Consider the following 72,089-nt stretch of genomic DNA (forward strand, 5'->3'; position numbering starts at 1 on the left):
TGGGGTTTTACACCTGCCTCACCTGCAGTGCACATGGTTTTGTCCATCAAAGAAATATTTGGGCAGAAAGAGTGAACTAGAATAAGGGCCTCAGTTCCTGCTGGAGACTGCTGAAAAATTGCCCTGGTCTTTGTCCCCCTGATGTCATATGTGTGTACATATGTTACATGTATGTTTTGAGACTAATAGAAAGGTGTGTTTGTAGATAGTGCTACACTTCAATGTCACATGTGAACACAACCATGTCTAATAACCCACATTGATATCTGAAACATGCACCATTGGTGTGATGTGAGGTTATGGGCACAGTTCTGCTCATGTGAAGTATGTGATGGGACAAGAGAAAGTGTGTTTTTGAAAGAGTTGTTGTAACATGTTCCATATGATGCTACTGAAACAAGAATGACCAAACTGTGCACATGTAGCTGGTGAGAAACTTCACATCCCAGTATGCCATTCCATAGTTAAATTACTCCATAATAACCACATTGTCAAGCTATGGTGGAATGTGTAGTTTCACACCAGGTGGAGGTGCCTAATTTGGCCATGGATGATGTCATTTCTGCATAGTGATGTATGTATGTGCATTTAGTGGCCTAATGAATGAGATGAGACACTGAAATGCCTCCTAATTGAGACATGAATGTGTGTGTGGGACACATATGGCAAAAAAACATAAGATCACCCACACTAGGAAATGTCACGTAGCTAGGGGTACCACATAGGTCCTTTAATTCCGGACACATATTAATTACACAGGTTCTGTGGCTGGCTGACTTCAAGACTCCACTTCACCTAATTTTAAACTGCCACAGAACCTGTGTAATTAACATGTGTCCGGAATTTAAGGGACTAGGTGGTAACCCTACACGTAGCACAGTGGTGCACATATCTCATGGTGATATTTGTATTTTTAAACTTGTAGGTGGACTGACTTCAAAAGTACACTGAAGAGGAAGATGACTGACCGGTACAACCACAGCATGGTCCACCGGGAGAGGTCCTATGCCTGACCATTTGGAGTATACGTATACCCCACTGGAGCAGGACTCCTTGGACGTGATTGATGTGGGGGAGGTCAGGGGGATCTCCAATATGGACAGTGAGCTCCCGGCGGAGGTCTTTGCTGCTGCTTTTGATGGTAAGTCACAGTAATGCATTGTATTTAGAAAGATATTTTTTATTGCGTATGTGATGGTGACATTGTTTTCAATTCTTATCCTAGAAGAAGCAGAAACCCAGGATGTACCGGCAGCATCTTCCTCTGCAGAGCCACAGGTGGAGCAAGTGGTCCATCCTCCACCAAGAAGACACCCCCAGCCACAGGAGACATGGGAAGAGAGCATGATGGTGACGCTGGAGAGGATCGAGCAGCAAGGGGTGGATGCTGCGATCCGTCAGCAGCAGGTGGCGGAATTTCTGGCGGAGTGGAAGGCCACAAACAGGCTGCAGTGTGAGGCCTTGACCCGCATTAACGACACTCTGGCGGCTGGCATAGTAAGCATTGGCCAACACCTCAGCCGCCAGAATGAACTTCTTGCGGAGCAGCTGTCCACCGCCAGGTCCCTAAGGGACAATCCCCCATCTGCTGCCCCACCCCAAGCTGCTCCCCAACCTTCCACCTCTGCTGACCCTCCTGTGTCGACTAGGGGAAGACGCCGCAAGGCAGCTGAGCCAAAGGCCCCTGTCCCCAAGGCCCCATCTAAAAGGGGGAAAAAAGGGCCCAAATAATGAGACCTGGTTCACTTCCTCTGTGGTTGGACCCCAAATGTTTAAATTGCACTGGACATCCGCTTCCTGAGTTGGCCATCTATCCATTTGCGTGCCATGGGCATGAAAGTTCGTATTTTGACCTCTACAAATGCAGGATAAATTTGTGGTGGTGTGTATCTTGCTTAGTATTCACCCTGGTTGTTGCAGTACGTATTCTGGTGTCCCCATTTCTTTCACCATTGCATTTGCAGGGTAACACATGTTTGGAGATATGCAACCTCTTGTTCTGGCTGTTTTATTATTTGTGTGTCTATTTTATTTGTTTATTTGATTTCTCACATTAAAGTGTGAAATAAGCTGTGATGCTGAACAGCAAATAAATTTATTTTACAAATTAAATCAAAATTGTGGTATGTGTCATTTCTTGTGTGAAACAAATACTAGATTTATGTGTACTTACTGACCAGGGTATTTTTGAACATTTGTGGAAGTGTGGTAGAAGTTTCCCATGTGTAACCCTCTCCATGGCCATTGCCATGTTCCTATCCAACTTTTCCCTGCTAATTAGTTTGTGTCAGCACATGTGCAGAGCAACTTAATAGGTGAGAAAGCAGTTTGTGTGCAGGTGAGGTAGCTCCTACAGTAGTAGGTAAAAGCAGGTCCAGAACAATGCTTTCCTCATGGAGTGGGTGAGGCAGACAAACAAGGGTGAAAAGGTACATTTGTGTAGGAATGCATATGTGTCCTCCCTAAAAAAAGATGTGTGAATGGGCCAAACATGATAAATTAGCTTGTGAACAAACATGCATAACTTTTTAAATATATATGATTTTACAGTGTCATAAGCAGATGTAGGAATCCTTTGTTAGAGAGATGAGAGTGCAATAATGTGATTGGTGGCATCTTACATCCAGAGTGTAGTCAAATCCAAATCATAGCAGATGAGATAGTGGTACAGGTCATTATTTTGGGTACTATACAAAGATTGTGTGCAAAATAGTGGTCATGGGCTTAAAACATTGCTGAAACATCCTTTGTAGGTGTTAGATGTGGTTTATGTTATTGTATCCTAAATACAAAACCTATGTTAGTATTAGAGTGAACACGTTGACACATGTCGACTTGTGTAGATTGAGTGTGCTACTGCGTAAAGTCTATGAAAGCACGTAGTGAATGTGTATAACTGTTTAGCAAATACCTACCTTAGCATATATAAGCAGGTCTTACAAAGATTCTTACCTTAAATTAAACAAACCTTTAAATGTGGAGAAGTATAGAAACATAAGCTTCCAATGTGTTAGAGTGCTGTGTGTGTGGCTTGCAGGCAGTGAAATAATGGTTTGGACTTAATAGACTGCAGCATTGCTTATTACATTCAGGTGTATGTGTTTGAGTAGTAATCAGCGTTAATTAGCAAACTCAGCCGCACGCTGGCATGCGGTATCTGTAGGGGTGGTCTGAGCTGGCGGTTGGCGGCCGCCTGTCTGGTGTCCGAAATGAACGGTGCCTTAGTCGATCGTGCGGTAGTAGCACCGCTCATTTTTGGTGCACACCCCCTTGTACGCCCATATTTACGCCCATTTTCCCTCATTATTTCGGCCGCTCCCCTCAACACGCCCCTATGCCGCCCCCAATACGTACAGGTTTTTTCGCACGTTGAGACCCGTCCGTAAGCGTTGTTCAGTGGTCGCGCCTGCGCATTAGCGAATCTGCACATGCGCAGATCATGAAAAACCTCGGAACGTACGCGTACGGCCCGGCCGCACCAACCAGAATAAGGCCCTCTGTATCTACGGTCTCTGCATGTAAAGACAAGGGAAGCCTTGTGCAAAGGACCTGGTCGGATGTGTCCGAATTTGGCCCCTTCTTCAATGTTGGGGGTCTGTGCATGTGCAAACCCCCTGTGCACATGCCTTCGGAGAGTATCAAACTCGCCAAGGCGTTTGCACGGGCAAAGGAAGAAAGGGGGCAGGCAGAGGGCGGGGCAGGGCAACGCCCAATGTTTTATGAGTCACATGACTGTTTTATGATTCACGCGGTGGGGGGGGCGGGCGTTCGATTGGGCGGAGATTACCTCTTCGCTAGGCTGCCAACATACGCAGCCTAGTGAATCAGACCCAAAGATCCTTCTTCTGTTACCAATGTCACCACCTCAGACTGGCAATAAAATAAAATAATGACTCAAAAGATGCTTTATTCTTTAAATTCATAATATTTTCATTGGCCAATAGGTTTTTAATAGACTTTTATTTTTGTATCTATTTTTTTTTACATTTATTTTATATTTTTCAAATTGAAATCTTTAGTCAGGGTTTTTATTTCCATTGTAGATTGCGCCATGCAGAGGCGGATCCCCTGAGAATGGTCCTGACGAAGCGGTAGGTTAACCACTACCACCCTGGGCCAGAATCAGAGGGGCAGCTGAGTATGGGTCACCTGCCTCGTGATATTTTAGTAAGTAGACACCAGTGAATATCTCAACTTCTATATAAAGTGTTGATGTAGTAAATGGTATAACTCTTACCAGCATAGTCCGGAGTAGTGCTGGGTGGGACTGGCAGGGATGAAGGGGAAGGCGAACCTGGAGATTCGGATAACAGGAGAAACAATTCACTGGAAATCACGGCATGAAAGTCGCAGTAAGAACTGACGGCGGAGGAGATGGGTGGCAAACTGGGAAAGGTTAACCAAGAGGTAAACAAAGAAGACATCCACATGAAGTCATTGAACTACTCAGGCAAGGCAAGGGTTACTACTGAGGAGAGCAATCATATAGATAAACAACATTGTTGTATCTGTCAAGGGTACAGGGTGGGGGGTGAATATGTGCCCACACCGCACACTCTTACCTTAGAACTGTCCCTATTACAGCAGGACAGTACTGCTATTTGGAGACTGTCCCGCTTCCACCGGTGGCAGTGTCCCGAGGGCGCAGTTTGGGGAAGCTGGAGATCACCGGTGCAGAAGAGAAGCCGTATGCTTGCGCACAGCACCAAAGTCAGAACTACCATTGGTGCAGTAAATGCTGTGCAACGAGGCCCCTGAGGACTAAGAAGCAGCTCAATGCTGCCACTGTCACTCTCTACCTGCCACACTCTTCCTCCCCCTACCTCTACCTGCCACCCTGCCTCCCACTGCCTGCCCCTGTCACCCTCTGCTCCACCCTGTCACCCTCTGCCTTTTGCTGTCACCCTCGGCCTCCCCCTGTTACCATCTGCCTCTCCCTGTCACCCTCTGCTCCTCCATGTCACCCTCTGCCTTTCTCTGTCACCCTCTGCCTCCCCCTGTTACCATCTGCCTCTCCCTGTCACCCTCTGCTCCTCCCTGTCGCCCTCTGCCTTTCGCTGTCACCCTCTGCCTCCCCCTGTTATCATCTACCTCTCCCTCTCACCCACTGCCATGTTGCATATTGTGAACTTGGGTTGGGGTGGAGGAGTGGGGCCCAAGTTATATTTTTGCACCTGGGCTCATCATCCACATGTTCCACCACTGCACGCCATCTCTTCAGCACAGGAAGGGAAGGGAGGGAGCCAGGGGCTGCCCAGTTGCTAAGGCAGCACTGGGCACACACCCCCAATATGCGAAAAATACCATTAGACCACGCCCTTTATATAATATTGTGCCCCAAGCATTGGGGCGTGGTACGCGCAGGGCTGGCGCCACCACTAGGCAGCTTTAGGCTTTTGCCTAGGGCGCCGGCCACTGGAGGGCGGTAATGAGCTGCAGGAGAGCAGGAAGAAGAAAGCTGCAGCAGCTGCCAAGTACGGCACCCAGGATTTCGTACCAGCAGGGAGCAGTGGGGTGAGCCATATGCCCCCGCCCCCTCTGTCTGGATCCCGCCCGTGGAGCAGTGTTAAACCCACTGCCCTCCCCCCCTGTGCTGGTCATCAGCATAAATCTTCGGTGGGGGTAGCGCCCACACACACACCCCTCCCTGGAGCTAGTTAGCGGCAGTTAGCTGCACCCTCCCCTCCCTGCTAGTCAATCACAGAGAGGCGGGCACCCACCCCCACTGGAGTGAGGTAATCCGCAGGTGGTGCCTGCTGGCAACCCCCCCTCCCCCGTGAGCCTCCCCTGTGGACCGGGTCAGAGCGGGGGGGGGGGGGGGGGGGTCGCCTGGGGTGCTGACAGGGCTTGCACCGGCCCTGGGTACGCGGTACACTTACTGTGTCCATGTCGACATACAATTACATAGACCCCAAAAATCATGAAAAACGCATGTTGACCTTTTCGCAGACTTACACGGGGCGAGATCTATCTAAACGCGGTACATAGGCCTCCCCCTGAGATGACGTACCGCCAGTGACCACTAGAGGCCACTTAACAGACCAAATTACGCAACAGAAAGTGAAAGCAAAATTATCTGTTGATAGGGATGGCCATCAGTGCCTTTGCCATCGATGGTTGCCATCGATGGCAAAAGTGCACATGGCCATCGATAGTGTCAAACTATGCAATGGGTGACCATCGATAGTTTTACATATCGATGATCATCTATTATGTGTGAGTGACAACACGTGGGTGGGGCTTCGCGTGTGTCGGAACTATGCTCCATGACCCGGCATTTTGAAAAAAACAAAAAAACAGCAAAACATCGTTTTTGCTGTGCCATCGATGTAGGGAAACCATCTGGTTCTCTCTCATCGATGGCAAAAGTATTTGACATCGGCCATAAACCATCGATGATTTCGAATCGTCGGTGGTCATCCCTACTTTTTGAAACTTGCTGGATTTTGACAAGCTTTAAACTAGTAGCATTATAATTGTGCAGTCCCTGAATAGTTGCACACAGAGGAACCTATAAAGTGTGACACCCATAACACCATCACGTAATACACATATAATACACATATGTACACAGCTCTAGGAACTCCTGTATGTCTCACGTTTTAGTATCTGCACGGTCACCTCGTGCTTCCGGTCGTTGAACCATCCTGGGATCTCCACGCGGCAGCAGTAAGTTCCCTCATCTTCCTCGGTCACCTGACTGATGGTCAGTGACACGTCGCCCTGTGACATGTTCCCCAGGAGCTGGTACCTGTCAGATGTCCTCCCGGTCACACTGATGCCGTCAGTCCATATGATTGTATTGGAGCATGCTGATACAGTACAGCTGCCGCGTCCCCAGCACATATAATGCTGGTATTTATGTATGATGTATGTACAGGGCAGAGTCACCACGTCGTTCTCGGATCCTGTCACACTTCCAGCTGATACTGACAGAGCTGTGGGGTAAATACTGTAGGTTATGTGACTGAGAGCACTAACACTATACAGATAACAGGCTCACATAACACAAAAAGCACTAACACACAATACAGAGCACACTCAACAGTACACAGAGCACTAACGCTGTACACACACGCAATACACAGTGCACTCAAATATAAGACGTGCTGATGCCGAGCTGTTAGCAAGGTTGCAGGTGCGGCAGATGTAGACGTGCAGAAAGAGTTAGGCTGGCCATACATTAGAACAAACTGCAGATGATCATATGTGCTATAAAACACATAGGATCCGCTTACCGACTGCAAGCCATCCCGATTGATCATATGTGCAGCACGTATGATCAGTGGAACAACCTCTGGACCCGTGGGACCGCGCATCGCACCGATATACCTCACGATGTGCACATAATCGATTATGATGGATCGTGCATTCGGGCCCAGAATCGTACTGATGTATGGTCAGCTTTAGATTTGGGATGAGATATTTTGTTTCCGTGCAGGGTAAATACTGGCTGCTTTATTTTTACACTGCAATTTAGATTTCACTTTGAACACACCCGACCCAAATCCAACTCTCTTTGCACCTGTTACATCTGTCCCACCTGTAGTGCAGCATGGTTTTGTCCATCTGTAAAAATTGCAGTCAGGTCAGCGGGACACTGCTGGCCACGGGAGGGACGCGGGAATATCGCCCAAAAACCAGGACCTTCCCGCGGTAATCGGGACTGTTGGGAGGTATGAACTGGGCCGTAACTAGGGGGGCTGGGGGGTCACGCGCACCGGGCGCTACATGTGGGGGGCACTGTCGGGCCGGGCAGCGGGGTCCGGGGACGGGCAGCTTGATCAGAGCACGGGCATAGCGGCAGCTGGAAGCAAGCTACGCTATTTGCCCGGCGGGAAGCAGATTTTGAAAAGACTTGCTGGACGCTGATTGGCTGAATTCGCTCAGCCAATCAGCGTCCGGCAAGTCTTTTCAAAATCAGCAGCGTTTCTTGTCGCCAGGCAAATAGCGTAGCTCGCTACAAGTGAAAGCCGCCGCGGCGCTGCCTGTCCCCGGTCCCCACTGCCCGGACCAGAACCCCCGCTGCCCGTCCCCAGACCCCGCTGCACAACAGGTATGTGGGCGCAGGGTTCACTCAGCCTCCGGCGCCAGGGGGGGGGGGGTGACCAAGTGACTGCCTTGCCCCGGGCGCTGGGAACCCTAGTTTCGGCCCTAGTATGAACATACCAACATGTGCAGGATATTTCCGAATGCAGATATAAATGATTGTATCTCAGAAACAATCCAATAATATTCCAACACAAGGGGGGTATTCAATGCGGGATTCCGTCGGAACGTCCCGGCTGATTTTGCCTTGCTCGACTAATTCGACAGACAGAATTCAATGTTCTGCCTGCCTACTGTGGAAAAGGGGCCGTGCTGGCGAAATTGCCCGCGGATTATCGAGTTTGCCAATCCGCGGCCGTTTTTGGCAAAACAGATCCGACTGGTTTTAAAGTTGGATCTGTTTTGTCAAATTCCTTCAACGGTGTTGAAAACACAGCATTGAATAGGTGGGTGGTGCCAGGGGCGTAGCTAAGGGTTCATGGGCCCTGGTGCGAAAGGTCAGCTTGGGGCCCCCCTACATACAACAAAATTAAAATCTCGGTCTGTTTATATTTTAATACATCAAGTATATTATGTTAATAATAGAACTAACATTTAAACATAGGATAGTAGTTTATTTAAATAAAATATTAAAAGAACAAAGATGATAAAACTGGAGAGGCCCAGGTTACTGGAAGCTATGGTGTGCTAGGTATTAATCTACAAGGCCCAAAGGATTATATTATGATACTAGTGGCCATGATATCTAGATGTGGCACTACAAATCCCAGCACATCCTCTTTCGGCAGAGCATGCCGATGCCCACATCGGCACAGCAAGCTGGCAGGGAAGGGATATCCCCAGCACGGCTGTCTGTAATCCCCATGGCATCTCCTTCCTATGAGTCACCCAGGATGAGCCCCCCACCTTCCCTCCTCAGCATCATGGCGTCCCAGCAACGGAGGAGCTCGCTCATCCATAGCCGCAATCCTCCCTGCACAGCCACTCAATGCCCTTTCCCTACCAGCACGCCCAGCACCGCCGCCCACCTAACGTTACCGGCCTCCCCGCGGCATCACTGGTGCACCGGCCCCACTCACCATCCTCTATGCGGCGACTCTCTCCAGGTTACCAGGGGCAACTATGTCACCCAAGCCGCTGCTGCTGGTGACGCTGTACGCCCAATGGGCGGTCTTCTACGAGACGTATGGAGCGTGCTCCGCTGACGCCCGATGCTATCCGTCCATACTTGAAGCTGGAACGGCTCTGCGCATGTGCGAAATTATGCCATTAAACCTCGGCTGCCCTATTATAGTGGCAGGGGTTACAGTGGCGGGGGTTGGGCCCCCCTGGCTCAGGGGCCCGGTCGCAGGTGCGACCGCTGCGACCCCTGTAGCTACGCCACTGGGTGGTGCTATTTCCCCCTGTCGGAAATAGCGGCCAGGATTGAATTTCCCCCTAAGAATGTAGGAGCCGGACTGGAGGCAAAGCCTGGGGGTAGGCTCCCCTGACAGGGTTTGTAGGGAGCTGACTAGCTGGACAGTCATAGAAGGGGTGTCTAAGGAGAGGGTCATAGGGGGAGGGGCTTAACGGGGTGTAGTAAGGGTATATAAGCAGTGTGCAGGCAGGAAATAGGGGTCACTGGGAGATTTTTCTGAACAGCTCCCACCCACCCTCCCTAATTTCATAATTTTTAGGAAGAATTATTGATAGGTTGTCTTTTGTCACAGTGGCCTGTGCGGAGGGGGGTCCTCGAGGTTGGTGGCATTGAGGCTTAATTATGCGGCGGGGAGGGCCCCATGAGGGGGCTGGACTCCCCTGGGTGAGGCTAATTAATGAGCACTGGGTGTTGACAATTGGTGCCCTCGAGCCAATCGCTATCGACTGGGGGTAACAACTCCTGGAAGTGCTTAGAGGTGTGGATTGATTTATTGAGGGCCTCGGGGACCACCTTCCGTGGGGAATGTTTTTGATTATTGTTAATTTTGTATTGTTTCAATAAAGATGGCTGCTGTGGCCAATTTTATCCAACAAGAGAGTTATGTCATTTGTGGGGGGATAATTGGGCACAGCGATTAGACAATACCCTGTCATGTCCTATTACAATAAAAAAAACATGGAACGTGACGACTCAATGCTTCTTTTAGTGCTGAAAACTAAACAGCAAATACAATAAACTGCTCTAGCGCACATGCTGCTAACAGGAGAGTGTGCGCACCTAGCTCTTTCAAAAATATGGCAGCAACAGTGAGCAACAAAAAGAATGAGGAAGAGAAGAATGACCAAGAAAGGAATGATAAGATGATATAAACCAATAATTTGAAGTAGACACTCACCATTGAGGTGAAGGAGATAAAGACAGATGGTAGCAGAGATCCTTCCAGCTGACATCTTGTGAGTATTACCCTTCACACTCCAGTATAATATATTGTCTCACTATAGACTTAAGTTCCTTTTTCTCTGTAGGCTGCAAGCAGTGAGACCCTTTCTTCAGCAGATATGACACAGTTTTGTGGGGACTTCTTCATTCCTTGAGTCATAACAGTGAGAATACGATGACTGACCGCATCTCTGTGCACAGATGAGGGGACACTTCTTGCTGTACGGTATCACTATGACTGTTTAGCTCGTATTTTGCTTTTTAGTTCACTCTGGTGCATCCTGTAAATGTGACATCTGATTTACAGCACTAATAACAATTATAAGTATAACTAAAATGACTACATCAATTCAGAATCAAAACATAGACCGCAACCTCATGCCGACGTGAGGAATGTCGACAAAATATTCCACACTCGATTAAACAGCAGGATAGACGATAGCAACTCACAGGCTTTACATCTCCTGGTGACAAATTGGTAATAATAATTGGAGCATACACTCTGGTTGGTGGTCACGGTCGGATGAAGGTGTGCTCACTAACGTTACTCCAAGGACTGATAATAAATTATGTCAGCCTCTGTGACATCACACAGCCACCACAGCCTGGCCCGCAAACGTTACAGGCACGCCTGCTTTGTTTGGACTCCGCCCCCAGAAATGCAGTGCTGACGCCCGGCAACGCCACATCAGAATTAACGATATATATTTATAAAGGGGCCCAGACCATGAAATCTCTGATGGTTAGCGTGGAGTTGATTTTATATAGTGTGGCGAGCGCAGTGAGCCACCGAGGCTGAAGCGTGGCAAGCCCCGCAATGGGGACGCGGATTACCTTACATGTATTCTGCGGGGCTAGCCGCGCTTCAGGCTCGGTGGCTCACTGCACTCGCCACACTATATAAAATCAACTCCACGCCGACGTGGATAGTGGGGGTATGAAAAGGTTGGGAGGATGTGTAACGTGCACCCTCGCCACGCTTCACGCTGTCGTGGATAGTGGGGGATTGAAAAGGAGCCACTTGCCAGTATGTAACATGGAGCACCGGCAAATGCCTCCTTAATTGTGAATGAGACGCACTTGCGTCCGCACCCCCTCTTTAGACAGGAGACGCACACGCTACAGAACCCCTAACCCTGTACAGGGCTGCCAAGAGAATTCTCGGGCCCCGGTACAACAAATTCCCGGGGCCCCTATGGAGGGGGGGGGGGCGTGTTCTATATATATATATATATATATATATATATATATATATATATATATATATATATATATATATAGCGAAGAATGGAGGCACTCCTGGGACTTGCAGTGTACACTAAATTGAAGACACAGACACAGGGGTCTGGGGGCAATGTTTCGGTACTTTTATTAGACCATTTCCAAAAACGGTCTAATAAAAGAAAGGACCGAAATGTTGCCCCCAGACCCCTGTGTTTTCAATTTGGTGTACTACAAGTCCCAGGAGTGCCTCCGTTCTTCGCACTGTATTAGTGGTGTAGTCATACACCCTGGCAAGCACCCGGGCATTACCCACACGGGACAGCTTTATTGGAGTGCCGATCATCTGTTTGTTGTATATAGGGGGCAGATCCAGGAAAAATGGTGTGGGGGGGGGGGGGGGGGGGGGAGACACCACAGTTAATAAAGGGCAGGTCTCTAGAAAAGGGTGTATGGCCTATTAAAACATGGTTGTGGCCTCAAAAGGGAATGTTGTACCCAGGTACTATAAGTGCGCCTAAATTGGGTGTGTCATGTGTCAGGATGGGGCATGGTCATATGAAACTAGATGAGACTACATGACAATAGGGGCATGGCCACATTATGCCACACACACCATATGAATCTTACACATTATACCACAAGCCGTAATGCCCATTACACATCATGTTTCACACCGTACTACCCATTACACATTATGCCCCACACTTTAATGCCTATTACTTATTTAGCCACATGCTATAATTTCCATATTCCATTACATATTATGTCACACACCGTAATTCCTTTTACATATTATGTCACATAAGTGCCGCTTACCTACATGCTAGTTGCCAGGAGCTGCGTGCTTGATGCCAGGAGTTTTGTGCTGGTTGGCAAAGGGGGTTTCATGCTTGTGGCCATGGGAGGATTACATGCTTGTTGCCATGGGGGGTTCAATGCTAATTGCCATGGGGTGATTACACGCATGTAGCCCAGGGGATGGAACGGTTTACATCCTCATTGCCTAGGGGGCTCCCTCCAACCATGTCAGCTCATGACCCTCTCCCCACACCGCAGCATGGTCATGTGCAGTTGAGCTGCCTGAGGCTAAGCTACTATCTATAACTCAAACTCACCAACGGCGATTTCCAGACCAATCCAGGAGAAGGACCATCAGGAAGTCGGCATCCAGACTACTCCGATGGGCACCCGTGCTGCAGCCGCTGCCGCCTCAGCTGCTGATGTCACAGCAGGGCCGGCCGGCCAGCATATGTCTGTGTCCCACTGGCAGTGACTCCTGGGCCCTGACCCCAGGCTGCGCTGTTCATTGGCGGGTGGCAGTGGTGTGGGGCATAATGTGAAGGTGGGGGGGCAACATCCACATATTAGCTCCTCTGCACTGCACAGAGCACGTGTGCAGGGGAGCCAACAAGATCCCAGACAACAAGGAAGGGCTTACAGGATGGCTGACAGCCAGCCCAGCAGAGCCCTTATGTTATTACAGTGTCCGGGGGAAACAAGCCAAAACTTAAAAAAAAAAAGTTAAAAAAGAAATACATAACTAATAAACGATAAGGTTGTGGGGGGCAGCACTAAAAAAAAAACAGCCATGATATTATCTACAGTGTACAGTATATGCATTAAGCCAGGCAGGGCAGAAGAGTGTACTTACAGAATAGACTTTTTTGCAGGGTCAGCTCAAGCAGCGGGCTCAGCCTCCCTGAGCTCCTCCACTGCACCTTCTCCTCCCGATGGCTAGGCTGGAGCATCCGGTCCCAGGCTGCTGCAGACACACAGCCAGACTCGCGAGATGATGAAATCATCATCTCACGAGAGTGTCTGTGCTGAGCTCCGCAGCGGTGGACAACTGCTGCCACTGCACACAGACTGCTGGCTTGCTCTCCTAATACTCGGCGCCCGGCCTCCCCCGCCTGCGTTTTCCCGCCCGCGCTCCCACCGCTACGAGGCTGACCCAGCTCCCGCCGGCGCCGCACTCGCACCCAAAGTAAAATTTTTAAAAGTGTGTGTGTGTCCGGACCCGGGCCCCCTGACAGGCCCGGGCCCAGGTAAATTGTACCCGCCCCCCCTGCCTCTCGGCGGCCCTGACCCTGTACGCAGGGTTGCTGTACCCTGCCGCAATGACTACTCAGACGCAGAAGCGTCTCATTGCTGGAGCGTCTGAGATGCTCCTGCGTCTCAAACAGATGGAGCGCCTCTCCGCCGGCACCAGCATGATCCCCTCTCCGCCAAAGAGAGGGGATCATGCTGGCGCTGGTGGTGTGAGAGAGGCGCTGACTAGGCTTGCCAGGGATGCTGCAGTTCCCGGCAACAGTATGGTAGTTATTTTTGTAGTTTCACGGCGGCAGCCTATGATGAAAACGTAGCTTAGGCTGCCGCCGTGAAACTACACAAGTACCTTGATAAGTAAGGTGTTTCACCACAGGTGATGGCAATCCTACATTACCAGGGAAGTCCAGGAACAGAGCATTTTCTCCCTCACGGAGAGGGTCAGATAGGCAAGTATGTTCGCTCCTTCATGCCTGAGTTGGACACTGCCTACATCTCCCATCATGCTCCACCAATCAAGACTGTTGACTGTAACTACCCTAGTGATACCAACATTCCTATAGAACAGGGGTCCTCAAACTATTTTGCTCTCGGACCCCTTCAGGCAATAAAAATAATTACAGGACCCCAGCAAAGTCCTGCAGAAGGTCATCACATGACACGTGTAGTCAGCACACAGCACATACATGGCAGCATTGTGGAGGCACAGAGTGATGGGAGGAGTCTGATATACCATAACCCATCACATCACATGTGTAGTCAGCAGACAGCACATACATGGCAGCATTGTGGAGGCACAGAGTGATGGGAGGAGTCTGATATACCATAACCCATCACATCACATGTGTAGTCAGTAGCAGCACCTATATGGCAGCATTGTGGAGGCACAGAGCAATGGGAGGAGTCTGATATACCATAACCCACACATCACACGTGTAGTCAGCAGACAGCACATACATGGCAGCATTGTGAAGGCACAGAGTGATGGGAGGAGTCTGATATACCATAACCCATCACATCACATGTGTAGTCAGCAGACAGCACATACATGGCAGCATTGTGGAGGCACAGAGTGATGGGAGGAGTCTGATATACCATAACCCATCACATCACATGTGTAGTCAGCTGACAGCACATACATGGCAGCATTGTGGAGGCACAGAGTGATGGGAGGAGTCTGATATACCATAACCCATCACATGTGTAGTCAGCAGACAGCACATACATGGCAGCATTGTGGAGGCACAGAGTGATGGGAGGAGTCTGATATACCATAACCCATCACATCACATGTGTAGTCAGCAGACAGCACATACATGGCAGCATTGTGGGGGCACAGAGTGATGGGAGGAGTCTAATATACCATAACCCATCACATCACATGTGTAGTCAGCACACAGCACATACATGGCAGCATTGTGGAGGCACAGAGTGATGGAAGGAGTCTGATCAGAGGCGTAACTAGACATTCATGGGCCCCATAGCAAAAGTTTGTATGGACCCCCTATTTAGCAACTGTTGGTAATAAATGAATATAGCACATATACCTTAGACTGTAAAGATGGGGCCCCTTCAGCTCTGGGCCCCATAGCAGTTGCACCCCTTGCACCAATGGTAGTTACGCCTTTGAGTCTGATATACCATAACCCTCACATCACACGTGTAGTCAGCAGACAGCACCGACATGGCAGCATTGTGGAGGCACAGAGTGATGGGAGGAGTTTGATATACCATAACCCATCAGATTACACGTGTAGTCAGCAGACAGCACATACATGGCAGCATTGTGGAGGCACAGAGTGATGGGAGGAGTCTGATATACCATAACCCATCACATCACATGTGTAGTCAGCAGACAGCACATACATGGCAGCATTGTGGAGGCACAGAGTGATGGGAGGAGTCTGATATACCATAACCCATCACATCACACGTGTAGTCAGCAGACAGCACATGCATGGCAGCATTGTGGAGGCACAGAGTGATGGGAGGAGTCTGATATACCATAACCCATCACATCACATGTGTAGTCAGCAGACAGCACATACGTGGCAGCATTGTGGAGACACAGAGTGATGGGAGGAGTCTAATATACCATAACCCATCACATGTGTAGTCAGCAGACAGCACATACGTGGCAGCATTGTGGAGGCACAGAGTGATGGGAGGAGTCTGATATACCATAACCCATCACATGTGTAGTCAGCAGACAGCATATACATGGCAACATTGTGGAGGCACAGAGTGATGGGAGGAGTTTGATATACCATAACCCATCACATCACATGTGCAGTCAGCAGACAGCACATACATGGCAGCATTGTGAAGGCACAGAGTGATGGGAGGAGTCTGATATACCATAACCCATCACATCACATGTGTAGTCAGCAGACAGCACATACATGGCAGCATTGTGGAGGCACAGAGTGATGGGAGGAGTCTGATATACCATAACCCATCACATCACATGTGCAGTCAGCAGACAGCACATACATGGCAGCATTGTGGAGGCACAGAGTAATGGGAGGAGTCTGATATACCATAACCCATCACATCACATGTGTAGTCAGCAGACAGCACATACATGGCAGCATTGTGAAGGCACAGAGTGATGGGAGGAGTCTGATATACCATAACCCATCACATCACACGTGTAGTCAGCAGACAGCACATACATGGCAGCATTGTGGAGGCAGAGAGTGATGAGAGGAGTCTGATATACCATAACCCATCACATCACATGTGTAGTCAGCAGACAGCACATACATGGCAGCATTGTGGAGGCACAGAGTGATGGGAGGAGTCTGATATACCATAACCCATCACATCACATGTGTAGTCAGCTGACAGCACATACATGGCAGCATTGTGGAGGCACAGAGTGATGGGAGGAGTCTGATATACCATAACCCATCACATGTGTAGTCAGCAGACAGCACATACATGGCAGCATTGTGGAGGCACAGAGTGATGGGAGGAGTCTGATATACCATAACCCATCACATCACATGTGTAGTCAGCAGACAGCACATACATGGCAGCATTGTGGGGGCACAGAGTGATGGGAGGAGTCTAATATACCATAACCCATCACATCACATGTGTAGTCAGCACACAGCACATACATGGCAGCATTGTGGAGGCACAGAGTGATGGAAGGAGTCTGATCAGAGGCGTAACTAGACATTCATGGGCCCCATAGCAAAAGTTTGTATGGACCCCCTATTTAGCAACTGTTGGTAATAAATGAATATAGCACATATACCTTAGACTGTAAAGATGGGGCCCCTTCAGCTCTGGGCCCCATAGCAGTTGCACCCCTTGCACCAATGGTAGTTACGCCTTTGAGTCTGATATACCATAACCCTCACATCACACGTGTAGTCAGCAGACAGCACCGACATGGCAGCATTGTGGAGGCACAGAGTGATGGGAGGAGTCTGATATACCATAACCCATCAGATTACACGTGTAGTCAGCAGACAGCACATACATGGCAGCATTGTGGAGGCACAGAGTGATGGGAGGAGTCTGATATACCATAACCCATCACATCACATGTGTAGTCAGCAGACAGCACATACATGGCAGCATTGTGGAGGCACAGAGTGATGGGAGGAGTCTAATATACCATAACCCATCACATCACATGTGTAGTCAGCACACAGCACATACATGGCAGCATTGTGGAGGCACAGAGTGATGGAAGGAGTCTGATCAGAGGCGTAACTAGACATTCATGGGCCCCATAGCAAAAGTTTGTATGGACCCCCTATTTAGCAACTGTTGGTAATAAATGAATATAGCACATATACCTTAGACTGTAAAGATGGGGCCCCTTCAGCTCTGGGCCCCATAGCAGTTGCACCCCTTGCACCAATGGTAGTTACGCCTTTGAGTCTGATATACCATAACCCTCACATCACACGTGTAGTCAGCAGACAGCACCGACATGGCAGCATTGTGGAGGCACAGAGTGATGGGAGGAGTTTGATATACCATAACCCATCAGATTACACGTGTAGTCAGCAGACAGCACATACATGGCAGCATTGTGGAGGCACAGAGTGATGGGAGGAGTCTGATATACCATAACCCATCACATCACATGTGTAGTCAGCAGACAGCACATACATGGCAGCATTGTGGAGGCACAGAGTGATGGGAGGAGTCTGATATACCATAACCCATCACATCACACGTGTAGTCAGCAGACAGCACATACATGGCAGCATTGTGGAGGCACAGAGTGATGGGAGGAGTCTGATATACCATAACCCATCACATCACATGTGTAGTCAGCAGACAGCACATACGTGGCAGCATTGTGGAGACACAGAGTGATGGGAGGAGTCTAATATACCATAACCCATCACATGTGTAGTCAGCAGACAGCACATACGTGGCAGCATTGTGGAGGCACAGAGTGATGGGAGGAGTCTGATATACCATAACCCATCACATGTGTAGTCAGCAGACAGCATATACATGGCAACATTGTGGAGGCACAGAGTGATGGGAGGAGTTTGATATACCATAACCCATCACATCACATGTGCAGTCAGCAGACAGCACATACATGGCAGCATTGTGAAGGCACAGAGTGATGGGAGGAGTCTGATATACCATAACCCATCACATCACATGTGTAGTCAGCAGACAGCACATACATGGCAGCATTGTGGAGGCACAGAGTGATGGGAGGAGTCTGATATACCATAACCCATCACATCACATGTGCAGTCAGCAGACAGCACATACATGGCAGCATTGTGGAGGCACAGAGTAATGGGAGGAGTCTGATATACCATAACCCATCACATCACATGTGTAGTCAGCAGACAGCACATACATGGCAGCATTGTGGAGGCACAGAGTGATGGGAGGAGTCTGATATACCATAACCCATCACATCACACGTGTAGTCAGCAGACAGCACATACATGGCAGCATTGTGGAGGCAGAGAGTGATGGGAGGAGTCTGATATACCATAACCCATCACATCACATGTGTAGTCAGCAGACAGCACATACATGGCAGCATTGTGGAGGCACAGAGTGATGGGAGGAGTCTGATATACCATAACCCATCACATCACATGTGTAGTCAGCTGACAGCACATACATGGCAGCATTGTGGAGGCACAGAGTGATGGGAGGAGTCTGATATACCATAACCCATCACATGTGTAGTCAGCAGACAGCACATACATGGCAGCATTGTGGAGGCACAGAGTGATGGGAGGAGTCTGATATACCATAACCCATCACATCACATGTGTAGTCAGCAGACAGCACATACATGGCAGCATTGTGGGGGCACAGAGTGATGGGAGGAGTCTAATATACCATAACCCATCACATCACATGTGTAGTCAGCACACAGCACATACATGGCAGCATTGTGGAGGCACAGAGTGATGGAAGGAGTCTGATCAGAGGCGTAACTAGACATTCATGGGCCCCATAGCAAAAGTTTGTATGGACCCCCTATTTAGCAACTGTTGGTAATAAATGAATATAGCACATATACCTTAGACTGTAAAGATGGGGCCCCTTCAGCTCTGGGCCCCATAGCAGTTGCACCCCTTGCACCAATGGTAGTTACGCCTTTGAGTCTGATATACCATAACCCTCACATCACACGTGTAGTCAGCAGACAGCACCGACATGGCAGCATTGTGGAGGCACAGAGTGATGGGAGGAGTCTGATATACCATAACCCATCAGATTACACGTGTAGTCAGCAGACAGCACATACATGGCAGCATTGTGGAGGCACAGAGTGATGGGAGGAGTCTGATATACCATAACCCATCACATCACATGTGTAGTCAGCAGACAGCACATACATGGCAGCATTGTGGAGGCACAGAGTGATGGGAGGAGTCTGATATACCATAACCCATCACATCACACGTGTAGTCAGCAGACAGCACATACATGGCAGCATTGTGGAGGCACAGAGTGATGGGAGGAGTCTGATATACCATAACCCATCACATGTGTAGTCAGCAGACAGCACATACGTGGCAGCATTGTGGAGACACAGAGTGATGGGAGGAGTCTAATATACCATAACCCATCACATGTGTAGTCAGCAGACAGCACATACGTGGCAGCATTGTGGAGGCACAGAGTGATGGGAGGTGTCTGATATACCATAACCCATCACATGTGTAGTCAGCAGACAGCATATACATGGCAACATTGTGGAGGCACAGAGTGATGGAAGGAGTTTGATATACCATAACCCATCACATCACATGTGCAGTCAGCAGACAGCACATACATGGCAGCATTGTGAAGGCACAGAGTGATGGGAGGAGTCTGATATACCATAACCCATCACATCACATGTGTAGTCAGCAGACCGCACATACATGGCAGCATTGTGGAGGCACAGAGTGATGGGAGGAGTCTGATATACCATAACCCATCACATCACATGTGCAGTCAGCAGACAGCACATACATGGCAGCATTGTGGAGGCACAGAGTGATGGGAGGAGTCTGATATACCATAACCCATCACATCACATGTGTAGTCAGCAGACAGCACATACATGGCAGCATTGTGGAGGCACAGAGTGATGGGAGGAGTCTGATATACCATAACCCATCACATCACACGTGTAGTCAGCAGACAGCACATACATGGCAGCATTGTGGAGGCACAGAGTGATGGGAGGAGTCTGATATACCATAACCCATCACATCACATGTGTAGTCAGCAGACAGCACATACATGGCAGCATTGTGGAGGCACAGAGTGATGGGAGGAGTCTGATATACCATATCCCATCACATCACACGTGTAGTCAGCAGACAGCACATACATGGCAGCATTGTGGAGGCACAGAGTGATGGGAGGAGTCTGATATACCATAACCCATCACATCACACGTGTAGTCAGCAGACAGCACATACATGGCAGCATTGTGGAGGCACAGAGTGATGGGAGGAGTCTGATATACCATAACCCATCACATCACATGTGTAGTCAGCAGACAGCACATACGTGGCAGCATTGTGGAGACACAGAGTGATGGGAGGAGTCTAATATACCATAACCCATCACATGTGTAGTCAGCAGACAGCACATACGTGGCAGCATTGTGGAGGCACAGAGTGATGGGAGGAGTCTGATATACCATAACCCATCACATCACACGTGTAGTCAGCAGACAGCACATACATGGCAGCATTGTGGAGGCACAGATTGATGGGAGGAGTCTGATATACCATAACCCATCACATGTGTAGTCAGCAGACAGCACATACGTGGCAGCATTGTGGAGACACAGAGTGATGGGAGGAGTCTAATATACCATAACCCATCACATGTGTAGTCAGCAGACAGCACATACGTGGCAGCATTGTGGAGGCACAGAGTGATGGGAGGTGTCTGATATACCATAACCCATCACATGTGTAGTCAGCAGACAGCATATACATGGCAACATTGTGGAGGCACAGAGTGATGGAAGGAGTTTGATATACCATAACCCATCACATCACATGTGCAGTCAGCAGACAGCACATACATGGCAGCATTGTGAAGGCACAGAGTGATGGGAGGAGTCTGATATACCATAACCCATCACATCACATGTGTAGTCAGCAGACCGCACATACATGGCAGCATTGTGGAGGCACAGAGTGATGGGAGGAGTCTGATATACCATAACCCATCACATCACATGTGCAGTCAGCAGACAGCACATACATGGCAGCATTGTGGAGGCACAGAGTGATGGGAGGAGTCTGATATACCATAACCCATCACATCACATGTGTAGTCAGCAGACAGCACATACATGGCAGCATTGTGGAGGCACAGAGTGATGGGAGGAGTCTGATATACCATAACCCATCACATCACACGTGTAGTCAGCAGACAGCACAAACATGGCAGCATTGTGGAGGCACAGAGTGATGGGAGGAGTCTGATATACCATAACCCATCACATCACATGTGTAGTCAGCAGACAGCACATACATGGCAGCATTGTGGAGGCACAGAGTGATGGGAGGAGTCTGATATACCATATCCCATCACATCACACGTGTAGTCAGCAGACAGCACATACATGGCAGCATTGTGGAGGCACAGAGTGATGGGAGGAGTCTGATATACCATAACCCATCACATCACACGTGTAGTCAGCAGACAGCACATACATGGCAGCATTGTGGAGGCACAGAGTGATGGGAGGAGTCTGATATACCATAACCCATCACATCACATGTGTAGTCAGCAGACAGCACATACGTGGCAGCATTGTGGAGACACAGAGTGATGGGAGGAGTCTAATATACCATAACCCATCACATGTGTAGTCAGCAGACAGCACATACGTGGCAGCATTGTGGAGGCACAGAGTGATGGGAGGAGTCTGATATACCATAACCCATCACATGTGTAGTCAGCAGACAGCATATACATGGCAACATTGTGGAGGCACAGAGTGATGGGAGGAGTCTAATATACCATAACCCATCACATCACATGTGCAGTCAGCAGACAGCACATACATGGCAGCATTGTGGAGGCACAGAGTAATGGGAGGAGTCTGATATACCATAACCCATCACATCACATGTGTAGTCAGCAGACAGCACATACATGGCAGCATTGTGGAGGCACAGAGTGATGGGAGGAGTCTGATATACCATAACCCATCACATCACACGTGTAGTCAGCAGACAGCACATACATGGCAGCATTGTGGTGGCACAAAATGATGGGAGGAGTCTAAAATAACAGACAACTCAACAGACTCCTTGAATCTGTTGCGATGAGAAAAATCATCAGCCTGATGGTGAGCAACATGGAGTCGTGACCCCATGCTGAGGAGGTCGCGAGCCACTTTGTAGTCAGGACCCACAGTTTGAGAACCGCTGCTATAGAAGATGTAAGTCCATCTGTCGTGGAAAGTTCCAGCACGTTGGAAAAATATGAGTTATCTTATGCTATCTTAAGAGCCCTCTGCAGTATCTCTCATGCAATGCATCCACTTCCTGTGCTGGGGTACACATAACAAACCTCTGTACTGCGCATGTGGCCAGCTTCTATGGGCATCTTCAGCAAAAGCCCAAGTGAATCTTGGTCCCGGCGCCTGTATAATATAGATGACAGGCACCGGGACCAGCGCATGCGCAGTACCGATGTAGGTACTACGCATGCGCAGGGCCGGCGCCACCACTAGGCAGCCTTAGGCATTTGCCTAGGGCGCCGGCCGCTGGAGGACGGCAGTTTGGAGCTTGTCCCCCCCATCACCCAGCAAGCAGTCCCATCCTCGGGGAGCGTTGTGGCGTGGCGACCTGCATCACCCGGCAAGCTCCTCCCCCTGGAAAGTCACGGCACTGGACCCAAAAAGCCCCCTCCCCTCCCTGGGGAGCGTTGAGGCAGCTAGCACCGCATTGCACGGCAAGCGCACCCCCCCCCCCCCCCGGAACGCTTCGGCGCCGCTCGCCGCATCGCTGGACCCGGCAAGCCCCCCCCTCCCTGGGGAGCAGTGTCGCGGCGGCCAGCATCGCACGGGTAAGTAATTGAGCACTGAAGCGCATGCGCAATCTTCGGATTTGTTCGGCAGCCCATAGAGAGGCGTCCTGGAGGGAGGGAACACCTCCCAATGGGACTGCCTTGGTGACTGGCAGGTCGGACTTCCAATAGGAAGTCACTGCCAGTCACAGTGAAGCCAGTGCTGTCTCACAGACTGCGCCTGGCATCACACAGTGGCGGATTTTACCTGGGGGGGCTGCCCACTGCTTCCAACTCATTTAGATTGACAATCCTAAAACTATTGTGTCCAGGAAAAGTTAGTTACTGTAATGTAGATTTTACCATAAACCTTTTACATTCAATATGTGTCCCATTGAAATCCCGCCTGTCAGCAAATGTCGGCACCAATAAAAGTGAAAAACCCATGTTTTTCACTAGGACTGTCAACCAAGACACTGTCGACCTAATACTTGTATCGACCTTCCAACCATGCCGACCTTAAGCATGTCGACAGTATACCATTTACAAGGGGAAATAAATGATTCCCAATTGATCTTATGCTAGCCCGGTGTTTGGACCTTTTCTCTATACAAGTCAGGGGCCAGGATTCCAACGATGCCAAGTGATTGTGCCCATGGTCTGCCAAACAAGGCATTATTGTACGTGCCCGCATGGCATAATAAATAAATTGATCATGGTTGCCATCGCTGGTGATTCTGCAACCAACCATCGATAGTAGTAAACTATTTGATGGATAACCATCAATAGTTTTAGCGATCGATGGTCAACCATTATATATGACTGAATGGCCCGTGGTCCAATCAGAACTCAGGGGCGGGACTTCCAGGTGTCGGAGGGCGGAGCAATGCTGTGGCAAATTCAGTTCGTGTTGATAGACCAAAAAAATATCCCTAATCCAAATGTTGAAGCATTAGCTTCCAAAATAAAAGGCAGAAACATTATTTTAGAATTAGCACCGAATTATTGTAAAAATTTTATTTATTTAAAAAAAAAAAAATCTGGGGTAGCCATGTGGTAAGTATTTTCTCACCATATAATATAAGCAGAACATCATTTCGGGAACTCCGTTACGATGTAATTCTGTGTAACGCAGGAAGTCTGGTTTCTGTGGTCATCTTTAAATGACACAATTCTGTGTCCCATGTTCTGCATGTGCTGATCTCTTACACGTATATTATACGGTTCATTGTGTGTATCTTGCTATGCAGTGCTGGGTGAGGTCATGTGAACGTCCGTTCGGCTTGTTTCAAAGGTGTTTTGTAAAGTAGGTGGTGGGAGAATATAGATTTGATAGGCAATATGAGGTGAACTACCGCCAGTGACCACTAGATGTCTCTCGACTGCATAAATGACTCCACTGTGTGCTAAAATATGTCATAACAGAAAGTGAAAGCAATTTTTGCAGGGACACTGATCTGTTTCAATCTTGCTGGATATGGCGAGAGGTTAGCTGTGACTACCAGTTGGTGGTAGGGGTGGATAGGGACTGGGGGTGGGGTGGAGAGTTGGTTGATGTTTATAGACCAGACCCAGGCCGAGGAGAGAAATACCGGGACCATCAATCTGATGACAGTAACCGGGCTGCTATCTCATATTAAGCGCTTTCTGAGAACTTCTGTTGCCTAACAGGTTCTCCACCAACTCTGGTAATCCTCTCCTTATCTAGAACCTGGCTATTTTTGCATATTGTTATTTTATGTCATTTTTTCTTATTACATAGTATTACACTATCCTTTAGCCTATTCTGTGGCACCCTATGTATGGACTGCACCGTTATGATTTGGAGCTAAGGCTATCGTCTGAGAACCATTACCATAATTGGACCAATATATCTCTGATAAGAGAGGCGGAGAAGAGGAGACGTTGAACCCCCACATGGGATGTATGGTACCACCCCTATCTAACTGTTGGGGAAGGGTCCAGGTTATCCCCTTTGAAGCTATTTGAGAAATATACCAAATCCCTCCCCCCCACTGTCTAAAGAGTGTCGGAGAAGAGGAGACGTTCAGTATTTAGCCTTCACGGTTCTGAGCGCCAGTGGAGAAAACACAGTTTTGTGTATTCTTTTACACTAATTTGGACGGTTTGTAATGTATTGTAGGGTCACCACATGTGTTTCCACCTATCAGCTGCTCATTAGCTCAATACATCACTGTTCTACTTCCGTTTCCATGCCGATCTAAGGTACGTGACCTTTTTCCTTATTTGTGTCGACCCTATGACCCTACCCTAAGGAAATACTCAACTTTTGCTTGTGTTTTTATTCAAGATGCCCCCAATGTGCTTCCAAATCAGACGCAGTGACGTCATTTTTTACTTTTCAAGATAGCAATCTTTGATGGCTTAATAACGACAGAAAGATAAGTACATATTGCAATACACTGCAAGTTCTCTTTCTCATGCCCTAAGTTTGAAAAACACCCTAGAGCGGGGGATGTTGTAGGTTAGCAAAAGAGGAACTTACTTAACCTGTGGAGTGCCACCATCTCTGTGAGAGTTGCGCTAAATATCCACGTCGCTCACATTTGTTATATAAATTCAAGTAAAAAAATGTGTAAAAAAAGATTATATTTCCTGTGTAAGGCAAACAGTACCGGTCATTATGATGAATGAAAAGGCTTGTTTGGCAATTTCTCATCTATTTTGACAAATTTACTTGGCCCACAAAGGGTTAATATATCATTCTGGGTAAAAAGGAAGTTTGGTTTCTTTGGACATTCTTTTGAAATGACCTTATACACAGTGTTATTCTTATAGGGAAAATACCGTGCTGGGTGCTACCCTGTCTGGGGGAGAAGATGGTTTAAGGGCTAGGGAAGAACTGTAACTGTCTGCAGAATAGCTGAGGCTGACAACAGGGCTTAAGCAATGGGGCGCAGAGGAGCAGTACCCACTACTTCTCCTTCCAATGGCATATGATATCTATAATGGTTGTAGGGTGTGTAATGCACCCTTATATAGTTATACTCTCCGAGTCCCATGTTGGCCAGCAGCCCAGCACTACCTAAATCACCATGATTTGGGCATGCATAATAGAGATACCCCAGGAGTAAGGCCAGGGGTCCCTGCGGCAGCTGGGCACTGCAGTCAGCAGCAGGTTCCTGCGGCAGATGGGAAGTCAGCGGCGGGGTCCCGGCAGAGGATGGGAGGTCAGCAGTGGGGTACCTGCGGCAGATGGGAACTAGTAGGGCTACTAGTTCCCATTACGCCACAGGGACCCCGGCGCTGACTGCCCATCCGCCGCAGGGACCATGCCGCTGCCTCTGTGTGTGTGTGTGGGGTGGGGGTGGGGGGGTGGGGTGGCTGCAATTTTGTTGTCCAGGGCACCCACAGACCTTAATCCGGCCATTTAAATAGTACGTTTTCATTCTCTCCACCGCCCGCCACACCCCTGATATCCAATGTGATACATTGCGAGTGCTTAACACCCGTGATGTGCCGATGACAGCGGCACCTAAGATTTATCATATACGCAGCCGTCCGACCTCCGACTCTGATCCGATGCACATGGGACCATGTATCGGATCCAATTCGATGTCATACACTTGCGGTTTGGGCCGATTTCCCCAGATTTCTCGCCCGAACCGACGAAATCGGGCCTCCAAATCTCATAATGTATGGGGGCCTTTGGTGTTCTGCCTTTATCTACTTAAAATAATTATAGGTTACATAAGCATTATAAAATCTACAGTATATGAGTCATACTAAGCTTTGCTGAGGCCACCCCAGCCCCTTACAAGTAAGCGTGCGCTGCTGATATCTGTTCCAGAAGTTATGGTGCTTTGTGGTTTGTGCTTTGCAATGCTGATATAAGACGTGTCATTAAGCTCTGCTGCCAATTATACAGAAGCCTGGATTAGTCATATGTTATATTCCACAGTAGTCTCTGCATCATAGGTGTCAGCCCTGCAGATGGAAAGAGAGTATAGTAGTAAAAGTACATTTTTTGAACGTTTATGCAAAATATACACATAAAAAGGTTGACACGCACACTGGAAAAAGGTTGACGCTGGAAAGGTTTTTTTGTAGAAATGTCAACACCTGAGCGTGTGGACCCCTAATTAGTGTACCACGTCCCCTGGCTTCGCTCACCAAGTAGGAAAAAATATTTTTTTTTACATTTTTTTACCCCAGCCATGTCGACATTATGCTTGTGTCAATCTTTTAACCATGTCGATTATATGTAAACATTTTCTGTCAGCTATTCGGCTACCCAATGGAGTAGTCACATCAATCTTACATTCAGCAGTTGCAACTGGGAAAACATTTCCATTAAACATTTCCCTATTTGAAGTTCATGAATCCGGATGAAAGCTCCAGGGATACGTACCTGCTGTACCTGCAGAGTCTGTTGCGGGAGATTCTTCAGTACTAGGCGTCTATATCTGAATCATCAGGACATTCTGCAACTGTGGAAATTGTGAAACAAATAATAGGATCAGAAAGACATTTATTGAGAGAGTGAATGTGGCAGAGATGATGTAGAAGTTTTGCTTATTCCTATCATAAAGCACTACCTTCTAATAGTCTTTGTCCAGTTACCCCCAGAAAAATACAGGGACAAATTTGTTCTCAAAATGGGCAAAACCATGCTGCACTGCAGATGGGGCAGATGTAACATGTGCAGAGAGAGTTAAATTTGTGTGAGTTATTTTGTGTCAGGGGAAACACTGGCTGCTTTATTTTTACACTGCAATTTAGATTTCAGTTTATTAAGTCTGTCATGGGAGTGTGTAAGAATGTTCCCTTGCACTGAGCATGGTCAGAGCCGGATTAACAATGGGCCTGATGGAGCTATAGCTCCAGGCCCACTCTCCAAATAGGCCCATTTTGTAGCTGAGGGTCAGGGCTTTCCAACGAGACCAGCCCCGCGTCGCTAGCCCTCCCGGGAACCGGAGATACCGCCAGGCAAACCTGGAACGTTTTCCCCATAGGATAACATGGGACCCGCTAATTCCGACCTCCACCCGGTTCCAATGGCTGCCAGTTCCCCCTACAGCATCACAGAAACTCGAGGTTGATCTCAGTCGAACCCAAATCGCTGGGCCTTCAATCTGATACCAGGCTGGTCCATATGGGTTCATTGGTTCTAGAGATATTGCAGGTAAAACTATTTTTTTTTCATTTCTGAAATGTAATTTCATGGCTGTTCATGTTGTTTGAGGACAGATTTCTCTAGAACCAAACGGCCCAGTTTCACGGGACCAAAATCATTCGAAGGCTACATGTAAATGGGTCAGTTGGTTCCGAAGATATAGCTGGTTGTTTAAAGGGGGGTGGGGGTGGTTTTCTCTCCCCCTCACACCAGAAAATGCAGGGACTAGGCTGGTGTAAAAGGGGCCAGTCCGAGAATGTCCCTGCATGATCCTGGGACCATATTCCCTGCATTTTCTGGTATGAAAGGGGTATTATTTCAAATAGTCGGGACATGCAGTGCTCTGAATACAGCCGGGCAGCCCCCTGCTCTCTGCCTGGCTGTTAATGGCTGTAATTTCTACCCGGCGGCGACTGTCCCCCAGTTACCGCGAGCATGTATTCCCCCTTGGCAATGAGCATGTAATCCCACATGGCAACGAGCATGGAACCCCTGGCAATGAGCATGGAACCCCTGGCAATGAACATGGAACCCCTGGCAATGAACATGTAGGTAAGCAACACTTATGTAGCATCATTTTTAATAGGCATTATGGCATACCTCCCAACTGTCACGATTTTAGAGGGACAGTCCCGATTTTCGGGTCCTGTCCCGCTGTCCCACCCGCGGCAGGCATTGTCCCGCTGCGGGGGGGTGGCAGTTGGGAGACCCCCAATCTAGTAGAATAGACGCTGTGCGCATGCGCACAGCGTCTATTCTCGTATGAAAATGAGGTCGCGGCTAATTAGCATAAGCCGCGCCCTCATTTGCATACGCCCCACCCCCTTTTCGGGCACTCATACGGACAGAAGTTGGGAGGTATGATTATGGCGTTTGGCATAATACGTAATGGAGATTATGGTGTGAGGCTTAACATGTAATGGGCATTATGGTGTAAATTTTTAATGTGGGCCATATTGTGCATTATTGCTCAATCTGTTTGGTATAGTGCAGGCATGTCCAAACTATGGCCCTTCAGCTGTGAAACTACAAGTCCCATCATGCATTGCCACAGTTTTGCAATTAGGGAATGCTAAAACTATGTCAAGGCATGCTGGGACGTGTAGTTTCACAACAGCTGGAGGGTCACTGTTTGGACATGCCTGGTATAGTGTGTATTTTGGCTCAATCCATGTGGCAAAATATGAATTTTGCATTAATTTGTGTGGCATAACATGAATTTTGACTCAATCCGTGTGCCATAGTGTGAATTTTGGCTCAGTCGGTGTGAATTTTGGCTCATTCCATGTGGCACAATGTGTAAGAAGCAAGTACAGTATAAGGGGTTACTATTGTGTTGCATGATTTGTATAAGGAGTACATGGTGTGGTAAACTTTGGTTACCACATAAAAGGTGCTGACATATTGTCTACCAAGTTTTGGTTTTCAGTATTTTTTTATGACTGGAGTGCCGCCTCACCCCGCAAGTATCTTAGGACATCGGCGTCCTGCGGGTGCACCTTTGGAGGGCACCCACCAATATATCTCCCTGCATTTTTCCTATACCAGCCTCCTGTCTTTTCCAGGCATATATAATTAGTTGAAAGTATTTACACAAATACAGACACACCCATGAGCAGACCATCCAACCAGAACACTGGTCACGCCCCCAACATTATTAGGTGCTGGCCACAACCCCTATTATTGCGCATAATAGGCCCTTGATCATTTTCAGCTCCAGGCCTATTTAGATCTTAATCTGGCACCGAGCATGGTACTTGGTAGAACGGTAGGGGGATCGGCTTGGGCTTTCAGGCACACACGACTTTCTCAGCCAATTGTCGTATTAGCATGAAAATAATGAAAGCATCTAGTGATATCGGCCATAATAAGAATAAGCCCCATTATTTGCTCTCTGTCTGTGTATTGTGTCTATCTTTGTATCCGTCAGACTAATAGTACCGGTACCTACCTTGTATCTCCACCTTTATATTCTTTTTTTCATCATTACCCAATCCTGGGATCTCCACGCGGCAGCAGTAAGTTCCCTCATCATCCTCGGTGACCTGGGTGATGGTCAGGGACACGTTCCCCTGCGATATGTCCCCCAGGAGCTGGTATCTGCCAGATGTCCTCCCGGTCACAACGCTGCCGTTTGTCCGTATGATTGTATTGTAGCATTTTGTTAATATACAGCTGCCGCGTCCCCAGCACATTTTGGTTCTACCGTTCCGTACGGAATAAGTACAAGGTAAAGTCAGTGATTCATCCACGAATCCCAGCACATTGTCTGCTGACGAGAAAGCTGTGAACACCAAGGAGAGAGAGGGACATTACACATTGTGCATGGAATGGATGGGGTTGGGATCGTTGCTTCTACAACAAGTTGGTTGACAGTCATTAGGTCGACATGGTTCTAGGTCAACATGGGACAAGGTCGACATGGGTCTAGGTCGACAGGTCAATAGGTCGACACAAGCATTAGGTCAGCAGTGTCTAGGTCGACAGTCAAAAGGTCGACATTGGTACTGAGAGGAGTGGCGGGTACTAATTACCTAGGCTCAGGCCTAATAGACGGGCACAGCGGGCACCGGGTCCACCGCTCACCCTGGAGAACCGCACATCACTAGTATAGACTGGCTGTATAAATTAATGGCATACAGTCGCTAGGTCAACATACCTTAGGTCGACCACTAAAGGTCAACACATGAAATATGTCGGCATGTTAAGGTCTACATCCACTAGTGCGCGGAGGGACAATATAATGTGCTGAGCATATCGAGGCCCCGTTCCCAAAGCATGTGAAAAACTAATGTCAACCTTTTTGACATTGTCGACCTTATGCATGCTTTGACGTTATGACCCTGTTGATTTTAGCCCCGTCGACCTATTTCATGAGTCCTGTCGACCTTTAGTGGACAACTTAATGTATGTCAGCACTTTGACCCTAATTTAATGAGCACTTGTGCTGATGTAGTCAGTATTCCCTGGTGCACCTTTCCCGGGTACTGGGCAGCGGGACACACAACTTCTACCACATAGATTTTCTGTGAGGGCAGACGACCAATTGTATGACATTCTGCAGTAACCAAAGCTGGCTACTAGGTGGCGCTCCTTCACACATAATACATACATACAATCCTTTGCAAAAAAATTTTTTGCCTGTGTTGACATTTTGTCAATATTGACCTAAGGCATGAATATCCTTGTGTTGTGTCGACCATTGACCTAAGGCATGAATACCCTTGTGTTGTGTCGACCATTGGCTTGTCAACCAATAGTGATCGACCTAATGACTGTCAACCTTTTTTTTACTGTCGACCATATGACTGCATCTTGTTTTTAATGGAATGTAGTCAGAAAGCCGACATGAGTCAGAATATTGACAGATCATAATATCGGTATAAAAATTATTTCAGTGTGTGAACATCGCTCCCGCGACAGCGTTAAATTTCCGCCCCTCCTCCGAAACCCACAAATTGCAGGATTTGCAGTATTGGGGGGTGGGTCTTGACTTTAAAAGTAGGTAACCCTGCCCGATCACCCGCTGCTATGTTGCATACAGATGGAGCCCCTTTCATCTTTGCCAGGCGCCGCCAGAACGTCCCCTCTGGCTAGCACCTTCGGACAGGGACTCTATTGAACTAGGACGCTTGTCCCAGTCTCTCAGCGGCTGGGCAGCGCCACCCTGCCCGTCTCTGCTTCGGAGCGACGGGCAGGGTTAGGGGTGGTCGGGGCGGCGATGGAAACCAGCGGGGTAGGCGGCAGACAGTGACGGGGAGCTCCGTTGCCACAGGGTGCGTGAGCACCTCGTGCGCACGCGCCACCTGGCGGGGGCTGGTGATAGTTTCGCTAGTCCCTGTCTGAATGAGGCCGGCTACCAGTGGCGTAGCTTGGTTTGGGCCCCCCCCCTGCCGCCGTTAATGGCTTCGGGCTCGGTGGCTCACCACACTATATGATATCAACTCCACGCCGACGTGGATAGTGGGGGTATGAAAAGGTCGGAGGATGCGTACCGCCGCCCCTCGCCATGCTTCGGGTTGGCATTGATAGTGGGGTGCTTTTAACATTGTAAGCACCTATTACGGTGCTTATACAATTATTTATCTTATAGGGGGCACATTTAACATTGCAAACACCCATTAGGGTGCTTATACAATATAAAATCGTATACCATTGTATATGCCATACAATGCCATACAATTAGATGGTATACAATTTAAAATTGTATAACATCGGCTAACATCGCATCGCATCACATACCATCGTATGCCTTATGGTATGCGATGCGATGGTTGCCGTACTAGGAAACAAGTACCCCACCTGTTAGTATAATGCATGTCGATCATTGGGTCATTGACCTAATATCTACCTGTCGACCTACTGCATGTTGACATTTTGGTGTCGACTTATTGACTATCGACACAGACACTGTAGACCTTTCAATCCACACCCCAACAAAGACAGGTTACATTTCCATGGGATCAGTTCCAAGGTCCGGACTCCCATGTTGACGTTTAACCTGGGCGTCTATGGGCGGTTCCCATCATAGACGGCTATGTTTACATTTTAACAAAATTATTTTTTTTGGTCCCAAAAAACACCATAGAGCTTATTGTCGGTGTAGGTCTTATTTTAATTAACATTGACAGCAACTTCAATAAACAGGTAAGTGTGAACCAAAAAAATCTACCTTTATTCAAAAATGGTCATGTCTTCTTCAACAACCTCATCATAAGTGTCCATACCCCAAATTCTGGCGCTGCTGTAAATGACGCTGGCGCGCACACCAGTGTCATTCACAGAAAACAAGGGGAGGGTGCCCACTCACTGTGAGAGAGTGAGACGCTGCAGCTGCGATTGGATGACACCGTTAAATCTTTAACATCGGCATCCATTTCATGTTGGGGGGTGGAGCTGGGAGCATTGTAGTGTAGCGCAGGGACCGGGAAAAATGGGGATTTAGCTTAGGTCTTGTTATGGGGAAACACGGTAGGAACCGTCAATAGGAGCCCATGTTAAACTTTAATATGGGATTCCTATGGAGCCGCGACTAGCCAGTCAGCCACGGAGCTCCCCCAGAGCCCACTGCTGATTGGCAGGGGGAGGACCAGCTGTCTGACATCACCGGCCAATCCCCCAGTTCGGAAGAGTAGCCCCAAGTGTAAACAATCACGGGGGAGGGGGGGGGGAGGAGGCAGGGCCGGGCAGCAGGAGCTGGGCAGTGGCTGAAGCTGAGCGCAGCGCTGATCTCAGCGCTCAGCAGTGCTGACCGGAAGAAGGGAGCGCCGACAGTGGCACTCCTGAGGATTTTCTGGAGCGCATGGTCTGTGTTATGTGTCCAGCTCCCATGGATACGCAGGTGGGCCGATGCCTGCCGCCGGGATCGGGCAGCTGATGTCACAACCGCCTGCCCAGTTTTTGTCCTGCTACACACAAATAAAAGTCAGTTACCACTGACTTTTATTTGTGAAGGCGGGAGGAATCATTCAATGGTCGGAACGATTTTTCCTGCAGCGGAGGCATGAGAGAGGCTGTGTTTTTATTACACATTCCCTTGCATATTACCAAGGGGAATCAGCAGCGGCGGGGGGGAAGGGGTTCAGATGGGCGGCGTCTCAGGCACTCGGTAAGCTGCGATCTGCCCACCTGAATCGACCCATATGTACGGAACATTTTCGGATGCAGCAAATTGCCTGGTACTTACCCAGAGGAGACAGAAGCAGCCCAATCATCCATAGGGACAGTAAAGCCATCTTGTACTACAGCTGAGGGTGTGCTTGTCAGTAGTTGCTTCCTGCACACTGCTGTGAGGGGTCGGAGAAAATAAACTACTTATCAGAGATTAGAAAAGGGGAAGTGCTGATGGGAAAATGATAAATGAATGCACCAAGCTTGCATCTTATACCCCTTTTCCACTAGCAAATTCTACCCGGGTTTTTGCTCATGGACGCGCACCGACACGGGTTTTTTGTCAGTGTGAACGTGTCCTTTTCACAAAACACGGGTAGAGAGACCAGGGAATTCTACCCTGGTATCTACCAGGGTAAAACACGGCAATGACACGGGTCTGTGCGCAGTGTAAACGCACATTACCCGTGTTTTAGATCCGGGTAACGCTCTGAGGCCGGTAATTGGTTCTTCAGGGGCACCAGAAGATGATGTCATCTGCTGGAGACGCGCTGGGAGACGCTGACCACGAGGAGGCTTCCCAGCAGCAGCTACTCCAGCGCTGGGCACAAGCAGCCATCGCAGCACATTGCCCACGCTGGGCACAAGTAGCCATTGCAGCACATTGCCTCCTACCTACGCTGGGCACAAGCAGCCATCACAGCCACAATCCTATGTCTTGTGGGCATTCTTGGGATTTTTCAAAGTTTACCCGGGTTTAGTGTAAAAGGCTCCGACACGGGTATAACACGGGTCTATGTGCAGTGTGAACAGTGTTTTTACCCGTGTCTTACACGGGTATGATTCGTGTTCAAAAACCCGTGTTTAACACGGGTTTCAGATGGAAAAGGGGTATTAGTGATGCAATGCTAATATACCAGCACATAGTTATTGTTTCCTATTTATATTGCTTATATGTGAACGTTAGATTAGCACTGTATGATATTATCTCCACTCTCCGTGATTATAATGTTACATTTGTCTATATTGCCCCAAAGTCTGTGTCACTGGGACCCTTATCACAGCCCACAGTTATCACATCCCCCCTGAGGTGCCAGCAATCCAGGTGGGCATCATACAGATATTGTATGGAATTCAGGAGTTAAGGCAGTGGTTCCCAAACTGTGCGCCTAGGCTCCCTGGGGTGCCTCAGGACACTTGCAGGGGTGCCTCGGGTTGGTCGTCCAGGACCAATCCAAATTATTTATGATCAATTATTTCTGAACAAAACCAGTGCTGGTGGCAATCATAAATTGTGTACAATCAGAACCAAATCCTGCCCTTTACCACATAACTGAATCTAAGAAGAACATATAAACACAATCTACTTAATTTGGTATATGTTTTTGGGGGCCTAGGGGTGCCTTGGAAAAATTATGATACTCTAGGGTGCCGTGATTAGAGAAAGATTGGGAACCCCTGAGTTAAGTTATTGTCTGTGTCACTGGGACCCTTATCACAGCCCACAGTGATCACCCCCCCCTGGGGTGCCAGCAATCCAGGTGGGCATCATACAGATATGTTATGGAATTCAGGAGTAAGTTATTGTCTGTATCACTGGGACCCTTATTGCTGTCCACAGTTACCACATCCCCCCTGAGGTGCCAGCAATCCATGTGGGCATCATACAGATATTGCATACTTGCCTACTTCTGAAAATTTGTTTCAGGGAGATTTTAGCTGCTAGAAGAATAGCTAGACACACATAGTAGAGCCGGCCATGGCAGTTCCAGCATCAATCGTGCCACCTGTCTGTGGTCTCCATGGTAACTACAGGTGGTTTTATGTCCAGAGACGCTAAGATCTTGTGCACCCATTTACCGCTGTCAACCAAACTCGCCCACCATGCTGGAAAGATCTCACTGGCCAGTATATAACATCTAGTATATGGCTGTAACCAGAAGCTAATCCAGCTGCAAATGGGCTCCTTACAAATTAGTGTCCTGATCACGGACATAGATGTAAATTCCCAGGTATTTACAATTTATCCACAATTTAGGCCACCGATCCAGTGGTTTAGTGGCCAGACCTGTAATACTTGGCAAGTACTAGGCGGTTGATGCGTACTTTAGGTCTCCGTTAAGGTGCAATAATCTTTCTCCATTTTGCATTTTTTTTATTATTTTAATTGCAAAGAAGCAAAAACAATTGAAGCCAAATGAAGATGTAAAAAATAATAAAAAAACCCAAAATGGGTAATATGCTGCAAAGGCACAGTAAGAAACCAATGACATAATATGATCTGATGCAATGTGATATATTAGCAGATCAGTAATTTTGTTGCTGTTATACTGTGAGGACGGGAATTTGTAGTGAAATGAATCTGTGGCTTGAGTATCATTGCTCGTGCTTGGGTTAATATCCGTTATCTGGTCTCTCTAATCTCTGATGATGGTGTAGTTCCATGGGTCATCCAAAGTATCATCCAAGCCTGCAGGGAGATTCAATGACAAAGATAGTGTTAAATATTAAGCTACCATAGTGGTCAATGAATCCTCTTATAGAGTGAAAAAGTGGAGTAGTTGCCCATAGCAACCACTACAGTGCTAACTAAGGCCGACTTGATTTGGCATTTTTTTTTACAAGTGATAAATCAGATGTGATTTATCATATGTAAACCCGGGGAACTGAAGACGGGGTCAGCAGAATTGAAAAAATCCTATTCAAAAGACTGGGTGGCCACTGATTGGCTAAGAGAGCTCTAGCAGCCAATCAGTGGCCGCTTAGTCTTTTGAATTGGATTTTTCCCACTGCACACCGGACCATGCTCCCCACCCAGGGCCGCCACTAGTAATTTTGGGGCCCGGGACTGACCTTCAGTCCGGGCCCCAGCTCGAGCAGTTTCCCGTGGTGTTTGAAGGGCTCTATCGCAGTGTAGGGAAGGTGCTGAGTATCTTTAGTGTATAGCATTTACTCACTCTGCCTAAGCAACCTTTGTAGTGTGGGGAGGAACCAATCCACTCCCGGTCACAAAGGAGAACCGCAGTGCAGCAGCCGCCGCACCCGCTGATGTCAGTTGGACCGCTCGCGCCTTCTGGCTTCCTTGCCCACTGACAGCGTGAGGCTATTTTATGTTTTGACCTAGTGACTGTCTTCCTAATGCATGTCGACCCTATGACCATAGCCAAGGGTGTTGTAAGTTCTCATCTTTAAATGGTATATATTTGCCCGACTCCTGTTTCTCAATTAAAGGGGCAAATTACCCACTCCCTTCCTGAAACTGTGACGTGGGCAGGACACGCGTTTCGCTATGACTCCTCTCATCTTGCCTCGCCCCCAGCATTGCAAAGCCAGGGACTGCATTTAAGGGACTGCGATGACGTGACTCCGTGACTCCGTGACTCCCTGTGTCCGCCCACCTGCCTCCTCCTCTGTACCTCTGGAACAGGGAATTGTCAAAGTTGGAAATGGTATGTAAGGGCTGTACTAGGATTACATAGTTACCTTTCATTCAATGACGTGTAGTCTGGAATCCATCTGAAATAAACATAAATAAATTCAATCAGTAATGATATAATATTACCACCACAAGGCTAATGAAGATCCAGCTACAGAATAGACAGTTACAGTAGTTCCGGGGTGATATGGGCCGGAGACAGGGCTGAGCCTAGACATTGTACGACCCGGTGGTGCACATACTGAAAAGGGGCCCTGTTCTCACTTTTGATGCTGATATAATAACTGTTTTTTTGGGCCACCTCCATAATATGATCATTAATGCTATTATGCGAATATATTAAAATGTTCCCTGCTCCAATAAGGGTCCATCCTGGCAAACAACCGGAAGCCACGTGATGGCGTAAAGTTATCATACTTTCAGTTTCGGATCCCCGGCAGCCAATACCCACGCAGCGTCATCGGCCGGCTCGTGTTACTGGGGGCTACGGCTTCCTCTAAATAAATCAATGAAAATAAGTAGCCCATAGGTTTTTACAGAGCAATTCTGGGAATGGTGTTGTACTATACAGATTAAGTAACCCTTATCCAAAGCATTTTGGATATGGGATTATTCCGTATTTCAGGAATTTTTTTTACATACTCACCTGGGCCCCTGGTGGCCCCCGGACGTCCATGGTGTCCCACGGCATCCACGGTGACCATCGAATTTGTCTTCAGCGGGATCCATGATCCCATGTATGCATTGCACATGAGTGTGGGTGTGCAAGTGACAACACCGGTGCACACGCGCAATGCATCCTTGGGACCGGGGATGCCACTGAAGACTAATCCAATGGCCTCCACGGATACTGGGGGTGGGGGGGGGGGGGGTTGTGGGGTGTCCATGCCAGCCATCGGATTCAGAATCTACAGTTTTCATAATATTTCGGTTTAGGGTTATCCGGATAAGGATACTCCCTAAGGAAAAATCCCTAAAAAATGTCATGGTCCTATTAGAGGCAGGGCCGGATTAAGCCTTCGGAGGTATCTCAGGAGATATCCATGACACCTCCTGAATAATGACTAGCCCTGATATTTTAATTTCTAAAAAATGTAAGAGACCACCGGTGATGTTCGCGGCACACAGGAATCAGCTAAATACATTACCCACTTAAGCCAGGACAGCAATTGGCTTAAACGTGCAATGCACTATGTTGATTCCCAGGCAATTCCCCCTGCAACCCCCCCCCCCCCCCAACACCTGTGGAAAATTAAAAGACACCCTCCGAGGGGCCTTGTTCTTCATTGATGAGCCTAATCTAGAACAAATAAGAGGTAATTCTATGACATGGGCTTAAGTTATAGGTTATAGTTCTGTGTAGGCAAGAGATCGAGTAATAGAATGTAAACCTTTGACCTTACAGATAAACAACTGAATTTCACGATAGGCTCCGTAACTCGCTATAAGAGATAACTCACCGTCCACTACCTCCACGGTTATCTCTTTCATCTGGTCATTGAACAATCCCGGGATCTCCACACGGCAGCAGTAGGTTCCCTCGTCCTCTTTAGTCACTCTTTTGATGCTCATAGACACGTCCCCCTTAGCGATGTTCTCCTGCAGTCTGTACTTGTCTGATTCCACCCATGTGACTGCTTCGCCGTCAGTCCAGACAAGGGTATTGCTGCATTTGTTAAATGGGCAGCGGCCTTTTCCCCAACACATTGGGGAGGTGCCGTCGCTGACGTTATACGAGCAGGGTAACGTCAATGTATCGCCTACCAGCCCTTTCACAAGATCACCTGGGTATATAGAGAGAACAATGAATACTCTCACAGTTAATACATTTCTCAGTATCTGCTCAATGACTGTTTGCCATAGGCGAGCTCAGGGAGGACAGAAACCTCCCGTGGAGCAGAAGGGCAAATACAGTCCTGTTTTTAGGCTAGCAAACAGGTCAAAGCCACCAACCCACCCACCCACCGCCCAACTGAACACTGCCCAGTTGCTCAAAGTAACCAGAACCTGTCATGGGATACATATGGATGACCGGCGGTCAGACAACCGATGGAGGAAAGTCAACATTGGTCACTTTGAGCAACCGCTTTACTTAATCTTTCTCCAAGGTTTCTATCCTTGAGAGTCATACTGGCGTCATCGTACTGTACCATCATATATCTGAAGACGGATTTCCTTCTTTATGTCATTGAATAATCCGGGGACATCCACGCGGCAGCAGTATACCCCTCCGTCATCCTCAGTCACACCCTTTATTGTGAGGGAGACATTTCCCTTCTTCATGTTCTCCAATACCTGGAATCTGCTCGCTTCCCTCCAGGTCACCTTTTCTTCTTCAGTAGTGAGGACCTTGTGGTCACAAGAGAGCATTCTACAGTGGCCTTTGCCCCAGCAGGTGGGGTAAGGGCCATTATCAGCCGAGTAGGAGCAGGGTAACTTCACTGTGTCCCCAAGTGTCCCTTTCACAAAGTCAACTAGGAGCAGAGAAACAAAACAATAATTATTTACATTTAAAATGCTAGTAGTAGCTGATTGTTTGTCATCTACCCGGCCTTTCCTCCCCCTATGTTACAGAGGTCACTCCTAACCAATCACTTTCTTTTCCCCATCATCAATGGGGTTGGGTAATAACCACTGCCCTGATCCCAGATTCATCAACAAATTTCCCAATTTCCCACTATCGGGAGGGCCAAAATTGAGTATCCTCAACCCGGATGCCATCTTGGCACATAGGCATGTTCTTACCCAGATAGAAAGGCATACTTTCGCAAAAATAGGTACAACATGTATATACTGTAACACTGTATTTATTTCTGTGGGACCACATTTTTGAAGCTTGGCCTTCATAGCCAGTTGGATTCTTCAAGGACTTGGATTCTTCCAGGGGGTGATACCAAAATGCATTGACAGAGCCTTCCTGTGAGACCACGCCTTCTCATAAGGCCACACCCCTTTAAAGCTCACGCCAGGGACACCAGTGTTACGACTGGGTACAAGGCCTCTATTTGTACTATTTTGCATGTACTGTATAACACATTTTTCCATTTTATATATTTTTTTACCATCACCTTTTTGATACCTTTAATATAGTTTGGTGTATGTTGTCTAAAAGAACACACAACTTTGACATAACTGTATTAAACAATCTCAGATAAATAGCACATTCTATAATTGTGTTCCAATATGATATACAGTACAGGGGTCTATGTAATAAGTCTGGGAGAGGGATCAAGTGGATAGAGCTAAAGTACCAACCGACCAGCTCCTAATTGTAATTTTCAAGCCTAGCCTGAAACATGACAGTTAGGATCTGATTGGTCTGCTATTTATCTATCTCCAAGGCTTAGTATATAGACCCCACAGTCAGTGTTTACTATTACACTAGGTGATTCATCGCGCCCTACGGGCGCTCTTCACACTGGCGTAACGGGCTGCGCCCCCTTAATTTGTGAACGTTTGTATATGAGAAATATGGTTAGAATTGTATGAAAGATGCCCTGTATTGCAACTTGAGTCCCGGCACCTTAAAAAAATTTGAAACTTGATCGGTTCTCCTTTGCTATCAATGTAGGGAAACCATCTGGTCCTCCCACATCGATGGCAAAAGTATTCAACATCGGCCATAAACCATCGATTATTTGAAATCATTGATGGTCGATGGGCATCCCTAAAACTGGAGGAGGGTGGGGGACAGTATGCAGCTCCCGGCAGTGGGTGAGCGTCTCCTCCCACTGGGAGGGAGTGAGCGTGCATGAGAGCAGGAGGCTGTATAATAGTGTTATGTGGGCAAGACATTAATAAAAGTTGTGGCGCTGGTGCAGAAGACCATGGGGACACTTCTGGCAGTGGGGAAACCTGCAGCGCAGCAGCCAGGGCCGGATTTCCCACCTAGGGGCGGCACCTGCTTGCGTTGGTACAGGATCCCCCATTGTCACGGGGGTTTGTGAAATGCGGGAGCGGGGTCGCGGCGGTCCACTGGTGGGTGGAATTGACGGAAAGGGGTCAGGGGGGTCTGCAAATTGCTGGAGGGGGGGGGTATGCAGGGATCCACGATTAGCGGGAGGGGGCGGGAGTCTGCAAATTGTGGGAGGGGGCGCAGGGGGGGCTTGAGTCGCAGGAAGGGGGGTCCGCAAATTGCGGGAGGGGGGTTGTCGGGATCAGTGAAATGCGGGAGGGGGGTTGTGGGGGTCCGTGAATCGCGGGAGGGGGGGGCGCGGGAGGTGCCGAGGGGGTCCGCAAATCACGGGAGGGGAGCGCTACGGGGGGTTCCGTGAATCACGGGAGGGGGTGGGGGTCTGCAAATCGGGGGGGGGGGCTTTAGAATCGCGGGAGGGGGCGGTGGTCCGCAAATCGCGGGAGTGGGGGGGTTTGCGGGGGCGCCGCGAAACGCGGGAGGGGGATGTAGCGGGGGGGCCCGCGAATCGTGGGAGGGGGGGCGCGGGGGCCCGCGAATCGCGGGAGGGGGGTCGCGCAAATCGCAGGGGTCCCGCGAATCACGGGAGGGGGGGCGCGGGGGTCCCGTGAATCGCTGGAGGGAGGGTCGCGGGGTCCCGCAAACCGCGGGATTGGGGCGGTCGCGGGGGTCCCGCAAATCACGGGAGTCCCGGGGGTCCCGCGAATCGCGGGAGGGGGGCGGTCGCGGGGGTCCCGCGAATCGCGGGAGGGGGGGTCGCGGGGGTACCGCAAATCGCGGGAGGGGGGGTCGTGGGGGAGTAATGGTGGATGGTGGCTGTGGAGTAATGGTGGATGGTGGGCGTGTACTGTAGCCCTGGCTGGGCGGAGGGAGGTGATGTCAAGCGGGTGGAACTTTATACACATAAAAACGTTCTACACATAAAACACTGGTATTTTCCCTAGGGGGGCGGGTTTGTGTATCCCACTGGGCGGGAGCATTATAAACACAGGGGATGAGTGACAGATCTGGCTAAATATATAAGAGATTATCTACAGATTAACAATTTACCATCTTGGATCTCAAGTTTCAAGTCCTTCTTCAGGTCGTTAAGAATCCCTGGGATCCTCACTCGGCAGCAGTACTTCCCTTCTTCGTCCTTAGATACCCCACTGATGGTCAGGGACACGTCCCCCTGCATGATGTTCCCCAGTAACTGGTACCTATTAGATTCCCTCCAGATCACAGTGTTTCCGTCTGTTTTAATGACCTGGTTTTTACATCCGGAGAATCCCCAGCCGTCTTTTCCCCAACACATCTCTCTTACGCCTTCACCAACAGGGTATTTGCAGGGTAAGGTCACTGTGTCCCCCACGGAGCTGCTCACAGTGTTGTCTTTCTTCGTGGCTGCAGAGCAAACAGAATTATTGGCCAAACCATGCTATTAGGTGACCAGTTGCTTCGTTTTAACTAAATATCAATGGGATGGGAGCTACTGTGTTGGGACACCATAGGACTGATTCTGAGAGTGGAACAAGTTGGAGTGTGGCGCATCCCGCAAATGTCTGCAAACAGGTCTAAGTAGGTTGCAACTATGTAATCAAACTGACTTGATCTGGTGCAGAGAATGTATGGGAGCAGAGAAGGGTGCAGAGGAATGTATGGGAGCAGAGAAGGGTGCAGAGGAATGTAGACCTGGTGACACTAAAATGCTGGTTCTTCTACAGTGACAGTTTAACTTAGCACCTGACTCCTATACAGTGGCATAGCCTACATATGTGGCAGACCCCGCGGCGGCTTGGGGGAGCAGCACCAGCAGGGTCTGTGGTGGGCGCCACTGGCTGAACTGACAGGTGACCCAGGCAGCAGTGAGCGCTGAGCTGGTCGCGCCCTGTACATATCTAATGAGCGGGGACCCAGTGCAGTGCATATTGAATGAGCAGGTCCCCACCCTGTGCATATGTAATGAGAGGGTCGGGGACCCGCTCATTAAATATGCATTGCGCTGGGTCTCCGCTCATTAGATATGCATGGAGCAAGACCAGCTCAGCGCTTACTGCTGCCTGGGTCGCCTGTCAGCTCAGCCAGCGGCGACCGTGGTCCTTGCCTCTCCCCTTTTTGGCAGGGGGGAGAAAAATTTCTAGCTATACCCCTATACCTGAGGAGCCGGCAATGCAGCCCGGCGTCTACTCCGGGAATGCTGGGCGCACCCTTGAGGTAATGTAACGGGGGCTTCCCATGAGGTCACACTACCTCTTCATGAAACCACGCACCCTGATTGTTGCAAATTAAATGTTCCCACTATGCCACGCCCCCTTCCTGCAAGGTCAAGGCAAAGTCCAGGTGCTTAGGCATAGTTGGGCTTCTGATGTCCAACCCTACCGTACCTACAGCTTGTTTGAAGAAGTATTTTGGAAGTAAATAGCTACATATGTAGGTATGAGGAGCGAGTAGTGAAGGGACTTACCATGCTGGATCTCTACAGAGACCTCCTTCTTCAGTTCAACGCCCAGTCCAGGAATCTTCACAAAGCAGCAGTAAGACCCAGCGTCATGCGGAGTCACTTTGTCGAGTCTGATGCTCACTTCTCCGTAGTCTAGGTTTCCCGGGAAGTTGTATCTGTGCGATTTTATCCAAATCACTCTGCTGGCGTTCACCTTGGCGATCGGATTGTTACAGCCAGTAGCTGAACAGCCCCCTCGGCCCCAGCACATGGCCGCGTTGTTTCTGGTAGAAGGGTATGCACAGGGTAAGACCAGCTCATCACCCTCTAACGCCGTTACGTGATAGGCTGATATCAGGGCTGCGGGGGGGAACAAAAGACAGTTATTGCAATTAAGAGGAAACAATGAAATGTTAAATCAATCTGCAAACGATGTGTCCTCAGCAGTATTAAAGCAAAGCATATACAGTACTTCAGTACCCGACGCATTTCTCAAACATTTCCCAATTTATTTAGAAGACCCATATGCACTGTATAGAAATCCCATCTTCATCATCCGGTTTATGTTCAGGCTCTGTACCCCCCCCCCCCCCCCCCCCCCCCCCCCAATAAAATAGGTTACAGCAGGTATGTCCAAACTATGGCCCTCCAGCTGTTGTGAAACTACAAGTCAGACCATGCCTTGCCACAGTTTGCTAATAGGAAATGCTAAAACTATGGCAAGGCATGCTGGGATGTGTAGTTTCACTACAGCTGGAGGGCCACAGTTTGGACATGCCTGGGTTAGAGGATGCTTCACATTTTGAAGGCCATTAAGAATACACCCGATGCTGTTTTATATATGACAGATACTAATATGGTTCAGGTCTGCTGCCTTGTTAAGCAGAGCTACTGTGTGATATATCATAGGCAAACTCAAGGGGTGTTTCTGGTTGCCCAGAAACCCCCCCTCCTCTTGGCAAGTGCCTTAAATTATGACAACAATAGCACTGGTATATAATATGATCAACAGAGCTGCCACCAGATCATGCAGTGTAAGGGACAGAGCAGAGCTGCTGCACATGCCCAGTGTACCAGCTTATTCTACCACATTTACTGTATGTGTGGATCTGAGCCCTCAAACAGAACAATGGAACAGAGAGCAGCTGCCAGGAGGAAGAGACAGGAGCCATACCATGAAGTGGGAGATTGTGAGTTTAGAAAGTGCAGTACTGGTTCTATTATGTTTGTGTATTTATATATTAGGATATTTTTAAACATTTCCTGACCATTATCTTATTAATGTTTAAAACAGCCTATACTATAGACCAGGCATGTCCAAAATATGGCCCTCCAGCTGTTGTGAAACTACAAGTCCCATCATGCCTTGCCACAGTTTTGCTATTAGGGAATGCTAAAACTATTGCATAGGCATTCATGTGTCTTCAACAGACCACATGATAGATAATCTGCAGAGGAGTGAGGTGCAGTGAGGCACTGACTGGGGAGGTGCTGGCTTGCACACAGGGGCCGGTGCAAGGCACCGGAGCAACCCAGGCGAGTCGGGGTGGGGGGCCCCGGTGCCCGGGGGGTGGGGGGGTGGTACCTGTATTATAAAACTGGCGCGTCGGCGTCCCTGCAGTGCTGGAGCGGGCAGGGGTGTCCGTGTCGCGCGGGTATCTGCGGCGCTGTCACTGTGTATAAAGCTGCTGCTAGCGGCGGTGGCGGGGGTCCCTGCAATGAATAGAGAATAACTAGCGCTATGCAGTGCTGGAGCGGGCAAGTGCTGGAGCGGGCAGGGGTGTCCGTGCCGCGGGGGTACCTGCGGCGCTGTGACTGTGTATAAAGCTGCTGCTGGCGGTGGTGGCGGGGTCCCTGCAGTGAATAGAGAATAACTAGCGCTATGCTGCGGCGCGGGAAGCGCTTCTGATTTTGAAAACACTTGCTGCACGCTGATTGGCTGAATCTCAGCCAATCAGCGTGCGGCAAGTGTTTTCAAACCCAGAAGCGCTTCCCGCGCCGCAGCATAGCGCTAGTTATTCTCTATTCACTGCAGGGACCCGCCACCGCCGCCAGCAGCAGCTTTATACACAGTCACAGCGCCGCAGGTACCCCACGGCACGGACACCCCTGCCCGCTCCAGCACTGCAGGGACGCCGCCAGCTATATGCACATGCTGGGGTGAGGGGCGAACTGCCGCCCTCCAGGGGCCGAAGCCCTAGGCAAATGCCTAGAGCTGCCTAGTGGTGGCGCCGGCCCTGTTTGCACACAGGGGTGCCGATTTGTGTTTTTGCTGGAGGGTGCTCAGGGAGGTGCCTTGTGAAGGGGGCATGTCATTTGGGGAGGGGGTGTGGCCCTGCAGTGTGCTGGCCTGGGCGGTCCTGTGTCATGGTGTGCAGTGGCTAGTGCTGCACACTGTATACACGGCACATGGTGGTGTGCTTGCCTCCCACTGTGGGCACACATGTTGCACGGAGAGGCCAGTGTGTGTGTACGGGGAGAGCACACATTGGGCAGCATGCATGCTGCACTCTGCCTGTTGGTTGTTGCTCGCTGGGCGGCAGGTTCGGTGGTGTGGGTGCAGCAGACACGAATCAGCAGGTGGATGTGGCCTGGCAGTGGGACTTAGGAGGTTGCGGGCCAGTGGGTACTCATAGTTTTCTGTGGGTGCTCTGGCCCATGAGCACCCACAGAATCGGCACCTATGCTTGCATACACAAACATGATTTGGTAGTGAGCTTTGACTGTAATAATTAATAGAATAATACAAAGATGATATCTATCACACATATATATATATATATATATATATATATATATATATATATATATATGTCTGGTGTCTGTGAGTCACTGAAACACTGCCATCTGTTGGCAGCAAGTGAAACTACATCTCTTTCTCTCACATTAGCTACCTTACTAGCTTTCGAAGCAGTTGCTTCCAGCGGGCTTACTAGTAAGTATTAAATATCTTTATATCAATCAATTTCATAGTCCAACCCCTGGAGTATGACAGCTGAGGCTCCGCCATTGTTGCCTACTCTCCCGGAATGTTTGGAAGGATCTCACAGTTTTAGTTCTCCCTCACTCTTGATGAAGCATTTGCATCCTGTAAAATGATAGACGAGCATCGCTATGGCACCTACACATGGAGCGATGTAGGGGCATTTTCTAAGCGATCTAGTTAGAGGCCCTGTGTGTAGGCCCTATTAGTTCTCCGATCTCCAAGAGAGTTATCTATTGCCAGATGCACTAAATTTAAAAAAAGTGATACAATGGAGTGATAAACAGCCAGCCAATCAGCTCCTATCTGCCATGTCACAGACTGTGTTTGATAAATGTCAGGCAGGAGCTGATTGGCTGGTTGTTTATCACTCTCCCTTTTATCACTTTTGAAGCTGAGTGCATCCATCTGTTCCTGCAGCCACAACGCTTCCCCTTCATGCACCCACTGTAGACCACACTATACCCCACTACGAACCATTGTGTGATGAAGCTTAGCTGCCGAACAGACTTGATATAATCATTCTATGGTCTTTTGATGGCTTACAATGAATCTTTAAAGGAACCGCATGTGAAGGCATGGGAACGGGACGTGGGGGAGAGCCTGGGGCAGAAGGACTGGGCAGAAATGAGTGCGTAAGATTCAACCTGTGTAAGAAAGAATCAAGGAAATCTCATACAGACAGATGTATAGATGGTACCTTAAGCCCATTCCCTTCTATCCTTAACATGAAAGCACACACAGGTGATGATCAGGTAGATACTAATTGCAGATACCTGGGCTATAGCCCCGTACAAGCAGAATGCAGAATCTACCCGGTACACCGCCCTATACAGCTCTATATGAAAAGTATATGGGATGCAGTTACCATCCCGGCGATCAGGATGCCAGTGTTCAGTATACCAACGCCAGCATCCTTACTGCCTTCAGAAGATCAGCGCTGGAACAACAAATGGGCCAGGATACTGAATCGGTAATACCGACAACCGGTATGCCGATTGGTGAGTATGTGGGGCAGGTTAGAGTCAGGGATAGGGGGGTTAGGTTTAGGTACTACCTGGGGGGGGGGGGCATAGGGTTAGGCTGCAGGGATAGGAAAGTTAGGATAAGGCTTTTGGGTGCCGGGTTATTGTTAAGCTCCGTACACATGGCGAGATTTTGACTAGATGCACTGGAGATTTTGGCTAAGCAATTTTGTCTAAGTAATTAGAGTCTATGATCTAGTCAAAATTGCCTGCACAGCCAATCTATACTAAGCAATGTATGCTAGACAATTTTGACTAAGCAGGAGAAAAACCTAGTCAAACTCTCCTGCCAAAATCTCTCTGTGTGTACACCCTTTTAGGCACTATCAGAAGGCATAGGGTCAGGATGGGGTGGGAGTGTTAGGGCTAGGCTGTGGGAAGGGTTGGGGGGGGGGGGGTGCAAGTATTCTTACCTGATCCCTGTTGGGACTCCCTGCACTAGAACAGAACCCTGCTGCCGGTCAATCAACGACACCCAAGGTAAATCCATAATTAATTCAAAAGTATCTGATCCTCCTCAACACCAGCATGTACATTTCCCCAGCTACTACTCCCACCCAACCACTCACCATCTATTATACTGGGGCTAGATTTATTAAGCCTGGAGAGGAGACAGGGCGGGATGTATTAATATACATCACCGCCCTTCGCCGACCAGCCGCCGCGATGCCAGCGCATATGTACTAACATGTGCGGCTGGCATCATGGTGCAGTGGTGGAGGACCCCCTGCGATACCTGTAATGCAGTGTGCTGGGGGTCTCCATCACCTCCCTGCTGCCTCCTCCTCCCCTCACACTGGGGACAGCTAAGCAGGCTGTCTCCGGCGCCTCCTCCTCCCTCTGCAGCCGGAAGGACATCCAGCTGCGTTACTAGGGGAAGGAAGGGTTTACCTCCAGGAGGACCTGGACTTAGGTAAGCCAGAGGGAGGGAGAGAGGGGGGTCGGTGGGTTTGCGGCGGAGGCAGTGGGCGGCGAAAAGAAGCCCATAGGCTTCTATAGGGTATCGCCACCCAAAGGTGGCGATACCCTGCTATGCGGAAACGTGGCGGCGGGGTGTTAGTATATAGGAAAATGCGTTTCCCCATAGTACATTCCACCCACAAAGTGGAAATAAAGTGAAAGGAGATAAAGCACCAGCCAATCAACTCCCAACTGTCATTTTCAAACACAGTTCATTGGCTGGTCTGTTATCTCCTTCCAATTTATCTCCACTTTATCTCTTCTTCAGGCTTAATACATCCGCCCCAATATGTGGTATTTGCTAAAAAAACTGAAGGCATAAATAATCAGACAGATAATCGGTGATAGATTTTATGCAAATCGTACATAAATCATCCAACTGCCACGTACAACTGCCTCAGGAGATGTCCCTTACATACAGTACATGCCAAACTATACACCCCAGAGAGGATCATATACATTACTAAAATCACTCAAATATACAAATACTGTGTGGGCTGAAACCATTGCTGATAATGACATTTGGGGGTAAATTTAGTAAAGCTTCTAAAAATGAAAATATGTGATGTTGCTCCTAGCAACCAGTTTCTGTCTATCATTTCTCTATTGCATCCTAGAAAAAGATAGAATCTGATTGGGAAAAACGGTACTTATGTAATATCTGGACTCCCATTTTTCTTATGAGACCGCGTCCCCTCGCGGGGCTCGCTGCGCTCACCACGCTTCGGGCACGGTGGCTCGCTGCGCTCGCCACACTATATAAAATCAACTCCATGCGTAGTTGGATAGTAGGGGTGTGAAAAAATGGGGTGCATTTAACATGGGAGTCCAGATAATACATAAGTACCGGAAAAACACCTCTTTATTTTTAGATGCATTACTCAATGTACCCCTTAGTTCTTTCAGTAGAGCCGGACAAGTGTATGGGCGGTATTCAGTTTCAGCTTGCTATCCCTGGAGAGGTGGGGAGCGGAAATGTGCGAACGCGCGGCTAAACCTGACCATAATGAGCGTGATATGCGCAAAAAAATAGGTCAATTGAATATTGTCCTACGATCTCACATCATTTTAGATGGGCGATCAGGTGCAATATAACAATTGAATAGCACCCTACGTGTATATTTCTATTTACCCTACGTACCTGGGGTTAAGGACATGAGCACCGACAGCCCTAGGAGGAACATCCCCATCTTGTGTAATTCTCGGGAGGACGCTGGTGGTAGCAATAACCTGTTCCAGGGCTGAGGGAGAGATATATATCTGGAAGTGGATGCGGAAGGACGTGTGAGGGAAAAAAACAAGAGGACCATCTTGTGATAGACGAAGGCTCCAGGAAATAGCAGCTTCCAAAAAACAAAACAAAAAAAAAGAAAGAATTTAGGGAAAACTCAAGATAAAAGTAAGAGCAACTTAGGACAAGAGATTAACTCTTTAGTTACCTTGTTTTACATCATGTGTCACACATTTACTTATTCATTCAGGAACCTAAAGCGCCAGCGGTCATTATGGTGTTAGCCGTTGGCACACGGATCTGCAGGTTGTATAGTAATCTCACCAGTTATAGGGCACCATTTATCATTGATCGCATTTACAATGCGATCTGGGCGGAATATTTAACCCAAATGTATTACCTGCTAGGCAAAGGGACAGGGCTCCAAAAGGAGCCAGACCCTGCGATGAACGGAGCCGGAAGCCGCGGGGTCTGTGCATGCACAGTTACGCGCTGCCCCCCCTGATGTGTAGCCATAGGCTACAATGGGCTATCGCCATATCAGTATGGGGATAGCCCAGGGGTGTGAAGCCGGGCATCGGGCAGCTTCGCTTCCCCCATAGAAACCTATGGGGGATGCGGCCGGCGGCGCTGCAGGGGGGATCACAGCAGGGATCGGAGATTCCTGCTGCGGTCCCCTGTGATACATTAGGGGGGATGCGGTCATTTGGTCTACTGCATTATGGTAGAAAGTCATTAGGTCGAATCCATTAGGTCGACATGCTAAAAGGTCGACATGACTCTAGGTCGACATGGGAAAAGGTCGACATGATTCTAGTTCAAAAGGTCATTAGTTCGACAGGTCATTAGTTCGACAAGGTCATTAGTTCGACATTGTCTATGTCAACTTTCACAAGGTCGACATGGAGTTTTTCACTGTTTTTTGAGCCAACATGTGCCGACAGGCGGTATTTCATGCCCTACTATCCACTAGGGCGTGGTGGGAGAATAAAATAGTGTGCCGAGCGTAGCGAGGCACCGTGCCTGACGCATAGCGAGCGCAGCGAGCGATGCGAGGGGATGCAGTGCACTTTAAACTGTGTCCATGTCGACTGTGCTGACATTCAGGTAAAAAAACTGTGAAAAACCCCAAGTCGACCTTGTGAATGTCGACATAGACAATGTCGAACTAATGACCTTGTCGAACTAATGACCTGTCGAACTAATGACCTTTCGACCTAGAATCATGTCGACCTTTTCCCATGTCGACCTAGAATCATGTCGACCTTTTAGCATGTCGACCTAATGGATTCGACCTAATGACTTTCTACCATAATGCAATAGACCAAATGATCCCAACCCCATTAGGGGATACTTAATATTTGCAGCTAACCCCCCAAAACTGGTGTTTTCAGGGATTTAGCCGCAAATATTACTTGAGAAATGCGGCCTATAGTTTCTTTATGAATATGTGACCATATTTACGTTTAGTTTTATACCTTGAGTGCACATCAAGATTTAATTTAATTTAACTACACCGTATATGACACAGTGGGGCAGATATAGTAAGCCTGGTAAAGTGATAAAGCAGCGATAAAGTGAAAGGTGATAATGCACCAGCCAATCAGCTGCATTTGAAAAATTACAGTTAGAAGTTGATTGGCTGGTGCGTTATCCCCTTCCACTTTATCACCTTCCACTTTACCAACTGGTGGGTACTGTGGGGCCCAACCTTCTACTGCACCCAGACCTAATGCCTTACACTGCCCCCTCAGGCCTAGTGGCTAGCTACCTTGGTGGTCTAGGGGGATTATATATAAGTGATGGTGGTCCAAGGCTGCCTACCCATATCACTGGGTGATGCTGCTTTCCATGCACTCTAGCACTCCTCGGGCCTCAGCTTCTGTCTTGCTCCACCGCCAGATATTCTGGCTCTACCGGATCTCCTACTCTTCTGGAGTTCTTCTGTGCTCCCTCACTGTCAATGAACTCAACGCTCTTGCTCAGCAGTGTCGCTGTTCTCCATTGGATGCCGTCCCACGAGTCACTACTGGCATAATTTTCAAATAGCTGCTCATCCATTGGACAATCTTAAATCATTTAAAATGTAAGCTCATTCCACCCAGGGTCCTGGCATGGCATGTTGGCTGACACGATAGCACCCCCCTCCCAGCCCAGCATGTGCAGGAGATGAGTAAATGACTCCCACCTCCTCATCTGGACACTGTCTCACAAATGCTGGGTAGCACCTGAGGCAATATACCAGCAACCCTTTCTGCGACACTCAATACACTCACTTATGTTTGCTGCACTTCTTATTCTGCATTCACATTCTTCTGCTTACATTCATATGCTTTTTGACCGAATTTGTGACAGAGAGAAGATGGAGGTGGTACTGTAGCTCATGGGGGGCAGGGCCTTTGTTGCCAAATCACCAGTCTGTAAAGAGTGGGTGGACCAAAATGATGATTTTTCATGAAGTTACTGAATATTGGCACCATCTCCCCCCCCCCCCATTGATCTGCGACAAGTAGTCAGCATTTGGTGGAGATAACCAGGGGTAAGGGGCACAGATGGAAAGGCCCAGGCATCTTAGGAGATCCGCTCTGTCTGAGATAGCTTAGTGTCGCCCAGAGGTCGGATGATCCGACCGCAATGAGCCAGATGTTCCTGCTTATGTGTGCGTGTGAGAGTTGGATGAGGAATGACGGCTGTAGGTGGATTTTTGCAAGTCCAATTATCGGGCCTGTAGTGGCTGAAATTATCTAAGCATACTGTTATGAGAGTCCATGGATTTTGCTGGACTCCATCCACCTCCAAAAGAATCTTACCACCACAATCCGATCCGAGGCGGTGACAGAACTGCAAGTTCACCCAGGTTTACCTTCCACCCTTACATGCAAATTTGTGGTACTCTATTCAACATCTATTCCACCAATCCATTTTGGGACAATGTTGGCTTCCTGGTAATAACCTGCCGCTTATCTGGTACTGGAGAAATCTAGTCCGTTTCTTTTTTTATCTTCAATATACACATGGTCTGAACTTTTTTAGCCATATACTTCTAAATACAATTTAACCATATTATTATGGAATTCCATGTTTTCAATTTTATGGTATAATTTAAAAAAATTATTTAAGAAACCGTTGCAATTTTTTTCTTGTATGTCATACAGTATGCGCCGGTACACCCCCTTGTTTATTCTTCTCCTGTTATGAGAGACGTTGGAGGTAGTAGGGTCGGCAGGGAGCACCTAACAGGGAATATCCCAGGTGATAAATCTCTATATGAATAGTTTGTGTGGGAGAAATGGAATCCTGCGGATAAACAGGATATACTGACTGTGCACTCTCATGGCCAGCGGAGGAAAGAGGAAACTCAGCCTCCCTACTTTACTGCTGACTCTGAAACATAAAGGATATTGAGATGTGTATGAGCCAAACCTGCATGTCACAAAGTGCAGCAAGCCTGTACACATATACTGCATAATGTCATAGATACACAGTCTTCACATACCCTCCAACTGTACCGATTTAGCCGGTACAGTACCGTTTTTAAAAAAAATGTACCGATTGTACCGGGTTTTCAGGTTTTGGGGCATTCCTCAGGTCCCCCAACTCCGGGCTTGCAGTGCGGATATTCTGGATCGAGCCCAGCAGGTGTAAGCCAGTGCACCCGTTCCCAGGGGCATATTGCGGCCTGGGCAACGTGCAACGCGTCATGACGTCACGCGGCCCATGGAACCGCAGCACTGTCGCTCTGGGGCTGTCTTAGAAGATGTCTCAGATGCCACTGGCGCATGCATGCACTTTTTGTAATTTCCAGGTGCCACAGACGACTCTGTCTCCAGCAAGATTTCTCTGTGGCGGGACGCGGGAGCTGGACTTGAGGTGAGGGGACCCGCGCAGCCTGTCAGTGAGTCCTCAATTGTAAATGATCATCTCTGTGGTGGGTCTAAACACAGTGCCTACAGGGTAATTGCTGTGCATGCAGTAGATGTGGAGGGTGGGGGGCATCTTGGAAAAAAATGCTCAGTAGCAGAACACATTTGGAAAGGGGGTGTGACCACGCCCACTTAACCCATTACCACGCCCACTTTTCCCATGGTCACGCCCTCTTATCGCATGTGTACAGATTTCTACCCTTCAGATGTTGGAGCATAGCCCTTCAGTTGGGGGGGGGGGGGGGGGGCGGGACAAGGTGGCATAGATCCATGCTGTGGCACAACCCACCCTCATACCTCCCAACATTGGAACTCCTGTGGCGCGCCTGAAAAGTGGGAGGGCTGTGGCCTCACAGGGATGCAGCGGCTGCAAGACACGCCCTTGTTTTCTGTCACTATGGGGACATGGCCAGCACTGTGTAAGCTGCTGGCCATGCCCCCAGTGCCTCTGTTTCACTGACTAGATGCTGCTCTTCCGATCTGGAAGCGCATGTTGCGCAGGGATAGTGCTGGAGGATCAAGAACAGCAGGATGTACAGGGATAGTACAGGTGGATCAGGAACAGCAGGGTGTGCCGCAATAGTGCTGGTGGATCAGGAACAGCAGGGTGTGCCAGAATAGTGCTGGTGGATCAGCAACTGCAGAGTGTGCAGGGATAGTGTTGGTGTATCAGGAACAGCAGGATGTGCAGCGATAGTGCTGGTGGATCCGAACAGGAGGATGTGCAGCGATAGTGCTAGTGGATCAGGAACAGGAGGATGTGCAGCGATAGTGCTGGTGGATCAGGAACAGCAGGATGTGCAGGTATATTGCTGGTGGATCAGAAATGGCAGGGTGTGCATGGACAGTGCTGGTGGATCAGGAACAGCAGAGTGTGCAGGGATAGTGCTGGTGTATCAGGAACAGCAGGATGTGCAGCGATAGTGCTGGTGTATCAGGAACAGAAGGATGTGCAGCGATAGTGCTGGTGGATCAGGAACAGCAGGATGTGCAGGGATATTGCTGGTGGATCAGGAATGGCAGGGTGTGCATGGACAGTGCTGGTGGATCAGGAACAGCATAGTGTGCCAGAATAGTGCTGGTGAATCAGCAACTGCAGAGTGTGCAGGGATAGTGTTGGTGGATCAGAAACAGTAGGGTTTGCAGGGATCTTGTGGATAGATCTGGGAGAGAATGTTGCGCAGGGATAGTGCTTGTGGATCAGAAACAGTCATACTTGCCTACTTTTGAAAACTAGTTTCTGGAAGATTATAGTTGGTAATAGAATTTTGCAAAGCGCCCCATTGAGGGGGCGTCATACTCCACCCAAAGGGCGTGTCTAGTTCCATATATGGAGAGGTTGTGAACGTGGCACCTAGAAGCGTGGGTGTGTACTGCTACATCTGAGAGAAATCTTTTAAAATTACTTATATCCAAATGTAGATGAGGCCCAGAGCAGTTACTAAGAGCTACTAGGTAAAGTGCTGGAAAATTGTGGGCTTGGTGAAATGAGGGAGATTGTTAGACTAATGAGGGAGAGAGGGAGATTGCTGCTATTAAAGGGAGTCTCCTTCAGAATGCAGGAGGGTAGGCAACTATGGGAACAGTAGAGTGTGCAGCTATAGTGCTATTGGATAAGGAACAGCAGGGTGTGCAGCTATAGTGCTGGTGGATAAGGAACAGCAGGGTGTGCAGCTATAGTGCTGGTGGATAAGGAACAGCAGGGTGTGCAGCTATAGTGCTGGTGGATAAGGAACAGCAGGGTGTGCAGCTATAGTGCTTGTGGATCAGTAACAGTATAGTGTGCAGCTATAGTGCTGGTGGATAAGGAACAGCAGGGTGTGCAGCTATAGTGCTTGTGGATCAGTAACAGTATAGTGTGCAGCTATAGTGCTGGTGGATAAGGAACAGCAGAGTGTGCAGCTATAGTGCTTGTGGATCAGGAACAGCACGGTGTGCCGGGATAGCTCTGGTGGATCAGGAACAGCACGGTGTGCCGGGATAGCTCTGGTGGATCAGGAACAGCACGGTGTGCCGGGATAGCTCTGGTGGCTCAGGAACAGCAGAGGGTGCAGGGATAGTGATGGTGGATAAGGAACAGCAGGTTGTGCCAGAATAGTGCTGGTAGATAAGAAACAGCAGGGTGTGCAGGGATAGTGCTGGTGGATCAGGAACAGCAGATATGCAATTTAGAAACCCGTCCTTTTAACTAATTCTTTATTGTAAATCCCACGTGCCTTCATATATTGTCACTGGTCTCTTTTTTAACTTAACAATTATTTTTTTGATTTTTATGCATCCATCTCTCTCCATAACCCCCCACTCCCCCCCCCACCCCAAAAAAAAAAGTAAACATAAATCCCATTACTTCAATACTTGATGCACTTGTATTATATATTATTTCATGATGTTTGCACTAATCTAGCAATATCTGCCCTTTCCTCCTTCCGCATATGCCCGGGCTCGGCCAGGAAGGTCAGGGAGCAGTAAATCCTCCCAGTATTCTATACAGCCAGGACAGTGACAAGGACACTACAGGACATCTGTTTTCTTCAAAGGACAGTGAATATTGCCTGTGCAGTATCCTTTGGATCATTGTCCGGCTGATACACAAACTTCCTCTCCAACTGCATTTTATTTGCAGAGCGCAGCAGTTATCTGTAATGTTCCCATGGGAAACGAACGTTAGGTTGACACTATTAAGGTCCATATACATTAGGTCGACCATGAAGGTCGACACAGACAAACGGTCAACATGCCTAAGGTTGACAGGGTCAAAAGGACATTGGGAACGTTGATAGTCAAAAGGTCTACATGGTGTCCATGGTGTCCATTTGGGACAAAAAAAATGTGAAAAACCTATGTAGACGTTTTGACTGTTGACCTACCCAATATTGACCTAATGCTTGTGTCGACCTTTTCACCGTGTCCACCTTAGGCATGTCGACCATTTGTATGTGTTGACCTAAGACCAGTCTCGACCTCCAGTGGTCCACCTAATGTACGTTGACCATAATTTCCCATCAGTCCTAACCGCAGTGAGAAGCATCTGAGTAGCGTGATCCTACCTCAACTGCATCGTTACCCTATTGTTCTACGCTCCCTGCAGTTGCAGACGACTTTTGCAATGATGTCCCCCACACCCTTGGATCGGATCTCCCACATACTGCCCACTTTCTAGTATAGCGGGCAGGGTGGAGAGATAGTACCTGGAATCACCGCGCTGTGTGAAGGGGGCGGGACTGAATGATGTAAAATGTCATCATGACGTGAGTTCCCGCCCGCGGTGACTCCGCTCCAGGTTAGTCCCAGCCCGGAGGCTCAGAAGGTAGTCGCCGGTGTGCTTAGGAAACCGCTGGGAGTGTCTGGGAAAACACTAGGCTTGCCTGAGTGTGTTAGGGCAGTGTCTGTGATGTCAGCTCCAGGCCGGATACGCCTTTTTCCATTGCACCGCTGAGTAAGTCCTGGGCTACTCTAAACCTGCGATGACTTGAGCCCAGTGACAAATCATTCTATGGTGATGGCTACGATGGGTTTTGGACATATTCGCTCGTCTGCGAATAGATTTGTAGCCTTTTACTAAGTTAACGCCGCCGGGCAGTCATCCGCTACTGACTCACCGGCGGTGGCTGCAGGCTGATTTCGCCTCCGTTGCAAGATGAGCCATGTGGGTAGGTGGGAGGATGTGCGGGCGGATGTCATGTTGGGTCATGATGTCACACGCTGGACCCACTGCCTACATTCGACCGGTGGGCCCTTAACATCACAGTCCAAAAATGATTGTGGTGCCTGCATGGTTTCTGATGTTTGTCACGTAATTGTTATAACATGTATCCTATGATTTCATTGGGTTGTGGTAGGATATGCGGGCATGAGAATGTAGACACGGACCTAATGTTGATATGCATTGTGTCAACACTGATGGACTGTCAACATATAACCCCTGGATGTCTCAACATTACAGTTCCAGCTCATGGTGTTTGCAACACCTCCAGCTGCATCTTCCAGGTTCCAGCGGTCATGTGATGGTCAGTTCCAGGGGAGTCATCTGGCGGAGCGGCATTCTTCGGGAGTACACTGGCCCTATTACTAACACTTACCCCTCTATGTAGTGCCTAACCCCCCTCCCCCTTAACATAACCTTCCTTAATGCAAAAACCCTAATGTCGTGATATGTTGACATTCCAGATTATGTGAACATGTCGGCATTCTCAGAGGCCCACATCATAAGTGTCGACATCGTTGTGACTGCATCGCCCTGACTGTGCTCTTTCTTGATTTCACCAGTTCCTGACCTCTTATATTTTTTTCTTTATCTGCCAAAAACGAAATTAAAAAATGCATTGCCTTCATCCAAAAGCGATAAAACAATGCCGGAAGCCATTATGCAGATTACCGTGTCTACATCTTATCACCAGAGAAGAATCGGAAGGAGAACATGCATTCTGTACTGTTCATGCAAATATACATTTGTTCGATTTGTATTCTTGGCCATGTTCAAACACCTATCATTATGCAGACGTCAGCCAAACCTGCCCGGTCTCGATGTGATTATTCTCTACTACAATCAGCAGCTGACTTACTATCCTGTACAGCCAAGAAATGATTGCAGTTCATCTGGAAGACAAGTGCACAGTAATACTCACAAACATATGACGATGTAGTCAGGATTCTGGCATTCAGGATCCCTATGGACACATTCCCAGCTGTATTAGGGTTCGTTGAAGGCAGTGGTCTCAAACCTTTTTTGGGGCGTGAGCTACTCAAGACAAAATAAACCGCCTGAAGAGCAACTACCATTTTTTTTTTTAAAAGACATCTGCATAATAATCGAAAACTGCCCTTTACACATTATGCCACACACTGTAATGCCCCTGACACATTATGCCACACACTGCAATGCCCCTGACACAATATACCATGCACTGCAATGTCCAATATGCCGCATACATAACTCCCAACACTGGAGGTACCCGATTCTGCGCGTCCCGAAATGAGGGGGCATGACCTACTATTGTGGTACCCTGCGAGGCCACATCCCCCATTTTTTCCACTATGGGGGCATAGTCAGCCCTCTGAGAGCTGCTAGCCATGCCCCCAGCCTCTCTGAGTAGATGCTGTTCCATATATACACATGCCACCAGCATTGCCAGTTACACAATGCCCCCAGTACCCGCAGTTATGCCATAAACACAATACCCCCAGCAGTGCCAGATAAACAATGCCCGCCCGATTGTGGTGCCATTTGTGGAAGTCTAGGTACACACACGCCATTTTGTGATAGTATGGCCGCCATTTTGGTTCGCAGAGTTGCGCAAATAAAGTTTCCATACCCGAGTATGTGTGACAATGTGGACCAGAAGAGTAGACATACTATCACACATAAATTCATAATAACACACTTACACGAAATGAAATATAGTTAAAAGGTTTAGAACGCCACACATAGCTTAGTTAGCCCTGCACACACCTGTCTATATCGTGTTTAGTACCGTTCCGCTCAGTTCATTATGCGAAGTATTCCGGTCATTGCGAATATGTCGCAATGTACATTGCCCGATAGATATGGACATAATCCATATTCCAGAGACAGTTTCTGTTGTAAGTAGTTAACAAAGGAAACTAGCTCAAACCGGTTCTTATCCTTGCTGACGCCGAAACCACCAAACAAAGGACTCTTAAAGTTCACTCCCCTGCACCTGGTCAGACCAGGTACAGCGTCTAACCTCCAATCACAGTGGACCGGACATATGATCTCTGACCAATGAGAATGGCCTTTGACCTCCCCCTTCTGACCCTATAAGATAGGCGACCCGGAGCAGGCTCGCTCTCTTCGGCACATCTACTTTCCCTGGACCTTCCTACCGGACTATCGCTCATTCCTGAACGATAGTGAGCTCTGACCGGACTGCGCTTCGCATACTAGATGACCACGGTAAACGGTTGCATTTCACGGTATTTATTCTTAAAGTATTGTTGGCTGATTGTGTCTTGTATTATTGTATTCTTTCCCCTTAGCAGAGTTTGTTAGTATTCATTGTTAGTAGATTGTATCACTTGTTATACCTGTTTATTCTTATTTCTGTAACCCCCTTTTGTCCATTAGGGACTTTAATACAACCTTTTATATGGAGTTCTAACCTCCTTACTTCTATTCAGTGGTCGTGTCTGGTTATTCGCATAATAGCGATAAGGTACATTGCGGACTCTGTCCTTTAAAGTATATTCGCAGAATTAGAGACAAAGTCCTGCGAAGGGATCTCTTATCAAGGTATTGGTTCTTAAGTGTATAACATACAATTAAAAGGTACACTACGCTGTGCTACGCTTTGTTCACACGTAGCTAGGTATAAAGGGTACGTTGGTTGCGGACTTATTACGTAACCAACGCTTTTCACTTATCGTCACTCTGGTTATATTTTAATCACCATTAACAATTGGGGTGCTCGCCCGGTCGTTTCACAGTCCAGAACTCAGTACCAGGCGTGCGACTCGACCTATACCAGCAAAAGGGTGGAAGTATTTATTTGTTTCCATTGCTGGATAGGCCGAGTCCGCGGCGGTGCGGGGTTCGGGAAGTGCTAGCGCTGAACCCGGAGTACAATAAGTGAAAGCCACGTGTTTTTAAAATATATATTAAGTGTTTAGTAAACTGTACTTCTGCCTGCCACAAGTAGTTTAACGGGGTATAGTGTCTTGGGTTGCTTGTTTATTATAGTATATGTACCACGTGCGATAAGGTTCGCACACGTGGAGTCTGTGTTTATTATAGTACATAGAGGATCCCCTCTGTGCAAAACTATAACTTTTTGTTAATTACTGCAAAACCAGGGACTCAGCCACGTGGCGACAAGCCCTGGGCCTTTTTGCAGTAACGTAAAGCGTCTATTGTGTAGTACGCAAGGTGCGCGCGCACGTGCCCATATCGGGAAATTTTCGCATCTTTGTACGAGATTTACGGATTAAGTGCGGGATTTATTTCGCATCTTGATACGTAACTTTCGGACGGAGTTAAGGGATTTATTCCACATTTAGGCGCAATTACTGCGTATAGTGAAACCCGAGTGCAACCTTGCAAATACACTATAGAACACGTGGGTGGCCGATTCATCGGCGGCCTGTGAACAGTGCATGTACACACGTGGCTGTTCATTGGTACTGCACATGCAGCACACATAGGAACTCAAAGGTGAACAGTATTTAACCACTAGCTTTATTTAAACAGTATAGCAATATACTGCGAATGAGGCGGTGATTAATAAAAGAAAATAAGTTTTTTTCTTTTTGTTCATTTTTTTTTTTTAAACAAGCAACTCAAGCATTATTTTAATAGATTCCTATAGAGTATTATAAGGGATTTATACCTGCATAAGTATCTAGTGAAAAGCTACCAGCCTGGGAAGAATTTTCTGTACAGAAATATTTCAAATATATGCATAAGACCAAGGTGTAACCAGCGCCCAGTGTGAAAAATAACTGAGGCGAACGGGTGTGTGACGACACGACTCAAGCGCAGTGTAGCCAGTGTAGGACAGACCAGTTAGGACCGGGTTCACGTGACGACGTGCCCATAGGAACTGCCCCTTCCGTGGAACTACCTATTTTGATCCACTGGGAGGGTACAAGAGGCTAAATCGGAACCCAGTGATCCGATCAGCTACTTTAGAAATACCAGTTTTTGGGGGTACAGGAAAAACAAGTTTTGCTGTGCCCTGGAAAAACTGCCGCACCTTGCAAGTTGGCTAGCAGTTCGCTACTAGTTGAAAGACTTGGTGATTGAGTACATTACCTCGCATAGTGGGCTTCACGCTTGATTGCGGAATAGTGCCATTTTGTGGAGAAGGAGTGATTTGGGAGTGACTCACTGATAAACGGCCCTCCGGTTTCTGCTAGCTGTGAACGTTTATTCCTGTAATTATGGGTAATAGCGGTTCACACAGGGATACCGAGTCAGTTAGGGAGGAATCTAGTCGACCCAAAGGGTCGGCGGCTTTCATTATGTGCAGGAAGCACGGTGAACTCGCAGTTGTTTATCAAAATAAATGGAGAAGAATGACACAAGGCAGCAAGTTAGAATTTCCCAGTGTTGGTAGCTTTGATCCAGAAATCTTATCTGCAGTAAAGGATGAAATATGTCTACTCTCCAGTCGTAAGAAGAGAGTGAAGCACATGGAAATTCTTAAATTGTGGCAGAAGGAAGGGCAGGAACAATGGGGAATCAAATGTTTGGCAGTGCCAGATACAATCAGCCACAATAAAAATGCAACCGTAGCCGCAACCGCTCCCCCACCCCCATATGTGCCGAAGGGGTTAATGACTAATAAGCGAGACCTGAGTAGTAATTTACCTGTTGCTAACTTGTACCCTGTCTTATCCCCTTATAAGGAAACCCGAGAGGAAAACGAGCAGCTGTTGGCACTAGCCGTCTCCCATGCAATTAATATGATTAAGGGAAAAGCTCAACCCGCTGTTGAGGCTCTAGCACAGGAAGAGGAGACGGCTGATGCCAACAGCATAGTCTTGGACCCAGGTAAGAAGGCACTACACAGCACGGACACAGACGACTCCCAAGCAGGTCCCAGTAATGCGGATGTGGTACAAACATATCCTATGCGCACACTGGAAGTTCCCTATGGTAAGGCAGACAGAGAGGGTGTGATACCTACCAGAAAGATGACCATGCTAAACCCATGGACACGGTTAGAGCTGCGGTCCATCATTTTAGATTTCCCTGATCCTAGGAAAGATCTGACATTATGTCAGAAATTTGTAAGGGATCTGGGAAACTCTGATGAGCCCACCAACAAGGATTGGAGAATCATGTTGAGGGCCTGTCTCCCCACTCACATCGATATCCCGAAATTCATTCAGGATAGTGGATTGAAGGTGGACAAGGAGATAAATGATGAGATCAACCAGGAAAATATACGCCTAATCAACTTGCAGTTGGGAGTGTATTTTCCTGCAGCAGTGGAATATAGCAAGATATTCACTATCAAACAAAAAGATAGTGAATCAGCTAGCGAATATTTCAACCGGTGTTTGATGACGGTATCAAAACACACTGGTGTCGCCGATCTTAAGGGTAACCCACACCTGAGGGAGATGGTTGTCTCTGTGTTAGTGGAGGGGCTGAGAGAGAAATTGAAGAACAGGGTCCAAACATCGTTCCCAAATTGGCGAGGAATGACAGTAGATGCCCTACGGGAATCTGCCGTAGCCCATGACAAAAACATATCAAAGCACAGGGAACTGAAAACTGACAAACTAATGATGGTTAACATCCAAGCCCTTACTAATGCCCCAAACAAAACTGCATACCAACGAAACACCAGGGACACAGGTAGAAAACCAATTATCTGTTACAACTGCAATAGGGAAGGTCACTACTCAGCTCATTGTAGGTTAGGAAACCCCAGGAATTATCAGACACATAAGCGAGAATGGGAATCTCACAAAGGTGAGACACGGAGATACCCAGCCCCTAGACAATGAGAGGAGACAGACAGGTCACGCAACATGCCTCCTCCCCATCTGATGGCTGACACTGTGCTAAGGGCAACCCAGGTCAGACAATAGGAAACAGGTCATACCTGTATCCTACAGCCAGTTAGATTAACTCAACACCTTAGAGAGGAACCTCAGGTGAAGGTTGATATAGCTGGAGTAAGGCAAACCTTTTTGGTTGATACAGGGGCGGCCAGATCTGTTCTCAACACTCCTCTTCACTTGGGTTTCACTGACAAACCCGTTAACAACATTCCCTCCTGATCTAGGTTGTGCCAAGCAATTAGTAGCAGCAATTGGGGTAACAGGAAAAATACAACATTACCCACTGACGAAACCAGCGAAGGTTACAATCGGGCCTCTGCATACCAAACACTCTTTTCTGTTGGCTGCAGCGGCCCCGACTAACCTCCCGAGTAGAGATTTACTATGTAAAATGGGATGTGTCATCTATTGCACCCCTAATGGGGTATTTCTGGACACTCCTAGAAATCTTACACAAGAAGTGCAAGATATGCTGGACAGTCCTCAGAGGCTAATGTTGTATTCCACTGTTATAGAGTCAAATCCATCTAAGGTAGCTAAAAACTACAGCACAAATACCGAGTTCCCTTTGAACTAAAGATGGGAAGGACACAGGATCAATGGCAACCATAGCTTCAATAGAAACCCTGTTAAAAACAGAAAGTATAGCGCCCCAAAGTACAGCCTCACCATTCGAAATCTGAGGTTGAGCTGGAAAAATACCCAGTGAAATAACAAGGTTCCCAAAGGAGAACTTTTAGCTAAATACCCCTAGACACAGCCCATAGTCACAACCACACTGGGAAACAGAAAGAAAGGGAGGGCTTTACAAATCAGAACAGGAGTTGAAAAGGGTAAGAACCAAATAGTTGAGAGCCAATTCCCCCATAGTGCTAAATCCTGGTGTCATCAAAATAAAAGAAAAAAAATTTTCGGTTGAAAATAAATGTACACATTACTGTCATTAATATTTTCTACCCTTTTTGAGTTTTTCTCTCTCTTTTTCCAATTTTTTTCTCCTTTCCCTACTTTTCTGTTCCAGAAACCTCAGAAAGCCACCAAGCCCCTCCCCCGGGTTTTGCAAGATCGCACACTGTCCTTACGGCCCACAAATGGGTAATACCAATACAATGGGTTAATGATCTATTGTTATGTCCTTTCCTCATCCACAGCACCAGCAGTTGGCGATAGACAACCTCTGGTGTATCCTCCTGAGGCAGGACATAAGGTATCTCAGGACGGATTGCGGTTGCGCCTGAACAAGGGGGGGAGGGGGAGGGAAATCTGGGACACATTAGTAACCATAAACCCACAAATCATAGAAAAATAGTTCGAAAAATCTGTCGTACTCCCAGCAGAGAAAAATACCCATTGTGAATATGCGATACCCCATAAAGCGAGTAGTCACAATATTTTTCAGTAAATCTTGAACAAAGTCTCAATAACTTTAAGCATTACTCCTAATGTTACCCAGGGCAACCACAGCCACCATCTTGTGAAAAGCAGTCCAAGTAATGCACAAAGCATTCCCCTTCTACAAAGAAAGAAAAGGGTTGTAAAACGCATTTACATATAAATAGGTGCAATCACAATACCCATGTCTTCACAAACAGGCCTGATTACAGCTTTTTGCCATGGGTAAAACTGACACAAGAGACCATGTGATGTAGAATATTAGACCTGCTGAGGGGGCGACAGATATAGTGACGTAAGAAACCTGGTGATGCCAGCCTGACCAATGTCGTACTGCAGTGTGCAATTAAACCCTATTACTTAAGCACATTCATACTTGTCTACACAGTGTAGTAGCCATAGCACTACTGGTAAACAAAACTGAGAATGTGGTGTTGGGGTGTGTTTTAACTGTTTATGCTCCTCATATAGTCTAGACACTCCTAAAATTCTGCCTAAACATGTGAAAAATATTCATCAGCCAAGTTCACTAAATGGGAACTTGCATTGATGTTACCAGTAAAATGGGTAATATTGTAAACCCAGCAACACTCTTACCAGGTGTGCCCGCCAAAGGCACAAAGGGTGGAGTGGTGCTGAGGTTGCTGGAATGGTGGAATTTAGTGGGAGCCGAGACTAATATGATTGCATGACATGTTTGAGTCAGACCTTTTGCAGCAGGCCCCCAAAGGGTGGTAACAACCCATTGGAAGAGGTAATTCATTTTTTTTTTTTCTTCGTTCTTTCCACAACACCGAGAGGGAAAATTGTACACTGGCTATACCGTAATAGATGGAAAAGGCATAGTAGAGGCTGAACCCATTGGACGTCTCACTCAGCAACAGCAGTCTCATTAATAGTACTGCGAACTGAGAGAAAAACAGCCAATATTCATGCCGACTCCAAGTATGTTTGTTGGGGTAATACAGAAGATCTTAGGCCCTATGGCGCCTCAGATGTTTTGTTTCAGTAGCTGGCACTCCAGTGGCGCAAGCGTTGTAAGTTTAAAAGATTTCTGACAGTCACACAGCTGCCGGACAGAGTGGCTGTTATCAAGTGTAAAGGCCACATCTTCGATGAGGATTCAGTGTCACTTGATAATGAACATGCTGGCAAGGCATCTGGGTGAGCCATGCGCTCTGCGGATAATGTTTGTGTCCCCCCTGTAAATGTCAGTACATTCACATAGAAATACAAGATTTGTGTCCCCTGCAGGAGAAGCAGTCTGGAAGCCGAAGGGATGTGGACAGGAATAGAAAGATGGACAAGGAAAACCAGTGACTCTGAGAACATGCCAAACTGTCAGGACAGAGATAGCCCATGGCCTGATTTGTCTTGACAGGGAAGGTATGTGGAAAAAAAATGAGTCCGAAATTTCTGGCGTGCCCACAGACAGGTAAGACGACAGGATCATGCCTTACTTGTCTGGGGGGAAAGAAACTGCAACGGTTGTTCCCACAGAGCCATCTCCACATCCCTCCTCCAGCAGGATCCTCTGCAGGTAATACAAAATTGGCTTCGTACAGTCCACTCTAGAAGCATTTATTTATATATATATATATATATATATATGTTGACGTTTGTGTGTATAGATATGGCAGCCCAGAAACACCCTTGAGTATGCAAATATATATAAAAGGTTTAAGTCATGTGTTAACCTTCAGGGACTGATGGTACACCCCATAATCTCTTTTTGTAGTAGTAAAATCACTCTCAGAACTCCACCTCATTGGTCCCCATCGAAACATTGCTTGGCGGGCAGCCACAGGTTATGGTAATCCCACAAGGAGATCCTAGACCACAAATGCAAGTGATGTATCCACACCTGGAAAACTGCAGCAAAAGGACTTTGTTGACACCTGTTGTGAACTGTCATAACCATGAACCAGGAGATGTTGTTGTTGTTTCCCCTGCTTTGCCATATACAGGTTGCTTGATAGACCTTTGGAAAGGACCACCCCAGATCTTGTTGACCAGCACTACCTCAATAACAAAGTCGCAGAGAGAGATTCGGGTACGTTCGTCCTACTGCCGAAAGAACTGAAAACCGGAAGGTCCCTACACTCGAGGGCGAAAGAAAGAAATCGCTAAGAGGCACCATTTCGGGAGGACTGGAGAGCAGCTAAGGTCAAGCAACCTGTACAAGCTACAAAAAGGGACTGTGACACACCCCACTGGTAACAGGTTGAAAGGATCACTAACAAAATTTTTCCTTTCTCAGTTTTCTCTATTGTTGTGGGTCCTATTCTTGTCTCCCCCCCCCCACTATCCGTTCTTATCCTCAAAAGCAAGGATACCGCCGCCGCCCTGCTGCCAGGCATTGGACGGACGATACAGAGTTCTGAGAGTGTGTTACCCGTCCCAGCTTAGGTTAAGGTAGAATCTATAAACTTGACACCTTACCCAGGATCGGATGTTTTAATACCATCATACTTAAAAGCATACCAAAAGGAGAGACAACAAAGAGTTCAAGGGTCTGTTGTCACAAACAATACCTACCAAAGGATGCCATATTTGTGAACGTGTATATGTTGTAACCACCCCTGTTTTTATTTTTATCCCTAAATTGTACATTATCCTTCGTGACCCTGAGTAGATTGTTCGATAAATGCGGCCCATCGTTTATCCATGATCCTGGATCGGCCGAGAGCAGATGGTTTACTCCCCTTATATGTTTATTTCATGGATCCCAATTTCTTTGTTAGGATTATGAATTTCTGTATTGTCGTGTGAAATGTTTTTGTATTGTAACAGTTTTATATTTACTGTTAAAGGGTGGACTGTGGAAGTCTAGGTACACACACGCCATTTTGTGATAGTATGGCCGCCATTTTGGTTCGCAGAGTTGCGCAAATAAAGTTTCCATACCCGAGTATGTGTGACAATGTGGACCAGAAGAGTAGACATACTATCACACATAAATTCATAATAACACACTTACACGAAATGAAATATAGTTAAAAGGTTTAGAACGCCACACATAGCTTAGTTAGCCCTGCACACACCTGTCTATATCGTGTTTAGTACCGTTCCGCTCAGTTCATTATGCGAAGTATTCCGGTCATTGCGAATATGTCGCAATGTACATTGCCCGATAGATATGGACATAATCCATATTCCAGAGACAGTTTCTGTTGTAAGTAGTTAACAAAGGAAACTAGCTCAAACCGGTTCTTATCCTTGCTGACGCCGAAACCACCAAACAAAGGACTCTTAAAGTTCACTCCCCTGCACCTGGTCAGACCAGGTACAGCGTCTAACCTCCAATCACAGTGGACCGGACATATGATCTCTGACCAATGAGAATGGCCTTTGACCTCCCCCTTCTGACCCTATAAGATAGGCGACCCGGAGCAGGCTCGCTCTCTTCGGCACATCTACTTTCCCTGGACCTTCCTACCGGACTATCGCTCATTCCTGAACGATAGTGAGCTCTGACCGGACTGCGCTTCGCATACTAGATGACCACGGTAAACGGTTGCATTTCACGGTATTTATTCTTAAAGTATTGTTGGCTGATTGTGTCTTGTATTATTGTATTCTTTCCCCTTAGCAGAGTTTGTTAGTATTCATTGTTAGTAGATTGTATCACTTGTTATACCTGTTTATTCTTATTTCTGTAACCCCCTTTTGTCCATTAGGGACTTTAATACAACCTTTTATATGGAGTTCTAACCTCCTTACTTCTATTCAGTGGTCGTGTCTGGTTATTCGCATAATAGCGATAAGGTACATTGCGGACTCTGTCCTTTAAAGTATATTCGCAGAATTAGAGACAAAGTCCTGCGAAGGGATCTCTTATCAAGGTATTGGTTCTTAAGTGTATAACATACAATTAAAAGGTACGCTACGCTGTGCTACGCTTTGTTCACACGTAGCTAGGTATAAAGGGTACGTTGGTTGCGGACTTATTACGTAACCAACGCTTTTCACTTATCGTCACTCTGGTTATATTTTAATCACCATTAACAAATTCTAAATAAACACTCTGGTGGTACTGTGGGGGTAAAATGGGTGTAGCCACAGGCCACATGGGGTGCAGACTATGAAAATGGGGAGTGTGATACACATATGCCCCCAATAGTGCAGTGCCAGATATACATATGCCCAAATAGTGCCAGATACACATATGCCCCCAATAGTGCCAGACACAAATATGTCCCCTATGGTGCCAGATACACATATGCTTCCACAGTGCCAGGTATGCCTTCACAGTGCCAGAAACAGGTATGCCCCCACTGTGCCAGATTAAGGTCTCAATGGGCCTGGATCTGAATATTATCAAGGGCCTATTATGCACAATAATAGGGGTTGTGGCCAGCACCTAATAATGTGGGGGCATGGCCAGTGTTCTGTTTGGGTGGACTGCTCATGGGTGTGTCTCAACTAATTATATATGCCTGGAAAAGGCAGGGGGCTGGCATAGGAAAAATGCAGGGAAATATATTGGCGGGTGCCCTCCAAAGGTGCAACCGCAGGATGCCGATGTCCTAAAATACTTGTGGGATGAGGGCTCTCCAGCCACTCCAGTCATAAAAAAAATTCTGAAAGCAAAAACTTGGTAGACAACATTTCAGCACATTTTATGTGGTAATTTAAGTTTGCCACACCATATACCCCTTATATAAATCATGCAACACTCTTACACATTATGCCACATGGAATGAGCCAAAATTCACACTAACTGAGCCAAAATTCACACTATGGCACATGGATTGAGTCAAAATTCATGTTATGCCACACAGATTAAGGCAAAATTCACATTTTGGCACATGGATTGAGCCAAAATACACACTATACCAAACGAATTGAGCAAAAATTCACAATATGCTTCATAAACAGGGGCATTGCGCGCCTTTGGCGCGCAATAAAAATGTACACTATAATGCCCATTACATGTTAAGCCACACACCATAATTTCCATTATGTATTATGCCAAACACCATAATGCCTATTAAAAATTGTGCTACATAAGTGCTGTTTACCTACATGCTCATTGCCACGGGTTCCATGGTCATTGCCAGGGGTTCCATGGTCATTGCCATGTGGGATTACATACTCATTGCCAAGGGGGAATACATACTTGCGGTAACTGGGGGACAGCCGCCGCCGGGCAGAAGTGACAGCCATTGACAGCCGGGCAGAGAGCAGGGGGCTGCCCAGCTGTATTCAGAGCACTGCAGGTCACGGCTGTTTGAAATAATACCCCTTTCACACCAGAAAATGCAGGGATTTACCCGGGACTATGGTCCCAGGATCATGTAGGGACATTCCCGGGCTGGCCCCTTTTACACCAGCCTAGTCCCTGCATTTTCTGGTGTGAGGGGGAGAGAAAACCACCCCCCTCTCCCCCCCTTTAACCAACCGGCTATATCTTCGGAACCAACTGACCCATTTACATGAGACCAGTATTGAAGAACTTTTGAGTGGGCTTCGAATGATTCTGGTCCTGTGATGAAACTTGGCTGTTTGGTTCCAGAGAAATCTGCCCTCAAACAACATGAACAGCCATTAAATTATAATATCTCTGGAACCAATTAATCTACATGGACCAGCCTGGTATCAGATTGAAGGCCCACCGATTTGGGTTAGGCTGAGATTAACCTCGAGCTTCTGTGATGCTGGAAGGGGAACTGGCAGCTGTTGGCACCGAGTGGGGGTCGGAATTAGCGGGTCCCATGTTATCCTATGGGGAAAACATTCCAGCTTTGCCCGGCAGTATCTCCGGTTCCTGGTGGGGCTAGTGATGTGGAGCCAGGCTCATTGGAAAGCCCCGGCCTTCATCTACAAAATGGGCCTATTTGGAGAGTGGGCCTGGAGCTGCAGCTCCATCAGGCCCCTTGTTAATCCGGCCCTGCCCACTATGCCAAATATGCCCCACAGTGCCAGAAACAGGTATGCCCCCACTGTGCCATATATGCCCCCACTGTGCCAGATATGCCTCCACAGTGCCAGAAACCGGTATGCCCCCACTGTGCCAGATATTCCCCCACTGTCCCAGATATGCCCCCACGGTACCAGGTATGCCCCCACGGTGCCAGGTATGCCCCCACTGTGCAAGCAGCAGCACAACTCACCGTTGTTGCTCCTGCCGGGGGGAGGAGAGTCCGGTGTCCCCTTGCTGGCTGGTTGTCTGTCTCTGTCTCTTCCCTTCTGAGGGCAGGAGAGCACAGCACATCTCTTCTTCCCCCTCACTTCCATGTGACTGGGCCGTTCAAAGCTCGCGGGCCGGCTCCTGATTGGCTGCTGGCCCACGAGCTCTGTCACAGGGATACACAGTGAGGGGAAGGAGAGACGCGCAATGCGTTCTCCTCTCCTCAGAACTAGCGACTGCGGCAAGCAATGGAGGGAGGGACTGGTGGGCGGCTGCAGTGGTCGAGCCACCCAGATCGCTGCCATGAGCTACCAGTAGTTCGCGAGCGATGGGTTGGTGTCCACTGGTTTAAGGTATAGATTTAGGAAGTAGAGGGGGGAATCAGAAGGGGAGGGTTTTAGGATTAGGTTGTGGGAGGGGATAGTTAGGGTTAGGCTTTAGGGGGACAGCGGTTAGGGTTAGGCAGCAGGGGGGAGTGGTTAGGCTTAGGCAACAAGGGGGAGTGGTTAAGGGGAGGTTGCAGAAAGGGATGGTTAGGGTTAGCCTGGAGGAGGAAAGCGGTTGGGGTTAGGCAGCTGGGGGCATGGTTAAAGTTAGGCAGCACGGGTGAATTAAGGGTTAGGCAGTGGGAGGGGACAGTTAGAGTTTGGATGCAAGGGCTGAAAGGTTAGTGTTAGGCTGTGGGAGGGAACAGTTAGGGTTGGGGTTTAAGTTGAAACAAAAAAGGCAAAAGACACAGACACATAGGCTTTAGCGTCCAACTCAGAACTGCAGAGAGACCCCAGGATAACAGCTTCAGGGGGTTGACATGGCTGCGGAGAATGACATGGTGCAGGGTGGAGACGCGCTTTAGGGGGGGTGGAACCCGCTGCATTGAATACAGTACCACCAATCATCCAGCAAAACGGATAATCCAGGTGTACCTGTATACCGAGGGATTCAACAAGGTCCAGGTGGAAAACACTCTTCAAATAAAGCGAAGTATAAGAAAACCAGACTGTCAGGAGTGTTTGAGAATCTGATGCTTAGTAAATCCGCCCCGGAGACTGAAGCGTACTGTCAGCGGCACAGACAGTGGAGGAACGGATGGTGGGAATGAGCCAGCAGCATGGAGACTGATCAGGAAATATCTTTAAAGCATGAAATCTTCCCCTCCAGAAGAGATCCCGGAGGGTACGACGTACGAGTAGCTGGAGGGAAGCGGGGGCAGCGCTTCTTATACTTATAAA

At 48.0% G+C, this 72,089-nt stretch overlaps 2 protein-coding genes across 3 annotated transcripts; both read right to left on the reverse strand.

The window, feature by feature from the left end:
- Nucleotides 1-10,317: 10,317 nt before the first annotated feature.
- LOC146073834 (hepatitis A virus cellular receptor 1 homolog) lies at nt 10,318-35,919 on the reverse strand. 2 transcript variants are annotated; one of them, XR_014473320.1, is made up of 5 exons: nt 33,988-35,919; nt 30,253-30,585; nt 27,537-27,615; nt 26,944-27,112; nt 10,318-10,689 (listed from the first exon to the last, which is right to left on the reverse strand). XR_014473320.1 is itself a non-coding variant. In XM_083181337.1 (4 exons), exons 1-3 carry the CDS (start codon nt 34,034-34,036, stop codon nt 27,578-27,580), a joined length of 420 nt encoding a protein of 139 aa, XP_083037463.1. In that variant the 5' UTR covers nt 34,037-35,919; the 3' UTR covers nt 25,758-27,112; nt 27,537-27,577. The 2 variants fall into 2 exon arrangements, 1 of the variants encoding a protein (XP_083037463.1); XM_083181337.1 differs by lacking the exon at nt 10,318-10,689 and having other exon boundaries at nt 25,758-27,112.
- A 134-nt stretch (nt 35,920-36,053) lies between these two features.
- On the reverse strand, nt 36,054-49,947 carry LOC146073833 (polymeric immunoglobulin receptor-like). The gene is made up of 7 exons (XM_083181336.1): nt 49,792-49,947; nt 43,707-44,042; nt 42,311-42,646; nt 39,498-39,821; nt 38,808-39,131; nt 37,395-37,427; nt 36,054-36,381 (listed from the first exon to the last, which is right to left on the reverse strand). The coding sequence occupies exons 1-6, from the start codon at nt 49,838-49,840 to the stop codon at nt 37,402-37,404; spliced, it is 1,395 nt and encodes a 464-aa protein (XP_083037462.1). The 5' UTR covers nt 49,841-49,947; the 3' UTR covers nt 36,054-36,381; nt 37,395-37,401.
- Nucleotides 49,948-72,089: the final 22,142 nt, after the last annotated feature.

The sequence above is a fragment of the Crinia signifera genome, chromosome 4, assembly GCF_055691185.1.
Source record: "Crinia signifera chromosome 4, ASM5569118v1, whole genome shotgun sequence".
NCBI lineage: Eukaryota > Metazoa > Chordata > Amphibia > Anura > Myobatrachidae > Crinia > Crinia signifera.

What these genes read in the sequence shown, in the direction of transcription:
- LOC146073833 (XM_083181336.1), bottom strand. Translation starts at nt 49,840, where the DNA reads ATGGGGATGTTCCTCCTAGGGCTGTCGGTGCTCATGTCCTTAACCCCA. An exon ending in CTCTGTAGAGATCCAGCATG is followed by an intron (nt 42,647 to 43,706) that starts GTAAGTCCCTTC and finishes TTTGCTCTGCAG; the next exon opens with CCACGAAGAAAGACAACACT. An exon ending in GAAACTTGAGATCCAAGATG is followed by an intron (nt 39,822 to 42,310) that starts GTAAATTGTTAA and finishes CTCTGCTCCTAG; the next exon opens with TTGACTTTGTGAAAGGGACA.
- LOC146073834 (XM_083181337.1), bottom strand. Translation starts at nt 34,036, where the DNA reads ATGGCTTTACTGTCCCTATGGATGATTGGGCTGCTTCTGTCTCCTCTG. An exon ending in GCTGCTTCTGTCTCCTCTGG is followed by an intron (nt 30,586 to 33,987) that starts GTAAGTACCAGG and finishes TGGTGTTCACAG; the next exon opens with CTTTCTCGTCAGCAGACAAT. An exon ending in TATAAAGGTGGAGATACAAG is followed by an intron (nt 27,616 to 30,252) that starts GTAGGTACCGGT and finishes CAATTTCCACAG; the next exon opens with TTGCAGAATGTCCTGATGAT.